The following is a 72089-nucleotide window of genomic DNA, read 5'->3' as shown; positions in this document are numbered from 1 at the left end:
ATAAAGAACATTATATCTTCTCCCCAGCCTCCTTACCATTCCTTGAGTTCCAGAAACCCTAAATTCGTGAGGAGACCCCATTGTTGAGTGAATTAGATCTTGAAGAAGGATCTTTGGTGCTTTAAGCTTGAACATTGGAGGCTTGTATCAGGGAGCTTGGGGAGATCAGGAATCTACAGTTGGTTGGGCTCATTCCAGGGGTAAGGAACCATTTCCTTAAGCTATTTTCTTCATGGGTTCATGTGTGGTGGTTGATATGACATCTAATTTGAGATAGAAGCTTGGATTTGGGGATGCTACTTCAGATCTAAGCTTGTGATGGTCCTATATGTCATAAAGTCCCGATTCTTGAGTGTTTGGTGAAGCTCTTTTGTCCCAAACCCTAGCCCTAGAGTGTAAAATGCCTAGATCTCTTTGGATCCACGTAAAGTTTTCCACTTTACGTGATAGATGGCTTGTAAAAGAGTAGATCTATGGTTTAGAGCTTCTGCATGGCTTGGAAAGCCTCTGTGTGGTTTCAGATCTAGGGGTACTCGGCGAGTCACAAGGGTGTACTCGACGAGTTGCTTGAAGATAGGCTGGAACTCGGCGAGTTGGAAGAACAACTCGACGAGTAGGATGAAGATAGCCTCGGACTCGGCGAGTCTGGTCGTGAGGCCCTAATCTTCTTCTGGTTGAGCCATGACTCAGCGAGTCTCGGGGTGACTCGGCGAGTTGAGTTGCGGTTTGGGGAAGTTTTGAGCATGGGGAATCGACGAGTCATTGGGTTGACTCGGCGAGTAGAGTCAATCAGGAGGTTGACTTTGACCTTGACTTTGACCAAGGGTTGACCAGTTGACTTCTAGGGGCATTTTGGTAATTGTTGGCTTTTGTTTCGAGTTCAGAGTTTTGGTGTTGGCCAGTGTTGGAGATCGTATCAGTGGTCGGAGCAGCTTGGGTTTATTTGTTCAGTCGGCAGTTGCAAGGTGAGTTATCCTCACTATATCAACAGGGTCTAAGGCACCAAGGCCGACCCTTTTATCGGACTGAGATCTGGGTATCGTTGTTATGTTATTGTTTTGCTATGTTTGCATCCTGGTAGTTAGGGTGGTATTATGTTAGAGACCTGGTTAAGGTCGGTATCCTGGTATATAGGATGATGCTATGCTAGTGACCGGTTAGGTCGGTATCCTGGTTAGGAGGATGATATGTTATGTGATCTGTTAGATCGGTTGATTGAATGTAAATTGTTATATGCTTGAATGTTTATGTGCACATGGTTGTTGGACTGGGGTTGGGTTGAGGCGGGTCTTGCTTTGTGTTGTAGGCCAACATACCTAGGGCGGACCGGTTGTCCCGAAGGCCCAGCGAGCGGTCCGGATAGGTTGTAGGCCCTAAGAGGGCGGACCAGACGTGCTGAGGCTCGGAGAGTGGACCAGGCCGACTGAAGGCCCGGTGCGGGCGGACCAGTCATGCTGTAGACTCAGAGAGTGGACCAGGTGGATTGAAGGCCCAGTGCGGGCGGACCAATCACACTACAGACTCGATGTATATGGCTAGACTCGGAGGGTGGACCAGGTGGACTGTTGGCCGGTGCGGCGGACCAGTCACACAGTAGACCCGAAGTGCATGGTTGTTCTGTGTTCTGATATGATATGGCATGTTATGAGTGTATGGTATTTGTGGTTGGTATTTTGGGGGTATCTCACTAAGCTTTCGGGCTTACAGTTATGGTTTAATGTTTTTCAGGTTCTTCAGGAGACCGTGGCAAGGCAAAGGTGTGATCGTACCGCTCCTCATGATTATGTTTTATGATGTGATTTTGGGAAGACTCTGATAATAATTGTATTGAAAACCTTTTTTGTAATAACATTAAGAAAATGGGTTGTTTTTGAAAAGTTAAAATTTGTTGAAATTTTATGGCCGTTACAACAAGGCTACTTGTCCACAAAGAAGACCCCAATATGTAAATGAGAGGAACAACAAGAAACAAAAACTTTGTCCAAGGAAAAAAGCGGGCTAGGTAATACCATTTTCTATTTAAAGTTATTTACATGTGCTTATCCACTTACATAATTATTTCCTATAATGTCACACCCCCGAACTAGACGGCGGAAACGTCTGAGGGCTCGTGTGACTAAAAATTGAAATATCATCACAATGAATATACATGAAACATAACACAATCGTCACCAAAATTACACATTACAACTGGCATTGTTCACATCAAGTACATTGTTTTACATTTCAAATTCGAAAACATAAATTGTTTGATAATAGACATTTGCACAAAAGACATCGCAAAATACTCCTGACGGTTCTTCAGCCTATCAATTACCTGAGAATACAAGTTGCTTTGAAAACGGTCAACATATATAATGTTGGTGAATTCATAAGCATGTTTGATTGAAAAACTTTGTATCGAGCGCATAACCCAGAAAATCCGATATTTTCTGTAAAATTCTCTGAAAAAATGTAATGATTAAGTATAAATGTATGTGTGATTTTCATAGTAAAATCATGTATAAAAGAAAGATCCAGTTTCCTTGTATTATATTTTTTATGAGAAAAAGGTAATAATTAATAGTGTTTCCCCAGAAAATCCGATATTTTCTGATTTATAAAAGTGTTATAATTTTTGTATTATCGTATAAATTGTTTTGTATCGACACGAATCGAAGGGTTTGATCTCCGAAGTGTTAAGATGGTACTGGATCTCTATGTGAGCCATTATAACCATGCATGATAATGACTAAATTGCCCGCCTTGGCATTTTTCCAAATGTCGGTGTTTGATCAAGGTTTTGTCGCCCTAGACTGGCCTAGTCTAGCTGTAGCGAACAACTAAGGCGTGGGGGGTCACCCCGTATAGATCTATACACAAACTCTCGCTCTCCCTCCATGACACTCTGATTATAACTACAGGCTACGACCATACACTCAGTGATGTCAACCGACAAGTCCCAATAGATCCCAAATATTTCCACATGAATATATATATAACGTTATATGTATTTAGTTTACAAGCACTAGTTGATATATGGATGCGAAATGACAAAGCCCAACAAAACATGAAAAAGGACAATTGTGGTCCATCAGACATGTAAATTGTTTCAAGGCTTGTTAGATATGCAGAAGGACACTTAAGGCCCATTAAGCATATAACGAATAGTTCAGGCCCAATTATCATGTAAATGGGCCACTAAGGTCCAATAAACATGTAAAGGATAATTTTAGGCCCATTAAGCATGTAATTGGATCACTAAGGCTCAATAAGTATGAAATGAATATATTGGGCCCGTTATTCATGCAAACGGATCATGAAGGCCTAATAAGCATGCATAGTAAGTATTAGGCCCAATATTCGTACCCTTATCGTATTTCGTTTGTTTGTTATAGTATGGTTCATTTAGTGGGAAAAATCTATTCATAATGTTATGAAAAATCTAGTGTGTTGTTGTAATGTTATTTCTAGTGGAATACGTCACAATTCTGTAATTTGAACTTGTTTTTAATAAAATTACACTTTAGGTCCCTTAAGAACTAAATTAACATTAAGAGGCTTATTTTTACATAAAATGACATTTTTGGTCCATTTTAATTAAAAATAACATTTTAGTCCACAAATTTATAACAATTTGTAATTTCGCCCCAAATGTTTAGTAATTTACGGATTTGGTCCAAAAATTCATATTTTGACATTTTCGGCCCATTTTAGAAGAAAATTACATTTTCAACCCCTTATTTGCATAAAATGACATTTTCGGTCCAATTTTTATAAAATTTACATTTTTGGTCCAAATCTCGATATAAGTGTCATTTTCGGCTCCTAATTTCGTTTATTCTCATTTTTGGCTCAATTTTTGATTAAATAACATTTTAAATCTCAAAGATTGATATTTTTGCAATTTTGGGCCCAATAAGCTGTGAGGCCCACATTAAGGCCCAAATTGCCAAATTTTACACTTTTGACCCTTAGGAAATTATGGTTGTTATAAAAGCTCATTTTTAAGCTAAAATACCCTTTTAGCCTTTATAAAACCATAGATGTCACTCTTGTCCCAAAAATTTTGTTTATTTGCCAAAATGATCATTATACAAGATTTTGTTTAGTTTTTCACTACTTAGGCATTTACAACACTTTTAACTTTGTAGTATGATGTATAAAGTGTTTTTGTTTATGAATCTCACTTATTTTTGTTAGAGTTTTGTAGATCCATCGAGTTTATCACAAAAACACAACAAAAGTCAAGAAAAATCACACATAACATACATAAATGTATAGATCTACACATAAATGCTTGTTTTTCTCCCCCAAAACATGTAAAAAAAATAAGGGGGGTATGAACTCACCTTGCTTAGTTGTTCACAGTTTGAAGAAGAAGCGGAAGAAGATTTTTGTTCCTAGCAAGCTTTCTTGAGTAGATCTTGAACTTAGGGGGAGGGGGGGTTCAAGATTTGTGATTTTTGGTGAAGATCTTCTTGAAACACTTAGAGATCTCAAAATTTTGGATGGAAGGAAGGAGTGTTCTTGAGAGATTTTAGAGTGTTTGAAAGTGAAGTTTGTGTGTGTATGTGTGTTTCATGTTTATGACCGAGAGAAGAAAAGAGAGAAGGAGGAGATAAGGAGTGAGGAGATGTGCATGGAGATCCACCATGCAATAAAGAGGTGGCTAACTCTCATTAATCCTCCTAATTTACTTTTAATTTTCTTTTATTTTATTCATTTGGGCCAAAAGTAGGCCTGGTGAGATGAAGAAAATGGTATTGGGTCCAAACTCTTGGCTTTATAGAATCTTATAGGCCCAATATTATTTTTCGGCCCATTGGGCTCATTAGATGGTTCACGACCCATTTAAATTAAAGAAAGGGAGTTTTATGGCTCTTTAGGGTGATTGGAGTTGTTATGGCCCAATAAGGCCCATTAGGATTAGAATGAATCATTATAGGCCCAAATGGCCCAAAATGTTATAGATTTGTGTATTGGGTCCATTTAGAATCCAAATAGGGTTTCTAATCCCAATATAGTTGAATTGAATGCTTATTGGTCCATTAGGTCCAATAAAGAAATCCTAGTCCATAATGAACTTGAACCTGGATTTCTAGGGTTTTCAACTTCCCAATTGACTATTTGGATGCTTTGTGTATATTTTTGAACTCCACTTGTGAATTTTGATCTAGTTTGTTGTCATAGAATGAACATAGTGCATGGTATCAAGTTAGAGTTACAAGTATTATCATAGATGACGTTTACATGATCACAGGGTTTCCTGACAAAAATGCCAGTTGTGACATATAACGTAGGCTAGTACAAGTGAACCTGAACAACATGATGAAGTTGAATTGACTCCAATTTAGGTGGATACTACTCAAAATGATTTCCAGGCTACTCCTAATGATTATGATTCTAGTAGTGCAGGGGGTTATGATCAGTATATGCAAGTGACTCCTCCTAGAAGTTATGAAGCTGAAGATTTTGTTGGTGAGGATGTTGAGGTTGGAAATGTTGAAGGTGGTTAGGGTGAAGCAAATGGTGTGGTTGAAGGTGGTCAGGGTCAAGCTAATGGTGTGGTTAAAGGTGTTCAGGGTCAAGCTAATGGTGTGCTTGAAGATGGTCAATGTATAGTTAATGTTGTGGTTAAGGAAGATGTAGAGGTTACTAATGTGCAAGTGCAGTTGGTTAGACCAATTTCATATATTTTGAAGAGGATAAGAAGAAGAAAGTCAGAGAGAATATTGAAGATCAAATTAGGAAAGACAATTGGTGATGTTGATGATCCAGGAAATTCCAAGGGAAAAGCTCTTATAATTGATTACGGTAGGGTGTTATGGTTTGTGTATTTCACTTTGTGTTTGTGTAATATGGATTTAATGTAAGTCTATTAGGATGATGGTAATTTTGACTTTGTGTTTGTGTTTGGGTAATATGGTAATTTTTGGCAACTATGATAATATGTTGCCATTTTAAGTTAACTGAAGAATGTTGCCTTTTAATGTGTTTAGCAATAAGAAAAGGTGATGGCTTTTTATATATTCTGCATGGAATATTTTGAAATTATGTGTATGAATGTCAATGTGGTATATGGTATCGTATATATTACTTTAATGGGTTGAAAGGCCCCATTTCCCCAATTATAAAACATCCACTATGTATACAAATGGTCCCCATACAATTGGTACTTTCACATGCATCACTGCAACCAATATAATTATATTAATATAGGGAAATGAAACCATACATGCATGTTTCCTTTGAATAGCATAAATAATTCCATTAACATAAACAATTCCATTCCACTATCCACATAAACTTTTCCATTCCAGTTATATGTCGTTGGGACTTTACATTAAGGCTAATTACCAATTGTCATTAAGATTTTACAAAAAATACAAATGCAACACATTACCACTTTAGGCTAACTTTACAAAAGATACAAAAAACCTTCACATCCCAATACATACACCTTAGATTAACAACTACACCAAAAGCTTCATATCCCAACACTAATTAGCTAACTTAAAAACAAAACAAACATACCCAACAATTAGAACAACTACCAACAACTTGTACATACATATGCTCTTCGTGGAATCACACATCCCCTTCTCTATGCTTGCCACTGTACTCTTCTCCTTACTCAGGAGAAACTCCAACTCAACATTCTTAGTCCTCAAGTTTTTTATGACACCAAGATCCTCTTTGGAATCCAACTGATGCTTCATGGAATAGATGAGGTTTTTGTAGTAACCATCTTCCAATGCAACATCTTTCCATTCAAAGTAATCATATTTCCTCATTCTTGTCTGTATCAAACCCACATGAATACAACATCAAAACATAATCACTAATCACCAAATGCAATTTAAGAAACCACGAAATAAAAAATGATTAACACTACAACACCATTTAAACAATCACGATCGTACACGTATTTTTAGAAACAAAATCATGACAACAACCCCAGATAATCAAAATTATTTTTAGGGGTTTTTTTTGTAATGTAATGGTTTTTTTATAGTGAACCCCTAAAAAATCTTGCATTAACAAATCAAGCTAGATCGAAGTTTACCAAGCTGTTGTTGCAGTTCCAAAAACGTATGTTGGGGTTAGTGAGCTTCCAACATGTCCATTCCTTAGCTGGAACATCGCAATCACAGTTGTTAACATCGTCTTTAACAAACAAACGAGCAACTTGGAGGCGATTTCTTACATTGGACGAGGGCGCAAACATAGTGTTGAAAAATCGAACAAGCTGACTATGTAAAGGAGAGTGCTTGCTTCGACTTTTCATGAACAGGTAAGAAAGAAATGAATGAGGTCCAAATCAGTGGCATAATTGAGAAGATAACATGTCAGGTGCCACGTTGGAAGTCCAAGTAAGGGGTTTTTGACACATCACTTAGCCACGTAAGAAGGAAACCGGAAAACCGTTTAAAATCGGGGAAAATGACTTAATTGACAGCTAAAACATGACTTTAGTGATTTAACTGACAAAAAAAAAAAAAAACTTTAGTGACCAAACTGGCCAAATGGAAAAAATTTGATGTGTTACAATGTCATTCTCCCATAAATGTTGATGCATTGTACAATAAGTCTAATTATAGTAACGTTCATGATGATTGACTGTCAATTGTTGACCTATGTTATCAATTGTTACATTATCCCCGTTGAAAAGAAATCTCTTACAAACCCACAAACTCTTTCGTCCTCACAACAAAATACAGAACCTAAGATGATTTTTTCTTTTTTAATGTTTTATCATATCCGTTTACATCAGATTTGATCTTCTTATTATAATTAGGCTACTTCATACTAGAATGTTTATATTCCTTCGTCATCTAATGATATTTATTACATGATAATATGATATGTTTTTGAAGTAATTTGTAAGATACGCTTAGGTTACATTGGTAACAGGTTCCCCCTTGTTAAAAATCATAAAAGTGGGGTTTATTTTGAAAAAAATAGTAATTTGTGGTTTAAAACATAAGAAAGCAAAAATATAAGGTTTTTTTTAGAAAAAAAACCCATTTTCAAAGTCAAAAAAGAAGTACGACAGTCGTCGATTTCTTTGAGTCTCTCGATCTCTCACTTTCTTCGCTTCATTGATTGCTCTGTATTTCTGTCCTCTGCGGCACCAGCCCTGAATCGTCACTCCCCCGAGTCTCAGCAAAAGGAGAACAACCCCAAATTCTTCATCAAATCGTCCCTATCCCTAATTTTTCTTGTAAGTAAATAAAATGCTAACCTACTTTTAAATAGTCAGTGACTCTATATCTATCATTTTCTTTAAGTCTGTCAATCTCTCACAGGGACTACTTTGTTATCGATGATTTAATTTACTTTGTTATTTCTAATCCACTACTATTATGTGCTATATTGAAAATATGTGTTTATCTTTACTGTTTAGAGTGTTAACTTTTCTAGGGTTAATTAATTTTATATGGTTGCTAATTTAATACTATGCTCTGTTTTTTTTTTTTGCAATAAATTGGTCTTTTTAATTACTTGACACTGAGGGCTGCGTTAAAAGGCTTGTTTTTATACGAATTTCAAGATTGATCAAATATTTACCTTTCTGTGCGTTCTTTTTGCAATATAGTTGGTTGACCATAAGTAGCATTTTCCACTTCTAGGTATTGCCAAATTTCTAACTTATTATTATTTATCACTTTTAAGTTTTAAAAGAGAAAAGAAATACATTTATAGGTTTCAAATGTGTTATATATCTATTTGACCCAAAAAGTTGTTATTGTGGATGTTCTAATATGTTTATTCAGAATTTAACTTTTTTTACAAAAGTAGTGAGTATGATGGTTCGTGCGTTTTTTTAAGATATGGTATACTGGTTCGTAAATGGGGAGCTTTTCCTTGCAATTACACATCATTTCTGAAAAAATGTCAAAAAACATAAAACTTTGAAGAATTAATGAACACGGACAAAATAAAAAAATATATAACAACAACAAGCATCATAATTGCCCTTTTTTCTTTAAATAAGGAATTTCATACTCCATAGTCTTTTCTTTTATCAAAAGCTATCCACCTAATCTTAAAGTTTTATGTGCTCACATTTTCATACAACCATTATCTTCTTATATTCAATTCATATCATATAATTTCCTTTACAAATATTTGATTCCAATTTCTACAGGATCCTTCAGTCATATCAATATCAATGGCGTCTTCTTCAACTTCATCCATTCACAAGAGCTTTACATATGATGTATTTTTGAGTTTTGGAGGCAAAGACACCCGTACAAACTTCGTTGATCATCTTTATCATGCTCTTCAGGACAGAAACATTCGCACTTACAAGGACGATGAGGAAATCAATAAAGGGAATAGAATCAATGATGAGCTCATGGAATCCATTGAAGCCTCAAAATACTTCATCATTGTTTTCTCCAAGAGCTACGCCTCTTCATCTTGGTGCTTAGATGAGCTTGTGAAAGTAATGGATTGTCACAAGACAACCAAACATACTGCTTACCCTGTCTTCTATGATGTGGAACCCACCGAAGTCAGAAAACAGAGTGGGGAAGTTGGAGAAGCCTTTGCCAGACACGAAAAGGAAGAGGCTGCTGGGAAATGGAGAAAGGCTCTCAAAGAAGCAGCTGATCTGGCAGGGTGGGAGTTGAAAAACACTGCTGGCGGGTAATTTTTTTTTTTCTAATCTACTTTTACGTAAAAGGCTGGGAAATCTGAGTAGAAAGGTTAAAAGATGAAATATATGTTTGTATGTTGTAGATCTGGATGTAATTGTTCATGTGGGATTTTGAGTAGCTAACTGAACTTGAATTTGATTCTTATATATAGGCATGAAGCTAAATGCATCCGACAAATTGTTGAAAAGGTTTCACTAGAGTTACGTTCCATTAATGTTCACATTGATAAAAACTTAGTAGGGATGGAGACCCGGGTCAACGATATTTTATCATCTTTGGAAACTGCTTCTGATGATGTATGCATGATCGGGATCAAGGGGATAGGAGGTGGTGGGAAGACGACTTTGGCCAGAGCTGTTTTTAATAATATATCTTATCAGTTCGAAGGCAAAAGCTTTGTTGACAAAGTGAGGGAAGTTTCGAATGCTTCTTCATCCGGTTTGAAGCTGTTGCAAAATCAAATCCTTTCAAATGTATTGAATAATCATGGCAACAATGTAGGTAGTGTTTCAGAGGGGAAAAACATGATGTCTTGGATGATAGGTGGTAGAAAGACTCTTATTGTTCTAGATGATGTGGATGATGTAGAGCAGCTTGAAGCTTTAGCTGGTGACCCTAGTTGGTTTAAGCCTGGAAGTAGAATTATCATTACAACAAGAGATGAACAAGTTCTAATAGCACATGGAGTGAAATCGATTCATAATGTCAATTTGTTATCAGAGGAGGAAGCGATTTGGCTCTTTAGTAGGCATGCATTTGGGAAAGAGATTCCAATTGAAGGGTACAAAGAACTATCAGGACAAGTTGTATGTTATGCTGCTGGTCTTCCCTTAACAATAAAGGTTTTGGGTTCGTTTCTTTGTGGTAAAAGTAAGCTTGAATGGAAAGAAGCTCTAGCCAGACTAGAAACAATTCCTTTAAAGGAAACTCAGAAGAAGTTGGAATTAAGCTATACCAGTCTAGATGATGATTACAAGGAAATGTTTCTAGATGTTGCAACCATTCTGAAAGGTTGGACAAAACACTCAACTATCGAAGCACTTGAAAGCTGTGGATTTCATCCTAGAATTGGTTTAAGGGTTCTTGAGCAAAAGTCTCTAATAACTGTTGACAATTATGAGTGTATTGGCATGCATGACCATTTAGAAGAAATGGGCAGGAATATTGTTCGTAGCTCTCATCCCCCTAACAAACATAGTCGATTGTGGGATAGAAAGGAAATTGAAGATATATTGGCCAATGACTTGGTAAGGATCATGTTTATCTGTAAGTTGGAGAAACTAACCCATTTTCATTTTATACAACACAAGTTTCATGGTGATTGCTTTTTTGTTTACAGGGTACTGAAGCCACAAGATGTATAAAATTCTGTGGGGGGAGACTCGATCCGGAAATCTTCATGAAAGGTCTTAGAAAGATGAATGAACTTCGGTTTCTTGATGCAGAGGCTCGTGAATGGAACCGGGGAATTAATAAACTCATCCCAAACTTTCTAGATGCTTTAGAATTTCTGTGTTGTGATTGGAAACTTAATAAATTCAGCCCACACTTTCCAAATTCTTTACAATATCTGCGTTGGAATGGGTATCCTTTTAGGTCTTTACCCAAAACATTTCATGCAAATAATCTTGTCTCACTTTGCATGGATTTCAGCGATATCGTACAACTTTGGGAAGGGGGAGAAAGAAAGGTAGAGTTGTGTTTTGATTAGTTTTTTTGCATGATTCATTATAATGCTATACATCCATTGCTTTGTTATTATACCGCTATTAATTCATATAGTTATTTTGCTTATGTTAGGTTCTTAACAAGCTCAAATTCCTTCAACTCAGTGGGCCAGAGTTGAGGAGCTTTGACTTTAGGTTGACTCCAAATCTTGAGGAATTGACGCTTGGAGGACATGGTGATTTGATAGAGCTTTACATGCCTGATGAATCTTCAAAGATCAGATCCCTCAAATTTTATGGCCCAAAGTTGCAGACGCTTAACCTTGGACCAATTCCAAATCTTGAGGAGTTAGATCTTAAAAGTGATTTATTAGAACTAATTTACATGCCTATTGAATGTTCAAATCTCAGATCCCTCAGAATTTATGGTTCAAAGCTGAGGACACTTAACCTCGGGTTGACTCCAAATCTTGAGAAGTTAGATCTTGATGGTGATTTGGTAGAACTTTACATGTCAGTTGAATGTTCAAAGCTCAGATCCCTCAAATTCACAGGTTCAAAGTTGACAACGCTTGACCTTGGGTTGACACCAAATCTTGAGAAATTGAAGCTTAGAGGACATGGTGACTTGGTAGAACTTTATATGTCTGTTATATGTTCAAAGCTCAGAACCCTCAAAATTCATGGTTCAAAGTTGAGGACGCTTAACCTTGGGCAGACTCCAAATCTTGAGGAGTTAGATCTTAACAGTGATTCATTAGAACTTCACATACCCATTGAATGTTCAAAGCTCAGATCCCTCCAACTTGATGGTTCAAAATTAAGGACATTAGACCTTGGAATGACTCCAAATCTTGAGAAGTTAGATCTTGAAAAATGCTATGATTTGGTAGAACTTCATGTTCCCAGTGAATGTCTAAAGCTCGAATACCTCAAACTTTCTGGTTCAAAGTTGAGGACACTTGACCTGGGACACGCGCCAAATCTTGAGACATTGTCTCTTTATAGCTGTGAAGATTTGGTAGAACTTCACATGTCCCGCAGTTGTCTAAATTTCAAGTACCTTTATCTCTATAATTTAAGTTTGAGGACCCTTGACATTGGGATGACTTTTAATCTCGACAGTATAGAACTTACAAACTGTTATAATTTGGAGGAACTTCACATGCCCTGTAGGTGTCTAAATCTCAGGTACCTACGAATCATTGGGTCAAAGTTGAGGACACTTGACATTGGGCTGACTCCGAATCTTGACTGGTTAGAAGTTTTAAACTGTAATTATTTGGAAGAACTTCATATGATAGATGAACATCAAAAGCTCAAATCTCTCATCATTAGTCATTCAAAGTTGAGGACCCTTGACCTTGGTCTGACTTCAAATCTCAGGAAGTTAGTACTTAAAGAATGTTGCAATTTGATGGAAATTCATGCTCCCATTGGATACCTAGAAAATGTTTTCTACATAGACTTGAGTGGTTGTTTCGGGTTTAAATCTTTTGTGTTTCACAAAAAGGATAATAGTAGTGCTAAATTGAGTGACTCACTTGAGGTTCGTCCTTTAACTGAGTTACATTTCACCTTAGAAAGATGCCCATTTCACCCCGACAAAGATCTGACAAATTTTGAGTCTACATGTATTCATAAAGAAGATCTACTCTCACTGACTAGAACTATTGAGAAGCTTTTTTCTCAAGGTCTGTGTTGTTGCACAAAACTTGAGATGATTTTAAGAAGCATTCGGTTAGAACTTTAAAAACGGTTTGAACTCAAATGTAGTATTCCTAAAGCATTTGGAGTAAATTAGATAGATATTTCGATTATTATTATTAGAGTAAATTATAATTTTTGGTACCTAGATTTAGCTGCTTTTTTTTTTTTTTTTGGTTTTGGTCCCTCAAGGAATTGAATTGCAATTTTGGTCCTTATTTTTATGTTTCTTAAGGTTTTTGGTCCCTACATCATGAAATTTAACATCCCCTCCTGTTAATTTCATGGAAATAGCAATTTTGCCTGTATCTTCAGCCATCTCCTTCATCTATTTCATGATAATGTTAAAGAAATTCCTTATTAATATTCAGACCTAAAACAAAAACAAAATAAATTTGTTTTTAGTGATTAAAGGAAGAAAGGGGATGGAACTCAAATTTAGACATGAAGAAACCAAAGAAACTCAAATTTAGACATGAAGTCACATTTAACCAGTGCTCATTTTACAATCATAATATGTGCTTGAATGCTTATGTTTTTTCTGTGAATGTAAGTTGTAAATAAATTTTGAGCATAAAATGGTCCAACTTAAGTTGAATCGTATGTAAGTTACATTTGATATGATCTTAATCCATATGTTTCTATGTCAAGCACTAAAGACCATGAGGAGGTGAATATACGTTGGTATTGAAACCTGAGACTTGTAGTTCTAGTGCTGAAGATTAACCCATAAAATATGCTTAAAACGCAAGATGTTATGTTGGTAAACACAAGTTTAAGCTAAGAAGCAGCTTCCATCTCTAGCTACAACAAATGTTTAAAGACCAATATGAAACCAAATGTCAGCCACTTGAAGAATATTGAGTGCTTAAAAGAGTTAGATATAGAAGAAGCCAAGAAGGTACATGTATTGTTGAGTCGAGAGGGCTTCTTGATTCACTAGTAAGTTGACTTTGACTTTCTTTTATTTCTGAATGAGAAAGTGATTCGTACACAACAGTTTTTTGTCATACATAACAATTTATGTATTATAGAGTTGTACAATACAACACTTTAAAGCACAGATTGTTGTGTACGGAAAAAAAAATATTGTGTACGAATCAGTTCCCTTCTGAATGTGATACATATCCCACACTGAGGTGATCAGAGGATATACTTCACATCAGACTCCAATCTGAAAATGCGTAAATTATGGTTTAGGATATGATTTCCATCTTAAACGCAAGGAACATAATTTTCATATTAAATATCACGAGATTATACCTATAAAGCTTAAAAATAATTCTAGGAAAAAATAAACACTTTTAAAGATAAAGTCACCAAAATGATAAAGCAAAGGCATGAAAGAAAATTCTCTAAGCACGAAAAACTCGCATGAGTTACTAAAGTAGTTTACAATGTGGGCTTAAAAACAACTTTTCCACATATGGCTTCACTAAATTAATTGCACATAATTAAATTTGGTGGATGTATACTGAATCAAAATAAGCCAACCCCATCATAACTAATGCAGCTAGGTGATGATAAAATTAAGATAAATTGAGAACCACGACACATTCCAAAAACATAATATTTTCGTTACAGTTATCCACCAGTTATACCTCATTTAATTTTATATAAAAAGTGGATCAATTAACGAAGTTGTGGAATGAAAACCCCCCAAATTGCCCACCCAAAATACCTTATATTGAAACCCCCAAACGATTCACAATTACAAAGGGTTTTATTTATTTATTTTTAGCTTACGCCGTTCAACAACAGGTGTAATATTGCTAATAAAAAAATGTTACATTGTCTGGTAGAAACAAGATGCCCAATTTCCATTATTCTTTTCCTTTTTAGCAAAGAATCTTATCCTCTTCTTTGACCAAACAAGCGGCGTTTGTTTCTCCACATATTTACATAGATCTTAATCTTATCCTCTTCTTTGATGTCGACGTTCGCCAAACCACAGTGCTATAAACTTACATCGTGATGGTTGCTCAATTCATCTCATCCAAGTTTCTTTGCAATTGTTTCATATAAAATTTCCCCAACAAATATATTATCTTATCCTTTAAGCATATACTGTAAATGGCGTCTTCTTCTACTTCCTCCGTTCATAAGAGCTTTAAGTATGATGTGTTTTTGAGTTTTAGAGGTGAAGACACTCGTAAGAACTTCATCGATCATCTTTATTATGCTCTTCAGCAGAAAAGCATTTCCACTTACAAGGACGACGAGAAAATTAAGAAAGGGAAAAGGATAAGTGACGAGCTCAAGGAATCCATTGCAGATTCAAAATTCTTCATCATTGTTTTCTCCAAGAACTATGCGTCTTCATCTTGGTGCTTGAATGAGCTTCTAAAGATAATGGAGTGTCAGACGACAACCGATCATACTGTTTACCCCGTATTCTATGATGTGGAACCCTCCGAAATCCGCAATCAGATCGGGGCAGTTGGAGAAGCCTTTGCGAAACATGAAAATGAAGAGGCTGCTGGGAAATGGAGGAAGGCTTTGAAAGAAGTAGCTGATGTGGCCGGGTGGGAGTTGAAGAACACTGATGGGTAATTTCTTCATCATATCTCCACAGTAATATTCTTTTATTTTGTTTGTTTTGAATCTACGTTTATCTTTGATGTAAGAGGCTCAAACATGGCCTCTCATGTTGGATTGTCAAATCTTTTCTCAACCCCGGTGTATTGAATGATGATTAAACATGAAATATGATTATATTACGATGTTATTACCTCATATACATTTGTATGTTATAGATCTATAAGTAATTGTTTATGTGGGATTTTGAGTAAGCTAACTGAACCTTCTCTAATATACAGGCATGAAGCAAAATTCATCCGACAAATTGTTGAAAAGCTTTCACTAGAGTTACGTGCCATCAATGTCCGCATCGATAAAAATTTAGTAGGCATGGAGACTCGGATCAACGATATTATATCATCTTTAGGAACTGCTTCAGATGATGTTCACATGATTGGGATCTGGGGGATAGGAGGAGGTGGGAAGACGACTTTGGCCAGAGCTGTTTATAGTAAAATATCCTTTCAGTTCGAAGGCAAAAGCTTTATTGAGAATGTGAGGGAAGTTTCAAAAGCTTCTTTAAATTCGTTACAAAGTCAAATCCCTTTAAATGGTGGAAAGGTTCTTCTTGTTCTAGATGATGTGGATCATCTAAACCAGCTTGAGGTATTAGCCGGTGACCCTAGTTGGTTTAAACCGGGAAGTATAATTATCATTACAACAAGAGACGAGCAAGTCTTGGTAGCACATGGAGTGAAATTGATTCATAATGTCAATTTGTTATCAGATAAGGAAGCAATTTGGCTCTTTAGTAGGTATGCATTTGGGAAAGAGATTCCAGTTCAAGGATACGAAGAGCTCTCAAGACAAGTTGTATGTTATGCTGCTGGTCTTCCCTTGACGATCAAAGTTTTGGGTTCATTTCTTTGTGGTAAAAGTAAGCCTGAATGGGTAGATGCCCTAGCCAGACTGAAAACAATCCCGTTAGAGGAAACTCAAAAGAAGTTGGAATTAAGCTATATCGGTTTAGATGAAGAACATAAGGAAATATTCCTAGATGTTGCAACCATCTTAAAAGGTTGGCTGAGAAACTCAGCTATTGGAGCACTTGAAAGCTGTGGATTTTATGCTAGAATTGGTTTAAGAGTTCTTGAGCAAAAGTCTCTCATAACTATTGATGGCGAGCGTTTGGGCATGCATGACCATTTACAAGAAATGGGCAGGAATATTGTTCGTCGTTCAAATCCCCCTAACAAACATAGCCGATTGTGGGATAGAAAAGAAATTGAAGATATATTGGCTAATGACATGGTAAGACTCTGGTTTATTTGTAAGTTGGAGAAACTGACACATTTTCATTTGTTGCAAACAAGTTTCATGTTGATTGCTTTTATATTACAGGGTACAAAAGCAACAAGATGTATGAAATTCTACTATAGGGGACTGGATCGGCAAATCAGTATGAAAGGTCTTAGAAAGATGACAGAACTTTGGTTTCTTGATGTGGCTGATCAAGAATTTTACTCGAATCGGGATATTAATAAAATCATCCCAAACTTTCTAAATGCTTTAGGATTTCTTTGTTGTAATTGGAAATTTAATGAAGTCCACCCATACTTTCCAGATGCTTTACGATATCTGCGATGGGATGGGTACAATTTTAGTTATTTACCAAAATCATTTCAAGCAAATAATCTCGTCTCGCTTGAGATGTCTTACAGTGATATCGTACAACTTTGGGAAAGGGGAGAAAAAAAGGTAAAATTGTGGTTGACTAATTGTTTTGCATGATTCATTATAATGCTATGCATCCATTGCTTTGTTATTATACTAATATTCATTATGTTATTTTGCTTATGTTAGGTTCTTAACAAGCTTCGATTCCTTCACCTCCATGGTAAAAACTTGAGGACCTTTGACCTTGGGTTGACTCCAAATCTTGAAACATTGACACTGCAAAGTAATGGATATGGATCTGGTTTGGTTGAACTTTACATGCCTGGTGAATGTCTAAAACTCAGATCCCTCAACATTTATGGTGTAAAGTTGAGGATGTTTGACCTTGGGTTGACTCCAAATCTCGAGAAGTTGTGGCTTAGTGGTGGTGATTTGGTAGAACTTCACATGCCCCATAACTGTTTAAATCTCACATCCCTCCATCTCTCCCTTTCAAACTTGAGGACCCTTGACATTAGGTTGACTCCAAATCTCGAGGATTTAGATGTTGCAAATTGTTATGATTTGGAAGAACTTCACATGACTGATGAATGTTTAAAGCTCAGATCCCTCCACCTTGTTGGTTTAAAGCTGAGGACCCTTGACATTGGGTTGACTCCAAATCTTAAGAGCCTGGATCTTCATGGATGCAATGATTTGGAAGAATTTCACATTGGCGAATGTTCAATGCTCACATTCATCAAGATTGAGTGTTTAAAGTTGAGGACCCTTGATCTCAGTCTGGTTCCCAATCTCAATCAGTTGTTTCTTTCTGAATGCAAAAGTTTGGTAGAACTTCACTTGCCTCATAGATGTATAAATCTCGACACCCTACAATGCATTGATTTAAAGTTGAGGACCCTTGACATTGGGCTGACTCCAAATCTCAGTGCTTTGTATATTAAAGATTGTTATGATTTGGAACAACTTCAACTGGTCGATCAATGTCAAAAGCTTGTATCCCTCAAAATTAGTCATTCAAAGTTGAGGATTCTCGACCTTGGGCTGACTCCAAATATCAAGAAATTGGATCTTAGAGGGTGTTATAGCTTGTTAGAACTTCACGCTCCCGTTGAATGTCTAAAAGATATTGTCGCCTTAGACTTGACTTCTTGTTTGGGGTTTTCATCCCTTTCGTTTTACAAATTAGATGATGGTAGAGTGAATGAATTAGTTGAAGGTGATCCTTTAGCTGTGTTGCATTTTACCTTACAAAGTTGCCCATTTCACCCTGAAAATCATTTGCCAGAGTTTGAGTTTAAATCTTTTCACAAAGAGGATTTACTCTCGTTGACTAGAAGTATTGAGAAGCTTATTTCTGAAGGTCTGTGTGCTTGCACAAAACTTGAGACATTTTCAAGAAGCATTTGTGAGTTGCAACGTTAAAGAAAGCTTAAACTCAAAAGGAAATATTCCATAGGTACACAAGAGGAGCTAGTTGAAAAGGCAGTTGGTGTGTTCTAGATTATTAAAGTTTCAATTCGGGTGGTTGAGAATTATGTACATTCTCAAAGGTGCCCTTTGTCACTTTTATTTTTTTATTTTTTTTATTTTTTTTATTTTTATTTTTTTTTTTTTTTGTGGATGTGGGTCAGCAAGTAATATGCTTATTGTTAAATGTCTGCCGAATAGGATCTTAATGTATATATGGGCAGAATGTAATGTAGGGAATATGCTATTGTGTTCCATTAGCCTCTATTCCTTTTTATATACCATTCCCCACTAATATTTAAATGATGTGAGATATCATTTGTCATTGTCACAGTTAAAAAAGATTCTATTATTAAGCGCACCTTACATAAGCATGAAAGATGGAAATTCCTCATTAATGCATCAAAATTAACGACCTAATAATATACGTGTATCAAACATTAATGGGCCGAATAGAATATAGAAGTGTAAAACATCAAAAATATATGTAACCGGGCTTGGCACTATAAACATATAACTGGTATTAAACTATAATGAGCCTAAAATGGGCTCGGGACACGTATTTCAAAGCTCCAGTCTTTTAAAATGATTTTAAGATAAGGATGTCGCAACTATTTTTATTTAAATATATACATAATAAGTTTAGATTTATAGGGGTTATATAATACGTATAAAAAACAAATCATTATTCTATATGAATAAAAATTATTATGTATACTTCTTTTTAGAGTAAACATTATTAAAAAATAAATTTATTGTAGGACCGTAGGATCTTGACTAGTCCTAGACCGGGCCAGACCCAATGTGCACCCTCTAGGTTTTTGCTTTGTTTTGTAGTTATATATTTTATCTCACGACGCAAGGTATCTATAATCAACAATTGTACAGTAAATAATTTAAATTAACCTAAAATAGGTAAATGGTATGGTAATCAAAACTAATAGAAAATAATACCGTATTTCCAAATATCATGGAATTGGGGTGATCAGAGGGTGTTTGAGATTCCTTTTTAAAGTGAAAAGTCCTTTTTGTAAAATGATTTTTTGTAAAAGATTTTTTTTCCAAGATGTTTGGGATTTCTTTTGCTTTTTCCATCTCGAAAGTTCAAAAAGATACAAAAAAGTCACGGATACTTTTGCAAATGCCACTTTTTGTGCTTTGCAAAAAGTTGTTTTTAAAAATACTTTACCGCTTACCAAACAATTTTTGGATTTTTCTATCTTTTTGAAAAAGTTAAAAGTCAAAAAACTGTTTTAAAAGGAAAAACAAATACCCCTATCTTTTACAAAAATTTGAAGCTATACTTGTTAATTTTTCTTTGGTGTTTTCTGAGTACAGTATTAATTATTGTTTGTTGTCTTTTTATTTGATCAATTGGAAAAGAATCACTAATAAATAAATTGTGTCCATAAAATCCTTAATTAGTATCCGATATGCGTGATTGCTTTTTTAAATTTTGTGTGGTTTAAGCTATACTGCTATAACATCAATGTCTGGATCATGCATTAGGATTTTTATTTAAAAGATTACTGCTTTTTAATATTCACTAAAAATGGTCGTTCAACATCCACAGTTTTTTTGTTACACCCACTGATGCCTTTCCATATATATGACATTTCAAAAGAAAACTTGTCATAAGTGTTCAAAGTAATCTGAAAACCAAAATTTGAAGGAGAATATGATTCTTTCATTGAGATGGAAGTTTGGAATGAAATTGCAATTGCAAAAGTGAAGAAAAGAAAGATATGCAACAAATCATCATCTTTCATTGCCATTCATTTCCCACTTTTCCTTAGTCCTTTCAATCTCATTTTCCAAAAATCCATTGACAAAAAGGAAAAGATGACACCACTTTTATTTACACTCTTAGCATTAGAGATGGGAGTGATCATAATTCTTCTGTTTCACTCACCTATAAGGAACCTAGTCGTTACCGGGTTAGATCGTTTGAAGCAAGGTAGAGGCCTTGTAGCCTCAAGAACTGTTACAACGATATTATCAGTAGTTTTTGTGTTCAATCTTTATGGGATTTATAAAAATCAAAAGCACATGATGGAGGTTGGTGTCACTAATCCAACCGATCGGGTTCTTTTGTCCAATCATATTCTTGAGGCCTCGCTCATGGGTACATTATGTTATTTTGTAATGAATTGCATATTTCTTTTAGAGGAAACTATGGAATAACCCAACATATTATCTCTTAATACTAAAAAAAAGTATGTTACATTTTTCCCATTGAAACCGTTTTATGTTTTGATCTTAATTAATGCTTCCTCAATGATTTTTGGTCTGATTTTTAAAAATAAGTTTGAGATTAGCCCCTTTAGGAGGTTATTGAACCGATTTTGATGGACATCTGAATGAATACAAACTATATTATGTTTTTAATGAGAGTACATTATTTTAGGCGATATCTAAACATAAAATGGTTTTAATAAAAAAAATGTCTTTTGAGTATTTTGACTTTTGAGATAATACGTAAGGGTTTTATGGGTTTTTCCCTTTATTTTATGAACGGTTTGTAAAATAACATGATTTATGTGATGTAGGTTTTTGTTTATTCTTGGGATTGATGATAGACAGACTTCATTACTACGTCAAGGAGTTGTGGTTGTTGAGAAAGAGCTTGAAGGCTATTCGTAATCAGATTGGTGATTCTGATTTGATTCAACCCATCAACAAAAACAAGAAAATTTAAAGCACACATTCATACAAATTGAATCAACCTTCGTTTGTAAATGAAAGAATAAAGTCATACTGTAATTACTAATCGATTGATTAAAATAATAATGTCACTCAGCTTTGTGTAACTGCTCTTCGTTATTCATGTCCAGTAAGATACCGATATCTTAGATTCTTAGTTAAACTTGTGTAATTTGATTAATTTTTTAAAGATTATGATAAACAACGTACAAGTTGATAACTATTTCTCATATCCACATGATAACGTTTATTGTGAAAGCAATTTTTTCTTCTTTTGTGCGTAATATCCTAAATTTTGGATTTTAAGGTAGTAAAAATTTCAGTTGGAGTAATAAATAATATCACAAATTATGTATAAGTTTTAAGGATTTTTATGTGAAATTATGAGGGTCGGACCTATGGTGGATACAACATTGCAACTTATGCGAATTATATTGAAGACCTAGGAGAAGCCAAAGCCAACATAGAGAAATAAAAGGACAAATGGGGCGAAAAATGTCAATAACATGGAAGGATAGACTTAGGTGATGTTTGTTTTTTCGAAATACGGACCATTTATGTAACCCTCTGCAACAGTAGAAGAGATGCACCAAATGACTGCAACGTGTAATAAAAAACATGTTTGTTTTTTATCATTTGTAGTAAACTGATATTTAAATAAACTAATTTTATAAAGTGAAAATAATTCTCCAACTCTAAAATTTTAATAATTTTAGTCCTAAAATCTTGAAAGAAACTAAAAAGAACATGTAAAAAACAAAAATATAAAATTTCTAAAAAAATATAAAAGAAACTCAGTTTTATTTTAGAAAAGAAAACTAATTTTAAAAAAACATAAAAAAAAGGTAAATAAAATAAATTAAGAAAATATTGCAAACAATGTCTACAAAGTTTATAAAAGAATTACGCATGATAAAAAAGATGCAACCGAAATAGAAAATATTATTAATAGAAACGGTAAAAAAAACCAAAGTTTAAAAAAAAAAAAAAAGTTATAAAAAGTGTGGAAACTATAAAAAGAAATTGTATCAAATCTATAAATCAAAGTTAAAAAAAAATCAAAATTTTAAAAAAAATCAAAATTAAAAAAAAATTAAAGTTTGTAAAAAAGTAAGTTATACCAAATTTCTAAAAAATCATTTGGAAAAAATAAAAGTTGAAGAAGTTTGAAGATGCAAGTCAAGTGCTACACCGCATAGAACATACATAGAAGTTTTGTAGTCTGGAGCCTTCCAAAAAAACAAATTGTTACGAGAAGACAGGTGTTGCACGTGTGCTGCGCCACGCAACAAAAAATGGTACGAAAATCTACTTTTTTTAGATAAATAAACAACACCTTAGGTCTAAAATGTCAACTTGATCAATCAATTATATGTATGACTGATGTATCATTCCACACTCCATGTTGGCAAAGAAGGATGGTGATGGATCTTGTACCACGGCTGTTACTTGAACCTGCAAAATATAAAACATATCTACAATATCAGACACAATGTGTCCGATATTTGGTGAATTATTCTATATTTTTTTGCTTATCTTTCTTTTCATTTCTTTCTCATACTCTAAAATCTAATCTCTTTCTCTAATAACATACATTATTATTCTTTCTTCTTTCATCTAACCCTTATTCTCTTCTTTGTCATATACTCTTTTCTTAGCCTCTTCTAAGACTCTTCTCATCATCTGCTCATACTTTTTATTCGTCTCTATATTTTTTTATTTTATACTCTGTCTCTTATCTACTGTTTCTCTTCTCAACTCTATCTTTTCTCTACTCTTTCTCTTCTCTACTATGTCTCTTCTCGACTCTATCTCTTTTATACTCTTTCTCTTCTCTACCCTGTCTCTTTTCTACTTTACTTCACTCTCTTTATTTTCTACTCTATCTCTACTTTATTCTTTTTCTTCTCTAATATGTCTCTTCTCTACTCTTTCTCTTCTCTAATGCCCCATAATTTTGTTCTCATCTAGACCTGTCGGTCACATCATATTATATAATTTTCTCTGTCATCCAAGGGAAACAACATTCCACTATACTACTGAATACACTTATCTAGTCTTACTCCTCTCTCTTATGATCCCTCATGGATCCATAATATTTCTTCTACTCTTGAATCCCCTCATGGATTCTTTCTAATTTCTTACAAAGAACTCTCTTATCTTGTTCCTCTCAAGGAACCTTTTCTCTATCTTCTCTCATCATACATAATATGGGTTTCTGCAGGAACCTTATATCTACATCCCCAAATGGATCATCATCTATCTATATACCAAAAAGGATAATCATCTCTTTCCTTCGTAGGGACATATTCTCGAAGGAATCATACTCTTGTCCCCGAAGGAACATCTACATCGTGTCCCTGAAGGAACCATCTTTCTCCACCTCTCTATCCTTTTTTATATGACTCATCACATAACACTTGTCCTGTGGAAAATCTATTTTTTAATCTCATCAAGAGATACGCTACCACTTATCTATTACTTAATTCATTAAATACTTAATTTTTATCTGAACCTGGGTGGACGGAGAACTTTGTCTTGTGGGCTTCGTTCATGACAACGTCTCTATACCCACCGAACTTTAGTGTCCAAATTCGATCCATGAGGTAGTAGGCTCCCTTGTCTTTGATCGCAAGGTTCTTATCCATCCCTCGCAAGACTTCGTTTGCAATATTCTATGGTTTCAAGGCTTCCAGGTGAGCCTCTTTGATTTGCGAATACAAGTGGGAATGGATGGTCATTTTAGTGACTTTACTCGGCGACCCGAGTGTTCTTTTTGGCTCAGGGCATCTGCTACCACGTTGGCTTTGCTCGGATGGTATTGGATCTCGCACTCGTAGTCGTTTAGTAGCTCTACCCATCGTCATTGTGTCATGTTGAGCTCTTTCTAGTTTAGAATGTGATGGAGGCTTTTGTGATCCTTGAAAATGGTGCACTTTGTACCGTAAAGGTAGTGCCTCCAGCATGGGCGGATTATGTATAGGGCCAGGATGGGCTTCCCCCCCTGAAATTTGGGTTATTAATAGCAAATATATCTTCAAAAGTTTTAATTATAGGCCTGTTAGTGTTAAAATTGGGCTGTGGCCCCTCCCGATTTCAGTCCGATTTCCAAACCAAATGACAAGAAGTCAAAATCGATTCAAATCTTACCCAGTTCCTGTGACAACAGTCAAATTCTGGTCAAGTCAAAGTCAAACAAAGGCAACAAGTCAAACCGGTCAACTCAGTTAACCCTTGTATACTAGGGTTTACGTTATGTAATTACTATACAACTCGCTATTCTAATGAGAAATCATTAATTGAAAAGTTCGTATATCTAGATTTCCTTCACCTAAAATTGTGGTAAGTAATGAACCACACCGATAAAACACTATTGCACACTCATCGTGAGTGTGTAGGACCCTTAAACATGGCTTAACGGGGTTTACGGACCTCGCATTGCGAAGCCGGACACTCAAAAATGTCACAAACGAAACCTCTCTCAATCATTTTCACTCTATCTCTCTCTATCCCAAACCTCTCTCGAATCTCTCTCAAAAGTTCCCTTAACTTTTTGTAATCATTCGGGTCATCCCGAACCTTAACCGGGACAAATATTGCTTGAAACGGGGTAAAAATGAGTAAAATAGCTTCAAGGGGCCGAAATCCCCTCTTATGGGGCGAAGCCTCTCGGACCCAAAACCCCTCCTGGGAACCGAACTGCTGAAGGACCGAAGCTGCCTTGAACCGAACTTACCTTCGGACCGAACCTCGCACGAACCGAACCCGAAGCCTTCACTTCCTACCTTCGCCTTCGGGCTATTTCGCTTCTTCCCCTTTCACTCCATTTCGCCTTCGGTCCATGACCAGAAGGGACCGAACCTCGGCCCAAGACCGAGAGGTCTCGCAGGAAGCCCAAAATCACCCGATTTTCGACTACGACTTTGTTTTAAACCCGTTTTTCATCATTTTAACGCGGGATTTTCACCCAAAACTTTATTTTAACATATAAGACCCCATATTTATTAATTAATCACGTTTTTTGGGGATAAACCTCATCCAAGAAGAGTGGGTGAAGTACAAAGGTGGAGTGTTGACTTTCCTTTAGATTATGACACAAGCAACCACCCATACCCACTCCATGACCAACCCACACCCCTCCCCACCATCCCTATTCATGTCAATGTCCTTTCCCACTCATTTCCAGCCCTCCTCACGTTCTAGAGGCTGGAAAACCCACTCTCTCTCTCCTCGCACTTCATTCATTCTTTCATTTTCCACCAAGAATCACCCTCCAAACTCTCTCATCTTTCTCTCTCAATTTCGAGACTCCCAAGGCTGATAATCAAGCTTTACTCCACTTTTGGTAAGTATAATTCATCTTTCATATGATTATTACACTTCCCTTTAACTCCAATCATTGATTCCTTACACAAACTCCACCATATTTGTGTTAGATTCTCGAAAATCTTCAAGGCATCTTCAAGTGTTCTTGAGTTGAACACTTCTCTTCTCCAACAATCATCTACTGAAATCATTTGAAGTGAGTTCATACACCTATCTTTTCACATTTTCTTAAGTTTTTAAGGGGGGGAATACAACTTAAACCAACAAGAACACAACTAAACTCTTCCAATAGCTTTCATCAGAAAAGCTGGACTCCATTCACGGACTGTTTTGGACGACTTAAACATTTTATTTTTCAAAACTGTACTAGTTGCAAATAGTTCAACTTCTTAGCTTTAAAATGACTACTTGCACATCTCCATACGATTTTTCTACAATTTATGGTGATTTTTACAAAACTGCCTATCATTTCAAGAACACATTCGGACCAATTTGTGATTATGGCCCTTTTCACACAAGTTGGAAGTTACTAAAAATCATGAGAAAATTTATAAACAAACTATAACATTTTCAAAATCCCATAATTTACGGATTTTGATTTGGACCTTTGATAATTTTTCTATGAATTTTCTAAGAACAGCAATAGAAAATGTTAACAACAGAAAAATGTTATCAATTTCATTCCACCTTGTAACTTGTTGAGCAAGGTGTATTTCATTATGTGATCATATATTATTACATTATATGTCATTTTGTCTTGGTAATTAGACACACATCAGTACACATATGGATTTTTACTACATTAGGCATGCTAAATAATAGACTGTTACAAACAATGTTTACATCCATAATACACAAACATTTGGTAAACCATAACAAATATAGTTTATGAACACTACTACTACCCTTGTTGTGATAAACTATAAAAGGTATAGTTTATGATACATTTACATAACGAACTCATTACTAAGGGGTACATTTATATAAAAAGCGGTTTTATTACATTACACGTAAATTCGTTAATGACTTTTGTGAGACATTCGCTTCACTTTACAAATAAGTCCTGTATTGTAACCAAAGTCTCATGGAGGGAGAGAGTGATAGTTGTATATAGATCTATATTGGGTCTGACAAACCCACACCTTAGCTGCATGCAACAGCTAGACCGGCAGGTCTGGGGTGACAAATGTCATAACATTTCTGACGACCGAAGAACGTCATTTCAGGCCATCTAGGTCATAGCATGGTTATAATAACTCACATTAAGTATTAACAAATATAGGATTTACGGGGTTTTCATTGAAATCAAACGAGTTTATGTCAATTTAAACTTGCATTATTTACTGTAAGCAAGAAATGTTACGTATACATTTTGGTCTTGGGTTTTTAAGACTACATTTTTCGTATTAAGGAAAATATTGGATTTTCTGGAACGAACACCTTTTTTACAAGAAAAGGGTTTTCATAACTACATACCAATGCTTATGAACTCACCAACCTTTGTGTTGACACTTTTTCAAACAACTTGTATTCTCAGGAAGTCACTAAACAGGTAACCAAGTGCTTTTGAGGATGGGACGTTAAGGCGTCAAAAACATTTCATTTTGTCAACATAATGTAATTGATTTGGAAACATGTAAACTCATACAATGATGTAACTCTTTCAATTATATTTATGTTGGTTGTGTTTACTTTAATCACTATTGCAAATGTTGTTATAATACTATACATGAAGTCCTCCACCCCCGAACATTTCCGCCATCCTAGGTTTGGGGGTGTGACAGTTCCTCCGCCATCGTCGCTAGACGCTACCTCCCTACATCGCTCAGTCGCTGCCCGTTGGTCTTGCCATTCATCACCGCAACAACTGTCACCGGTCATCGAAATTAGGTATGTAATACTCCTTTTTTTTTCTTCTCCCGTTCTCTCATTCTATCAGATTCATGTCATCTTGAAATTGGAATAGTAGAATTAGGAATTAGAATTTACAAATATGAAATCTCAATTCTCATATCCTGAGTTAGTTTCTGTTTTTGACTTAGCTGTCTAGTACTCTAGTTGATGATTTGTGTAGCTCATCAAGTTGTCGATTAAGGACACTATAGTAACAGAAAAAAAATATTGATTTGGTTCTGCTTTAGAGAAAATCAAAGTGAACGTGGGGCCCCACGATGGGCTGGATTGTTAAAAAAAACTTCATACGACATTGGAGTCTCCGACGCCTGCCAATCACCGCTGTCCATTACAGCTCCACTAGTCACCACCGTCCACCTGCTGTGGAGCTGTTCTGCACTTTTGTTGTTCTTTCTTGTTCACATAACTGAAGAAAATCAGGTATGCTCCTGAGTGATCTCCTATTTGGCTGTTATGTCTTCTCTCTTTTCCAATTCTACTGGAAATTAGCAACCAATCTGTTGAGTATTGAAACTAGAGTATTGAATTTGTTTCCTTCCTCCGTTATCTATTTTGCTTGTTGTTGGGATTTTGTATACAACTAATTATGATTTCACACATATTTAAATGGATTTTTGTAGAAAATTGCTAATGTTTTTCTAGAATGAACTGATTGGAATTTGGGAATCAACTAATTAGGATTTCACACACCGTTAAATGTTCTCTTTTGCAGAAATTTGTAATGTTTTGTCTAAATTGAGCTGATGAGTGATGAGCATTGCTTCTGTTTATCTAATATTTGATTTTTATTGTCCCAAATTTGATTTAAGTTAGAGACTGATTTTCAATGAATTTGTCCTCCATTTTGATTTTTAGACATACAATCATGGTAATTTTAGGTATTTTGGTGTTTAATTGCTGAAATTAGGTTTGTTTATTTGTAAAAACATTAATTTTAGTTTCTAATACTTTCGCCCCCCCCCCCCCAAATTATATGTTCAAGCTCCGCCCCTGGCGTCCAGATATTTAGTGCAAACAAGATTGCTCCCAACTCAAGGTCATGTGTGGTGTAGTTCACCTCATTGCTCTTTAGTTTTATTGACGCGTAGGCTATGACCTTTCCTCGCTGCATGAGTACGCAGACTAATCCTTGATTGGATGCGTCATAATAGACCATGAAGTCTTCTGTCCCTTCTAGGAGAGACAAGACAGGGGCACTGCATAGAACTGGTTTCAAGGTTTGGAAGGAAGCCTCTTGTTTCCTTTCCCGGGTGAAGGTTACACCTTTTTTCGTTATGGCCGTGAGCGGCTTAGCGATTTTGGAGAAATTTTGTATGAACCTCCTGTAGTAACCAAAGAGGCGCAACAATTGTCTGATCTCTATTGGGGTTCTTAGTGTTGCCCAACCTTCGATTGCTTTGATTTTGAAAGGGTCCACATGTATTATTTCTTCGCTAACCACATGACTTAAGAAATCCACCCTTCAGATCCAAAACTCGCATTTAGAGAACTTCACATACAACTTCTCCGCCCTTAATGTTTCCAAAACCTGCCACAGGTGCTGACTGTGTTCTTCTTTACTTCGTGAGTATACTAGTATATCATCGATGAATACTATCTAAAATTTGTCTAGGTAAGGTCGGCACACCCAGTTCATTAAGTCCATAAACGCCGCAGGCGCATTCGTTAGACCGAAGGGCATTACTACGAATTCAAAGTGACCGTAACGAGTTCAGAATGCGGTCATGGGGATATCTTCCTCTCGGACCCGTAGTTGGTGGTACCTGGATCTTAAATCTATCTTTGAAAAGTAACTTGACCCTTGCAACTGGTCGAATAGGTCGTTGATCTGGGGAAGGGTGTATCGGTTTTTTACTGTGAACTTGTTTAGTTCTCGATAATCGATGCACATGTGAAACGATCCATCCTTTTTCTTTACGAACAAGACCGGAGCTCCCCAAGGTAAGAAACTTGGACTTATAAATCCCTTGTCCAGTAATTCACTCAATTGAATGGAAAGTTCTTGCATCTCCGCACGAGCTAATCTGTACGACGACTTGGCGATCAGTGTGGCTCCGGGTATCAAGTCCATTCTAAATTCGACGTGCATTCAGGGGGTACTCTCGGGAGGTCTTCAGGAAACACGTCGGGAAAATTGCATACCTCCGCGATGTCCTAAATGTTATTTTCTTCTTTCTTTTTGTCGACCACGTGGGCCAAAAAGGCGTGGTTCTTCTTGTGTAAACACTTATGTTCCTTGATACATGAGATGATGCGAAGGTTTGTACCGGGTTTGTCACCGCGTTGCTTGGTAGATGAAGGCAAATGGCCTTCTCATAATACATAATGCCGACACGGTGAGGACTTAGCTAGTCCATGCTGATGATCACATCAAAACTCCTTATGGTAACCGACATTAAGTCGATTTGGAAGGAGTGGTTATTCAAAGTCAGCGTGCACCCTATGAATACATCGTTTGTTGTTTCAGTTTTTCTGTTAGCCTTTTCCATAGTGAATGTTTCGTTTAGTGTTTGAGGATTTTTTTTGACTAGATGTTTGAACTTACGACTCAGAAAGCTTCTCTCCGCCTCACTATCAAATAGTATACATGCATAAATGTTATTGAGGAGGAACGTACTGGTGACCACTGCAGGATCCTTCATTGCCTCCTCATGTCCTATTGCTAGGACTCTTCATGTTCCCCCAACATTCCTGTTGTTGTCCTTTGGACGATTCCGCTTGTAGTGGCCCATCTCCCCACATCCATAACACGCTTGGTCACCCCAGTATTTGTTGTTTGGGTGGCCTGTTGTGTAGGTGCTTTGCAGTATTAGGCAGTGTGCGCTTTACTGTTGCAATTTGTACAATGCATCTCTTGGCATGCACCGTTGTGATGAAAGTTACATTTATCACGCTTTGGGAGAGTGTCTGCATACGACTTGGTAGGTATTGGTGCGGCAGGGGTGGTAGCGGCATGAACCGCCACAATCTGTTGTTTCTTTGAGGGTTCCTGGGTTGGTTGTCCCTTCTTCTTGTTTCTAAACTTCCTATTGTTATCATTTCCTTTTTTCTGTTCAGTGACGGGAGTCATTATGCCCTTCTATACCCCGTGGTCAACGAGCCTTTGAGCGAGACGCTTGGCGCTGTCGAAAGTTGTTGGATTAGCAGCAATTACATTCCTTTGAATCTGAGGAGATAACCCCAGATGAAACGTTCAATTTTCTTGCTCTCGGGAGTGATCATTCCAGGGCATAGAATTGCCAGGTCGCTGAATCTGGAGGTGTAAGCTTCGATGTTAGAGCCATTCATATTAAGATTCCAAAGTTCTTGTTCGAGCTTATGTACCTCGCCCCTTGGGCAGTACTCTTCGAGCATCAAATTTTTGAGATCCTCCCAAGTCATCGAGTTCGCCACCGGGAGTGTTAGAGCTTTGACATGGCCATTCCACCACGAAAGGGCCCTATCAGAAAAAGCACAGGCTGCAAATTTAACTTTGCTCACCTCTGGGCAGCCACAGATTTCAAATACTAACTTCGTCTTTTCAAACCACCACGTTAAAGCTATAATACCTCTGCTTCCATTAAAGATCTTTGGCTTTCTGTTTGTAAAGTCTTTGTATGTGCACCCACGTTGAAGCCCTTGGTTATCCCCCTGATTGGAGTTACCTGTTCCATTTCCATTTTCGTGTCCATTTCCATTTGCGTCATTTCTGATGATTTGCACCATAGCAACAGTCACCGCGGCTGTTACTGCCGCCTGAAACATAGCTGAATCCATTTGCAGTGGAGGTGGTTGTGGTGGTGGTGTCGTTGTATTATTCTTGCACCTATTATATCTTCGAGGCAATATTTTCTGCCATAAAGTGGAATGACAATGAGTTTCTGATAAGAGTTATGGTTCGGACATTATTGTAATAGAACTCCTTGTTATATATATATATATATATATATATATATATATATATATATATATATATATATATATATATATATATATCGAGTCTAGTGGTTATTGTGAGTTGCTTGTACTTATAATTGAAACTTTATTATACCAAATAATATTGAAAAGAGAAGACATAGCAGGTAACAACATCCAATAAAAGCACATATTCGTTTCATTAATGGTAAGGTACTAGTACATAACTTTTAGAAAATTGGCCTCTAAAAAGGTCTACAGTACATCAAACATAAAAAATTGGCACCATAACGACCCTACGAATACTATAATCACTTAGACGTAGGGTCGATCCTACATACAGGAAATAGAAAAAGGGTAGCTCCAACGCATAGTCATAAAACTAGTCTATATAAAATTGTGAGTAGGATGAATCCTACTCATGATGAGTAGTCCTCTGTAGTCCTTGGGACGAAGTAGAGCTGCCCTGTAGCTCAGCCAACCGGCACTCGGCTGCGATCACTCTCTCCTGGAGATCTGCATGCCTCTCCTAATATTTTCTTACCTCCGCTCAGGCGGTGGTAAGGTCCTCAATGAATCTATCCATGGGATAGTAGTCTCTCTCAAGGTCTTGATTCCGTGCGTCTGTGACCTCTGCAGCGGCTCCCAACTCCAGTATGTGGTTTCTCGTTGCCCTAGTCTGGTCACCAATGTATAAGATCTACTGGATCATGATTGGGAGGGCTTTGTCGGTTGGTCCTACCTGGCTGAGGTTATAGTAACCTCGCTGCATACCAAAAGGTAGGCGATGGCGCAGGTGGCGGCTCCACCTCTATAAATCTTCCGCCCAGCAGGGCGTGGTTCCCTAGTAGCCATGTCGGTTCACGGGAACCCTTGCTACATATGGAGGGTTGATAACCTCCGATTCTGTGTCAGACTCATCTTCTGGTTCTTCCTCTTCATCTTCCTCTTCCTCTGACTCTTCCTCAAACTCTTCTTCCTCTTCCTTTGGTTCCTCTTCCATGATCTCCTCAGGATCCTCCTCAATCCATCCTCCATTCCCCTGATTGGGGAAGTAGGGATCTCCTGGGATGTGGAAACCTGTCATCGATTCTGTACGAGAATATAAGTACGAGAAATAAATGAAAGGTTTATAATGTACTAAAATACTCATGTAGTATTTTATTTATTTATGTTTGATTCTATAGTTTCTTGGTATATATAGGGTTGGTAAGTTTTAGATTTGTTGTCCACCATGACCACTCCTAAACACATGTTGGTTATATCTTGAATAAATATAGTTGATTAGGCTATATTTACCCTAGATATGATTACATACGTGTCTAAGTTTAATCGCGATGTCCAAATCTTCTAAATACTTCTTATTATAACATTATTTCTAATATGCATGTATATATGTACACTTTTATAAAATATTTATTTTTTTAAAGTATACTTTTAGTCAGAGTGTTTTAGCTCCAGTGTATTTATAGTTGTATATCGTGTATGGTTTGATATACTAGTTCACTATAAACAATGCTCTGATACCAATCTGTCACACCCCCAAACCAGGACGGCGGAAACGTCCGGGGGTAGATGATGTCATTATATAGTATCATAACAGTTGAATATAAATGAAACATAACAACCCAGACATCATACATTGAGAATACAATTTTACATGGTTCACACACTGTGTTTGTTCAAAATTTACACATCAAATGACTGAAAAGTAGAAATCCATGATGCAGCAACTCCTGTTCTCAAAATGATTTGAATACCTATTTACGGGTTCCATGAGAATACAAGTGATTTTGAAAAGCGTCAACAATAATGTTGGTGAGTTCATAATCATTTTTGTATGAAAAGTGTTTGTAATTGTTTTGTTTAAAATGGTTTTGGTATACTTCTAGAAAGTTCGATATTTTCTATAAAAATGGCAGTAAGTCTCATATCCAAGACTAAAAGTGTACGTATGACTTTTTTATATTTTCCTTGTAAAATGATAGTGTATGTTCCCAGAAAATCCAATATTTTCTTATATATGAACTATAGTCTTAAACCCTGAGACCATAAATGTAAGAAATGTTGTACTGTAAGATAGTATGTAGTTTTATTCTTTTATAAAACTGATGAAGTGTAAGCTTCCCGTAAACCAAATAGTATTAGTTAATCCCTATGTGAGTTATTATAACCATGCTTAATATGATTGTTATGCTTGAACGACGTTCTTCATGCATCGGAATTGGTAGATATTTGTCACCCTAGACTTGCCGATCTGACTGTAGCGAACAACTTAGGTATGGGGTTGTCAATCCCGTATTGATCTATACACAACTATTTCGTTCTCCCTCCAGGAGACACTGGTTATAATGTTGGACTTAAAGTGTACGCTAGATAGGTACGGTGAAGAGAATGTCTCACTAGAGCATTAGCAAATTTACGTGAACTATGACTCCCTTTTTCTTGTATAATGAAATAATTATACCATTGAAAAATTATGAGAGTATGGTTTTGTAACTCCCAAAGTATATCAATTGTAGTTTTCCTTATATGTTTTTGTGTGGACTATTTATATACACTTTTATATAAATATAAAGCCAAATTCTTTTCTTTTGTTAATATATGTTATTAAAACATAATATCCTTGAGTTTTAACCCACCAAAACAGTAATGACTAAAATATAACTATTTTTACAAGAGAAGCTATTTTTAGTAAAAATTTCCAAAACTTGTAGTTTGTACAACATATATTTTTCTTGTTGATGTTTGTTATCACGAAATGAGTTAAGTTTTTGTTATCTTTGCATATCAACTTCATATTATATGAATTTTGTGTAGAAAAGAGTGGTGATATCTACATTTTATACAACTATTATACCGTATTCAAATAATAAGAGTGAAGCATGCAAATATCCATAAGACAAACATATTTTTTACTTGTATCCCCCCCCCCCCTAAAACAATGAAAAACTCGAAAAATAAGGGTATGAAGCTCACCTTGAGTTGATTTTGTGGATGATTTGAAGGAAGAATATGAATATTTTCAAGCCTAGCTTCTTATTGATAAACTTCTTGGAAGGGTTATTATCCTAGTAATTTAACACACGAAAATGTGTGTAAAAATGATGTAGCTAACATAAAATTACTTAGAAAGACTAGAGGTTCATGACATATCTTACCTAAAACCTGAAAATCACAAGATGAAGATGAAGCTCTTGGAGACTCAAGCTTTCCTTTGAGAGAAAAGTGGAGAACGAAAGAAAATTTGTCTTTTGGGGTGTGGTAATTTCTCTCGGCCGAGGCATATATGGAGGGAAGAGAGAGGAGTTTTATTGATGTATGGAGGATATTAGTGGGTGTAGCATGGATGTTTAGAGGTTAGTTGCTTGCCTTGCATGGTTATTTGATGGACAAAGAGATTTAAAGTTTGGAGCATCAAATCACAAAGTCAATTTTTATTGGGTTTTGCACCCTACTGGCAACCCATCTACCGAGGAGGTGGTCCTTGGATTTGAAGCCACCAAAAATCAAGGGGTTTTCGGTCTCAAGGTGACCGACATCACCCTCCCTTCGTATGAGGTTCTCGGTTTCAAGGTGACCGAAATCACCATTCCCTTTTATGAGGTTCTCGGTCCGAGGGTATCTTGGCCCAAACTTGAGTGTTTCAATCTCAATTTAAGGTTTTTAACATATTAAAACAAAGTTAAACATCATTCATACAAATTTGAATTTCTAGAAACTTTTGATCCTTCTCATTAAATTTTCAATGTTTATCACAACTTTGTGATATGGTTTTATACTATCTGTAGATATACTTTGCTTGGATCAAAATTTCTTGGTTGTCACATTTAGAAGATCGGTTTTCTTGTGGAGGCTAAAACTGTCACACCACAAAACCAAGAACGGCGGAAACGTTATGGGGTGAAGGACGTCATGTACAGTATCACAACAATGAAAAGTAGTAAACAAGCAACAACATCATCCATTGCATTAATAATATAATTTTAATACAAGTGTTCTGCCAAATTATAATAGACACTAAAGTATAAACAAAGTGAAAGATGAGTCTTGAACGAGCTCCTCTTCTCTAAACCTTGCATCGGTACCTGTCTACTGTTGACCTAAGGATACAAGTTATTTTGAAAGAGAGTATCAGCTTTAAAGCTGGTGAGATTATAAGTATTAATGTGTCTTAATTTGTATGTAAGTATTTGTTTGACATGTAATGAAAGACTGGAAAATGTTTTGAAAGAAAGTTCGTGTAAGTATGAGAATGTTTGTAAAACAACTATAAACGTTTGAAAAACCCTAGAAATCCATATGATTTCCTACTATTATAAAAGGGAGTCTTCTACCAAGACCTAACTGTTTTGTCTGTTCGTTTCTTGTAAAAGTGTGTAATTTTCCCAAGTGTAACTATCATTAACAAAATATAGTTTGTACAATAATGTTTAAGTGAAATGATCACTAACTATATGTAAAGGGTAAATTAATGTAGTATTGTAGTGTTGTATTATAGGAACTACTGCTGTACTAACTACCTTAAACCGGATTTATATTAAGGTATTATGTGATTAATTGTACCATACTATCGACTAGGTAACATGACGATGTAGGTCATAAAAAGGTATGACATTTGGCACCCGCAGACCTGCAGGTTCGGCTGTAGCTAGCAGCAAGGTGTAGGATAGTCAATCCAGTATAGATCTATACGCAAACTCACACTCTCCCTCCAAGAGAATCTGACTACAACTCGGGCCATGACATTGAAGGCATGCTCCGATACAGTGGATCACAATTTTGTTAACGTATTCATGTATATGTAATGTATTATTAATCGTTCTAGTATCGTTGTATATGTTCTCTTTCTAGTATAGTTGTAAATGCTCTCTTTCTAGTATAGTTGTATATGTTCTCTTCTAGTATAGTTGTATATATTCTACGTGTGCTAGCTGTAATGTGTGTTCTCTCTCTATCTAGCATGTATAGTAATGTACTGTGTGTACTAGCTGTAATGTATGTTCTCTCTATCTAGCAAGTATTGACTCATGAATGAACTGACTCATTGTATGATATCGCGTTCTAGTAATAGTTCTAGTATCTTCCTAAACTACTCGTATGGTAGCTTACTAGTAATTTAACTGGTACGTATGAACATGGATGTATACCCTTGCTACCCAAGGGCATTGGATGAACTGGAAGGACCTTTATGACTATATATGTACATACGATATATAACTAATATTTAAACAACCTTCGGACGGATACCCGATGTCCCACCAGACCACATCTCAAGCGCGAAAAGGAAATAGGGTGGATAGCCTTCCTAAGTCTTTTAAAAATTTCTTATATAACTATACATATATAGGCATGCAATTGATAATATAAAAGCATAAAATAAGTTTTATTATCTAAGAAAAGACCGACTTGATGTCAATCTATAAAACGGTTTGAAAGCACGGGTTTGATAAAATAGTTTAAGTATAAGGAAACATTTGTTTGAAACATAATTGTAAATGAGTTTGAAATGAAACATATAGAGTAAATTGTACAGTTTAATAAGGAGCTTTAACATATAAAGTGTTTATGAAAAACATTTGAAGGAAACTGTTTGGTAAAACGGCTAATGAGTAGCTAATCATTTGAATGCTGCTTATTAATCACATGTGATTGATATAATAAGTAGCATGATTATACTTGTGTCCCCCCATAAAGCATTTAAAAACATTTAAAACATTGATTAAGGGGTATGAACTCACCTGTTGCGAGTGGATCGGAAGGAAGTGTCGGATAAGTGCTTGGTCAAGTGAAGACTTAGACACGCACAAAGATCCTAATTATATATGAGGACCTATGTATATAAACAATTAGTCTTTAAACAACTAACAAACAAGTCAAGACACTCTAGGACATGACAAACACTTTGTATAAGTGTTATAAGTGCTAAGGAGTGCATCTAAGTATTGTAGGGAAAGGCTAGTGTGTTTGGGGTTCAAGGAACACTCCTAAAATGAGTTTACTCCCTAATGACCAACACCCCTTGAGTTTACGGTCGTAAACTCTTGAGTTTACGGCCGTAAACTCCTAACCTTTTGACCACTTGTTGATTTGAAGTCTTCTAAGCTATTCCAAGCATTCCTACTTCATGATTTAGCCTTAGGAAGTGTTGTGTGTCATCAAAACACTCCTAAATGGAGTTTACGGTCTAAGGACCATTTTTCATGAGTTTACTACCTTAAATTCATGAGTTTACTACCTTAAATTCATGAGTTTACTACCTTAAACACATAACTTTATGGTTTTTGGGGTTTTCAAGTCCTTAGCTCAATCATGGCACTAGTCTAGGTTAGATTTAGTCATAAGAAATAACTTTGGGACATTTATGGGATATTTAAACACCCTTTGGGGTGTTTATGGTTTTAGGACATCCCCAAACCGTAAAACACATAAAATGGAAAGTTTTGGTGCTTTTTGTGTGATAAACTCTTCAAGGATGAACCTAAACAAGTCCCTAAGGCATTGTGAAGCATCTAGGCACCTTAACACACCATTTTGGCCCTATACTTGGTATTTATAGTTTTAGGACCTCCCAAAACCGTGAACACCTTTATCTTGGTGTTCGTGGGACTTTTCCTTGGTATAAACATGTATAGCTAGCTTTAAATGACTCTAGGATAGAAGTACTTACATTGTGGAAGCTTGAAATGAACTTTAAGTCCAAGAACACTAGTGTGTGTTCTTGGTGTTTTGGAAAAACTAATCAAAACACAAAAATGGATGGATTAAAGGATGTAAAATCACTAGATTAAGTGATATACTAACTTGAAAGGGCTAGAAACACTTACTAGATTGAAGATTTTGAATAAAAACTTGGATGATACTTGAGAGGATATTTTGGAGTTTACTCTTTTGGTATTTGGGGAGTAAACACAAATGGCTAATCTTAGGGAGTAAACTCATGCTTAAGGCATGAGTTTACGTTTTTTGGATGATTTTTCGACCCAAACTTAAAAGTTTGGCCGCGAACTTCTAAGACACGAGGTGTTTGCGGTTTTTAAATTTCAATACCCGAGACGGTACTTTCTTTCACCCGTTCGTTTAAAGAATAATATTAAAATAATCAAATGAACTTATTTTTCCCAAAAAAAATTAAAGTGAACTTGAATTATAATATGAAGTGATTGACTTTTAGGGTTTGACCGGATGAAAATTCCGGGTTGTCACATCATCCCCCTGTTAAAGGGAATTTCGTCCCGAAATTAGAATTTAAGTAAGGAAGTAGGTATAAATGATCGAGTCGAGAGGTGGGAAACTCCCTAATCGATTGGTTCTCGCGCTCCTAAGTGAAATTGGGTCCTCGGTTGGTATCCCAACGAACCTTCAATATAGGGAGGCGACGCTGCTTCGTCCGCTTGACCACTCGGTCGAGGGTCACTACGATTCTAATACGAAGGCGAGGATCTTGTTAATCTCGATCTCATCGAGTGGGATTTACGAGAGTCCTAACGGAAAGCTACGGTTTCAAGATCGAGACGCGAAGGGTAAAATGTACGTTACTGAGTTCGCGGAGTAGGTCTAGTCTGTGAGATACAGGACCGATTCTGGTAAGAATCTCGGAGGTCCTGACTATTTTGGATTTAGCTTTCCACACTTTACGAAGCGTAATAAGCCATTCCCAAAGTGAGACTTCCTAAAGAATTTGGTCTCTCACTTGTAATTCCAAAGGTTCTTTCTCTTGCTTAACTTCCCAGTCAAGGGCCACCCCCTGCTAGGTCAAAGTCGTAAGGGTGTCTATAATTTGCGAGGAGTTCTCGATGATCTATGACAGTAGGTCTGTAAGACCTAGAATTTGGCGAATTCCTGTCGACGTCTCTGGTGTCGACAAATTGTCAACGATTTTGATAAATTGAAAGAGTACTCAGGATTCCAACATCACTAATAGTCTGTCTTAGGAATCTGACTCTTAAATTTCAAAACTCGTGTTTAGAGAACTTTGCGAAAAGTATCTCCGAGGGTAATGTTTTCTGCGGGTTCCTTCTTACTGCGAGGGCAGATAAGTAAGTCGTTACATGGAGAATGACGAACTGATCCAAGTAAGAAAGACAGACTCTATTCATTAAACTCATGAATGCTTCAGGCGTATTGGTCCTATCCGAGGGGTATCACTATGGACTCGAAGTGTCCGCATCGAGTTCGGAAGGTAGTCTTCGAGACATCCTTCGCTAACACTCAAAACTGCTGATATTCGGATCTCGGTCCATTTCTGAAAAGTAACTCGTTTCTTGCGTTTGCTCAACCGATTCATCTATGCGAGGCAGAGACAACGATTTCTAATGGAAAAATCTGGACGGAGCCCTCGATAGCCGAGGCACATATGATGCAATCCGTCTACCTATGGAAGAATTAGACCGGAGCTCTCTAGGGTGAGAAGCCTAGTCTTCAGATTCCATTTCTGCGTAGTTCGCTAAGTTGTCCAGACTGTTCTTGTATCTCCGTAGGTGTTTAGACTGAAGGGCAATCTGCTTACAGAAGTCTTACTGGGTTCTAAGTTTGTTCACATGAGGATGCGATTACTTGTAGTCTTGGGCAGTTCTCCGTCCTGAAGTTCATTTTAGAATCCATACTTGGTTCAACGATCACCATCTCGTGTATACGAGTCGTATATAATTAAGATTGAAAAGATAGTCGAATAACTGATTCTTCTTTAAGCTCACATCCTATCGAGGAAAAAGAAGTTAAAGCAGAATCATCAATTCTAAACCTATAGAACCTTGATTATATATTGCCCCTATGTATACATTCTTCAGCGACAGATCAACCGTATGGATCTTTGGATTGAACTTGACGTACTGTACGAGTGGTACTTCGGGGATTTCTTCGGAAGGAAAAGAACTATGAGGTATTCCATGCATGAGTACTCAGGTGTTCTGATATGACGGCTTCGCTGGAAAGGCGATTTCGAAGAATGAGGTGTACGTATGAAGCTGGTATGGTACGGATCAAATTGATTTTAGTTGTATGATAATGTCGGAATCATAAGGGAAATTAAAGACATTAGATTTGAACATAAGGTGTTTACAGACAAAACACAACCGTGCAACCATCAACAGAGTTACAATACTTTAGACTACTACAAGACTATTGCTGCGAAATAAGGTATATTATAAAAGGCAAGTATACGCAGCACAAGCATCCTTATACCGACAGGATCCCGCAAAAGATAAGACTCTAGTTGCACTAGTTCTGGATAGTTTATAAGTCTGTTACAACGAAACGCCTAAATTACATTAACGTGGGTCCGGAGTATTCTCTCCTGCGGCGGTGGTCGGTAGCATACTTTCGTCTATGCCAGCATTTGCTGCCTCTGGGCAGTTCCTTTTGTAGTGACCCACCTTGCCACAACCGTAGCAAGCCTGGTTCACACCGGTGTTGGGCACCTGGTTTATCGGCCTTACTAGTCTCTTGCAGTAACGTATGGTGTGCCCCTTTTTGTTGCAGTTTGAGCACTGTATCTCTCGACAAGGTCCATGGTGGTGATAACTGCATTTGATGCATTTTGGGAGATTTCCAGCATATTGTCTGGCTGGGTTAGGGACAATTGGTATACCCGAAGGGATGGTAGTAGGAGGTACCGATGTCGTGGCTGTGAGGGTTGTTACCGGTGGTTGTTTCTTGTTCGCCCATCGAAGCGATATGTCCTTCTTTTTGGCCCAAAACTTTTGTTACTCTTGGTCTCGGAACTCGGGGTGTCGTGGTAGTTTGCTGCTCGTTGAGGTGTTTGATTGTTACCCGGATTGGAATTGTTGTTAAGAATCCCGCTAACATTTGCGTTGTTAGTGTTAAGGTGGGTCAGAATAGCCGACACGGCAGCCGAGACTGCAGCTTGAAAGGTAGCTGCATCAATCTAAAGAATTGGTGTTTGGTTGAGGGGTTGATCGTTTTTCTTTGGCGACATGATTCTGTTTCATGGAAAGAAAATGAATTTGTGAGCGAGCATGGTTGAACCTAGACGTAGTTCGACTATTTATGTAAAGAATAGAAGTATGTTCTCGTTAGTTTGACCTACATCCCTATGATGTAGTCCTAATACGGATTGGAAGTATGATCGCGAAGGTTTGACCTACATCCTTATGATGCAGTCCTAGCACTGAGTGGAAGTAAGTTCGTAGAAGGGTCTCAAGACGTTTGTCGTTCAAGCCGAGGTATCGATGGTTGGTGAATAACATGGTCCAACCACTAGAAGAGACTTGGAAATGTCTCCGGAGCTAAATTGCTATAGTCCAATGACTTGACTGAAGCATGTCTCAGGTATACTCAAATGAAAATATGATGAGAGTATTTGAATAAAGAAAATGACACAGAAGTTAGCCGACTGTCAATATCTTTGATATTCATGACGTAAAAGTTCGGGAAAAATGACCTTGTAAAAGGTCTTACATCTTATCCAGAGAAGATAGACCTTGACAGCATAAAGACCTAACCAATAGTACTTACAGTACAAGATAGTTTCATAGAAAATGCCTCATCGGGCATAGACAGAAATAAATGATTCCCTTTTTAACAAGGAAAATAAAGTAAAGCATCTACTACTGGCGACGGTCATCCCTCTGGTGAACTCTCAGTTCAACCAGTTGACGTTCCACATCAAGTAGGTGTCTTTCGTACACCCTCTGGCGTACTCGGAGCTCTATGACTTCGGCTCGTGATTCAGCCAGTGCTTGCAGCATGGTTTCATGGTTTCTCTCAGATCTCTCACGAGCATCTTCTAGACGAATGGTGCGGAGGGTATGCATTCTCGCATCGGCGACAACTTCTGTGATCTGGTGTAGGGCTGTCCTGCCTTGAATCTCATTTCGGGCCACTCTGCAGACCAAGATTGGCAAGATTCTGTCTGCTGAGCCCCCATTGCTCAGGTCATAAAAGCTTCGGTCACCATCAAATGGCATGGGCTGATCTTGTCCTTGGCTCCATGTTTCCAAACATTCCACCCATAGAGGCGTCGGGCCATGAAAAGCCGGACGAGGGTTAGGAATTGGAAAGGGAGCTGCCAGGGGTAGGTTCTCAACTTCAGGTTTGGAGTTAGCATCGTCTGAAAGGTCTTCATCATGGTGATCATTCAAAGGGATAGGATGATCATTAACTAGTTCTTCTCCAAACCAACCAGCAATGACTTCATTCGGGAGATACTGGTTGTCGTGGGGATGGAGTCCAACCATGTTATCTTCGCGAGAATTGGGATAAGAAAATAATTAGTAGACGAACTATCTAGATAATTATTTAGAAAATCTTCATTAGTTACATCGCTATTTGTGAAGTGCATACCAGTTATATGTAATCGAAACAGGATAGGCCTTCGAATAAGTGACCTTAACTCCAAATTCACACAGAACAGGGGTAAAGTAAAATTTTCATAGATTCTAAGTCTATAACATCCTAATTACATATAACCTTAGTGTATCCACTTAGCAACTATCAACTTGGTAATGAAGATCCCATTTTAGTTCTCAAGTATAAAGTACTTATAGTAACACCAAATACCCCTATAGTATTTTAAGTTTAATGTTATGTTCTACTGATCTCATTGTGGTAGAGTTGGTAAGATTTTTGACTTGTTGCAACCACACAACTACACTTAGGCACATGCTAGTCAACCCTCGGATAATATAGTTGATCAGGCTATATCTTCCCAGTTTTGACTATATGTCTCTAAGTCCACCTGTGTTGCCCAACAATCGTAATTCTTTTGTACTGTCCTAGTGACACTGATTTTAGTACGAATGCAGGAACGTATACTTAATTAAATATTTTATTATTTAAAGTATAAACTCTTGGTCGGAGTATTTGTAATCCCTATGTATTTATAGTTAGTATATCTTTTATGGGTTGATATACTTAATTCACTATAAACAATGCTCTAATACCAATCTGTCACACCCCAAAACCAAGAACGGCGGAAACGTTCTGGGGCGGAGGACGTCATGTACAGTATCACAACAATGAAAAGTAGTAAACAAGCAACAACATCATCCATTGCATTAATAATATAATTTTAATACAAGTGTTCTGCCAAATTATAATAGACACTAAAGTATAAACAAAGTGAAAGATGAGTCTTGAACGAGCTCCATCTTCTCTAAACCTTGCATCGGTACCTGTCTACTGTTGACCTAAGGATACAAGTTATTTTGAAAGAGAGTATCAGCTTTAAAGCTGGTGAGATTATAAGTATTAATGTGTCTTAATTTGTATGTAAGTATTTGTTTGACATGTAATGAAAGACTGGAAAATGTTTTGAAAGAAAGTTCGTGTAAGTATGAGAATGTTTGTAAAACAACTATAAACGTTTGAAAAACCCTAGAAATCCATATGATTTCCTACTATTATAAAAGGGAGTCTTCTACCAAGACCTAACTGTTTTGTCTATTCGTTTCTTGTAAAAGTGTGTAATTTTCCCAAGTGTAACTATCATTAACAAAATATAGTTTGTACAATAATGTTTAAGTGAAATGATCACTAACTATATGTAAAGGGTAAATTAATGTAGTACTGTAGTGTTGTATTATAGGAACTACTGCTCTACTAACTACTTTAAACCGGATTTATATTAAGGTATTATGTGATTAATTGTACCATACTATCGACTAGGTAACATGACGATGTAGGTCATAAAAAGGTATGACATTTGGCACCCGCAGACCTGCAGGTTCGGCTGTAGCTAGCAGCAAGGTGTAGGATAGTCAATCCAGTATAGATCTATACGCAAACTCACACTCTCCCTCCAAGAGAATCTGACTACAACTCGGGCCATGACATTGAAGGCATGCTCCGATACAGTGGATCACAATTTTGTTAACGTATTCATGTATATGTAATGTATTATTAATCATTCTAGTATCGTTGTATATGTTCTCTTTCTAGTATAGTTGTAAATGCTCTCTTTCTAGTATAGTTGTATATGTTCTCTTCTAGTATAGTTGTATATATTCTACGTGTGCTAGCTGTAATGTGTGTTCTCTCTCTATCTAGCATGTATAGTAATGTACTGTGTGTACTAGCTGTAATGTATGTTCTCTCTATCTAGCAAGTATTGACTCATGAATGAACTGACTCATTGTATGATATCGCATTATAGTAATAGCTCTAGTATCTTCCTAAACTACTCGTATGGTAGCTTACTAGTAATTTAACTGGTACGTATGAACATGGATGTATACCCTTGCTACCCAAGGGCATTGGATGAACTGGAAGGACCTTTATGACTATATATGTACATATGATATATAACTAATATTTAAACAACCTTCGGACGGATACCCGATGTCCCACCAGACCACATCTCAAGCGCGAAAAGGAAATAGGGTGGATAGCCTTCCTAAGTCTTTTAAACATTTCTTATATAACTATACTTATATAGGCATGCAATTGATAATATAAAAGCATAAAATAAGTTTTATTATCTAAGAAAAGATCGACTTGATGTCAATCTATAAAACGGTTTGAAAGCATGGGTTTGATAAAATAGTTTAAGTATAAGGAAACATTTGTTTGAAACATAATTGTAAATGAGTTTGAAATGAAACATACAAATTAAAGTGTACAGTTTAATAAGGAGCTTTAACATATAAAGTGTTTATGAAAAACATTTGAAGGAAACTGTTTGGTAAAACGGCTAATGAGTAGCCAATCATTTAAATGCTGCTTATTAATCACATGTGATTGATATAATAAGTAGCATGATTCTACTTGTATCCCCCCATAAAGCATTTAAAAACATTTAAAACATTGATTAAGGGGTATGAATTCACCTGTTGCGAGTGGATCAGAAGGAAGTGTCGGATAAGTGCTTGGTCAAGTGAAGACTTAGAAACGCACAAAGATCCTAATTACATATGAGGACATATGTATATAAACAATTAGTCTTTAAACAACTAACAAACAAGTCAAGACACTTTAGGACATGACAAACACTTTGTATAAGTGTTATAAGTGCTAAGGAGTGCATCTAAGTGTTGTAGGGAAAGGTTAGTGTGTTTGGGGTTCAAGGAACACTCCTAAAATGAGTTTACTCTCTAAAGACCAACACCCCTTGAGTTTACGGTCGTAAACTCTTGAGTTTACGGTCGTAAACTCTTGAGTTTACGGTCGTAAACTCCTAACCTTTTGACCACTTGTTGATTTGAAGTCTTCTAAGCTATTCCAAGCATTCCTACTTCATGATTTAGCCTTAGGGAGTGTTGTGTGGCATCAAAACACTCCTAAATGGAGTTTACGTTCTAAGGACCATTTTTCATGAGTTTACTACCTTAAACACATAACTTTATGGATTTTGGGGTTTTCAAGTCCTTAGCTTAATCATGGCACTAGTCTAGGTTAGATTTAGTCATAAGAAATAACCATGGGACATTTATGGGACATTTAAACACCTTTTGGGGTGTTTACGGTTTTGGGACATCCCCAAACCGTAAACACATAAAAATGGAAAGTTTTGGTGCTTTTTGTGTGATAAACTCTTCAAGGATGAACCTAGACAAGTCCCTAAGGCATTGTGACGCATTTAGGCACCTTAACACACCATTTTGGCCCTATACTTGGTGTTTACGGTTTTGGGACCTCCCAAAACTATGAAAACCTTTATCTTGGTGTTCTTGGGACTTTTCCTTGGTATAAACATGTATAGCTAGCTTTAAATGACTCTAGGATAGAAGTACTTACATTGTGGAAGCTTGAAATGAACTTTAAGTCCAAGAACACTAGTGTGTGTTCTTGGTGTTTTGGAAAAACTAATCAAAACACAAAAATGGATGGATTAAAGGATGTACAATCATTAGATTAAGTGATATACTAACTTGAAAGGGCTAGAAACACTTACTAGATTGAAGATTTTGAATTAAAACTTGGATGATACTTGAGATGATATTTTGGAGTTTACTCTTTTGGTATTTAGGGAGTAAACACAAATGGCTAGTCTTGGGGAGTAAACTCATGCTTAAGGCATGAGTTTACGTTTTTTGGATGATTTTTCGACCCAAACTTAAAAGTTTGGCCACGAACTTCTAAGACACGAGGTGTTTGCGGTTTTTAAATTTCAAAACCCGAGACGACACTTTCTTTCACTCGTTCGTTTAAAGAATAATATTAAAATAATCAAATGAACTTATTTTTCCCAAAAACAAGTAAAAGTGAACTTGAATTATAATATGAAGTGATTGACTTTCAGGGTTTGACAGGATGAAAATTCTAGGTTGTCACAAAAACTATCCAGATGGTCTGGTTGGTTGTTGATGCTGATTTTCCTTGCTTAACAGCAGAGGACATTGAGATTTTGAATGGTTTTTCTTTTTGCATAAGGAACACTCATCAAAATCAAGTTTAACGTAATTTTGATATAAGTTCTGAGGTTTTTATGGAACAACAAATATAGTTGGAGTGATATTTGTCTTAGACCCTTTGTGATCTTGCGAGTTGATACGAGTTTCTTCGACAATTAACTCATGAACAACCGAATCAATAATTGTAAGAGGGTGTGATGCAAGATAGATACATGTAAGCCTTCAAAACCAAAATGTAAAGCTGTCAAAAATCAAACTAACCACTGCTCATCCCTTCTACAAATGTAAGGCTGTAAGGCCTTCAGATCAGCAGGTTCAGTAAGGGTCAACTGATCCCACAAATCAGACATAGATACATAAAATTATTGAATACTTAGGTTATTCAGTTGGAAGGATAGAATTTTAGATGTTATCTAGTTTTGTTTAGCAAAATTAGAGAGTGTATACAGTCTACTCAAGTAATCCTAAACTTCCTTTGTTGTGGCGTACTTTGCCAACTTTGTGTCAATAGACTTAATTACAGAATTGTTAATCTAAGTGATAATCTTGGAGTTATCAGTCTCCCACAAGTCCAATAAAGTTGCATAATTTATAACATTCTCATATATCAGAGAAAAAAAGGATAAAAACAATGTTTTGAAAAGAAAACACATCACGATGACTTAAATTGCATTGAAATTATAATTGCAAAACGTTCTTAACGACGTGATGACTAAAGTTTCATTGAGATTATGATCGAAAAAGGTTCTTCACAAGGAGAAATATCAGATCTTAGCATGAAATACGAAAATAGCAACAAATCAAAATTCTCCAAAAGAAGACAAAATAGAGCAAATCAAACCAAACAGAATACATAAACAGATCGAACAAATCGATATGTGGAATGCCAGAACCTCATATCCAAGTTGTTCCCAACAATCATAAAGGAATGATTAAACTGAGATATGATACTATGTAAACTACTTAATAAAAAGAAAATAAATCCGACTAGATTTTTGTTATTATGAAAAAAAAAATACAATTACAATAAAAGGGATATAAATATAAAAACTAATTAAATTAAATCTAGTTAAATGGCTTAAACTTATATAACATTTATAAGGTGGAATATGGTAGTTACTTAAAAAAAAAAAGCAAAACATTTTCATTTGGAGGGCTTTTTAAGACAAGGTTCCAACTAGATTCGATCTCTCTAAAGAAAAGGTTTGGATATTATGTCGATTAGGCTACCCGGTATGGGGGTAATGTCACGCGTCTTGGGCTAAGGTGGCGCGCCTCCCCACGCATGAACACCGCCCCCAAGTCTGGTGGGTTGCGTGTGGCATGAGGCGGAAGACGGGTGAAGACACTAGCTTTGATTGGTCCATTCAATTTTTAACGTTATATTCGACCGTTTGACGATTAAAAAAATCTTTTTATTATTTTTTCAAATTCTCTCTATATCTACATCCATTTTACATATAATTTCTACTAAAACACACCCATATTTTTTTTTCAAAACAAACACACACATTAAACCAAAAAAATAGATAATTTTTCACCTTCGATTTCTTCGTCATCCGATGATAATGATTCTGATGAGGATTTGATTTTGTGTATGCTGTTGACCGCGGCGCAAGACATGGTACGTGAGAGGGGCGAAAGTTCAAACATCGAGAAGAAGCATAAAAAATGGATAAATCGGGATCGAGAGGCGACACATGAACTTTTGGTACGTGATTGTTTTGTCGTTGATAGTTTAAATGATCTATCAAAATTCAAAGAACGTTTTCGTATTAGTAGAAATTTATTCTTACGTATTGCTAGAGATTTGACACGTAATTATGAACTTTTCTAATTACGATGGGATGTTAGAGGTAAACACGGTTTTACTATGATACAAAAATGCATGGCTGCTCTTGGACAATTAGCGTACGACATCGCCACAGACACATCAGATGAGTATCTGAAATTTTCTGAAAGGACGGGTTGAGAGTGTACATATCTATTTTGTATGTTATAGAGCTTTATCGTGACATATACTTGCGACATCCGACTAAAAGCGATGTTTAACAGTTGTATGCCGCACATCAGGCTAAACATGGTTTTCCATGGATGCTTGGTACCATTGATTGTACACATTAAGAGTGGACAAATTGTCCCAACGTGTGGCGATGTCAGTTCACGCGAGGTGATCATGTGGTGCCGTCTGTTATTTTGGAGGTGGTTATTTCAAATGACTTATGGTTTTGGCATGCATTCTTTGGTATGGCGAGGTCAAACAATGACCTGAATGTGCTCCAAGCGTCTTCGATATTTGACGATATTTTACAGGGTAAAGCACCAGAAATGCCATATGTTGTCAATGGAAATGAATATAAATGTAAGTATTACCTAGGTGATGGGATATATCCAGAATACGCTATATTTGTCAAGTCATACACATTTCCGGCCGATGATAAACGAAAAATGTTCAAGTTAGCACAAGAATCTGCAAGAAAGGATGTAGAACGGGCGTTTGGAGTCTTCAAACAAAAGTGACACATAATTAAATATCAGACACAAACATGAGACAGAGAAAAATTGACGACGGTGTTCACTGCTTGTGTTATTTTACATAACATGGTAATAAAAGAAGATGGTCAAACTATTTGTCCATATACCACAAACGATATACTTAATCCACCTGCAGTAATATAAGTTGGCAGCTCGACATAATTCTCAAGGGTTTTGGAAATACAAAACTGTAAAACACATCACAATCTACGACATGATTTGACCGAATACATATGAGAAAGACAATTTCAAGGGCAAATTGACGGTGAAGACGGGGAGGAAGATGATGGTGCCGACGAGGAGGATGAGGACAGTGACGTCGAGGAGGATGACGATGGTGACGACGAGGCGATTGATGCCGATGACAACAACGAAGACGATTAGAATTTTTCTATGTTTTTTATGTTTTTTAATTTTTATTTTCTTTAGACAATGTGATGTTTAATTTTAGTAATTTAGGTTTTAAATTTCTATATTTTTAATTAATGAAATGTTGTTTGATTTTTTTATGTTTTCAAAAAATTAATTTATGTTATAAATTATGTTTTTTTATTTAATATAATGTTAAACAAATAAAAAAAATTATGAAGTGGTAACAATTTTCAATATTTAATGGGTTGGTGGTGAAGATGAGATGACACAATGTGTAAACATTTTTTAGGTTGGGTGGTGTGACCACTCCCCAAAGTTGCATGACTTGTGGTTGTCATGTGGAGAGGTAAAACATGTGTCCTTCAAACAGAGTTTGCGGTGTAAATTTAGAACAAAGTGGCGAATTAGTGTGAAATTTCATTGCCTCGTGTTGCTTCTATTCGAGAAGGGTCTTTTAATTTGAGTTAATACTACAAATTTCTGTAGTCGTATGCTTGACAAGATCTTACCTTGAAGTGGCATGCTTGACAACGTTTCGACTGACGTGGAATTAATTAATTACTGGAAGGTAGGGGTGGTTTTTTATACACATAATTAGTTTATAATCCGTAGGAACTACGGTTATAAAATTAATTAAACTTTTATATTAAAAACTCAAAATAATTAATCAATTAATTTAAATAAATTATTAATTAAGATATATTTTTATTAGTTATATGAAATTATAATCGTTGATTCAAATAAATATGTAAAATTAAATTTTAATATATATTAGACATTTGTTATTTGTGAATTAATGAAAACAATAATATAAAATTTAAAATTTATTGTTGAAAATAAATATATTGACAAATAGTATCATATTAATGAGGATGTCTAATAAATTTAAAATTGAAACTAATAGATTGACAAGTGGCAACATATTTATTAAAATGTCTAATATGATTACACATTGCAAAAAAAACTATTGGAGATTAAAAGTAACACCATTTTATTTGATAGTATTTTATTAGTATAGGAATATTAAAGAACACCACTTTATTTGATGGTATGCCTTGGTTTTTGTTTTCTTGGCTAGCGAAAAAAAAATTCTAGATTCCGTTTTAACTGGTTTAGTTGGTCGAGAAAACGCAATTATTTACATTTTTTTATATTACTCTAGCCCATTCCTGCTTTTTTAATCCGATATTTAACCGTTCAAGAGAAAATAATAATACCAATTTATGAATTTTATGAAACTGCCATTATTTTCTAACTTACCGTATTACTAATCTTTCTAATAATAAGATTATAAAGTCGAATAATATTTCAATATTTTGTTTCTTTATCTTCATTCTATTTCTCGGAATTATATATAGAATTAAACGAATACTCGTGCGTTGCGTTGGATTAATATAATGTAATGGAAAAAAACATTAGCAAATGGAATATGAACCTACAGTTTTTGGAGAAAATTTAAATACAAATTAATATATAAATCATCATAATAATATACATTATGTATTAATAAGAAAGTCACAAAACGTTAACAAAATATGATAAACATATTTTTGAAATCAATTATACATCTAGTTTCAATATATTTTTAGTGTTTGCTACTAATATTAAACTTAGTAACTATGTTTACAATGTAAATAAATAATCAATTAGTTGGAAGTTGAAATTTTCTAAAGCAGAGCTTCATATTTGCAAATCTATTTTTTCTATATGGCATTCTATACATCCTATAAAATTAGCAAATAAACTTACATGTAAAGAAATAACCAATTAGTTGGAAGTTGAAAATTCTCAAAATAGATTTCCATATTCTCATTTTTATAGCACTTTTCACATCCTACAAAACTCATTTACCACAGTGGAAACATATGATTGTTTTATATAAGCAAAACTTACTTATATAAGTTAAAAAGGTATTAGATGGAAGGAAAATAAAAAACCATTAGTTATTACTAATTAATAATCATAAGTTAAAACTTTTAAATTGTAAATACTAAATATATAAAAATTAGAAATTTTTTTAGTTGCAATGAGAGTTTGAAATGAATGTAATGCTTATAAGGCTATGATGAGTGGTAGCATGTCTAGCACATAGCATGTCTAGCACATGCTAAATACATTGCCACATCATAATTTTACCTTTCACATAAGCTTTTATCTTAAACACATATACACTTGGGTTTTAAGAGGAAAAAAAACCAATCAAAAGGCTTGATTTTTTTCAAAAAAGAAAAAACAAAACAAAAAAAAAAACCAATCATAGCCCTTCTTCACTTTTGATTTTTCTCTTTCCTTTCGTTAAGCTCCTAGCGAGCATGGAAGTAGCGAGAAGCTTAACACCTTGAAACGAGTGGTGGCGAGTTTCATGGCGAGGGAGTTGGTGAGCCACTACCTTTAGCCTAAATATCTCTATTATTATTATTATTATTATTATTATTATTATATATATATATATATATATATATATATATATATATATATATATATATATATATATATATATATAGAGAGAGAGAGAGAGAGAGAGAGAAAATTTTTGCATGTACCCTTAGTCCCTTTGGTCATAAGGTATTTTCAAAATACTAATTACGTCTTAAAAGAACATAGAATTAACATTTTACATAAATTTCGTGAGTTAAAAAACTGCAATACCTAAAAAGGTAAAGATCAACTAATCTGAAAAAAAAAAATTAGAAAAAACCAAAAAATTCAACAATTTTTTTTATCGTAATCTTTATCCATTCCACCTACTCAATGTGGCCACAAGAATTCGGTATGTCTATTTGTCACTATGGTCGTAAGGATATTTTCAAAGCCTCAAATTCGTGCATAAGATGATAAGAACATTATAAAAATTACCCTAAAAGAGATAAAAGTCAACTAAATTGGTTTTGGTGACCGATGTTGTGTGCTGACTTTCTTGAAGGGCGTTTTGCCTATTGTCAAGTGGATTGCCGGTTTGCCACTTCCCCCACTAACCAAACTCCAAATCCAAATGTACACATAAAAAAATCCAAGGGCATTTTCGGAATTTTATGATGCAAAAAGAGAAATCTTAGTTATATTGATTTTTGAGTGTAAAATCACTTAGGTTTGTGTGCAAATGTGGCCCCAAAAGCTGATGTCTTTTAGGAGCACCTGCAAAGCTGCAATGAAAAGGGCAGTTGACTTGTTGGAGTTTTCAATTTTAATTTTAAGATGTGAAAGCTCAAACGAAGCCAGGAAGAAAAAGTCAAAATCATTGACTGCTTCAGATTCTCTGTACCTAATTTCAGTTTCTTCCTCTTTGGCTTCAAATTACCAAACAATTCTAGATGCAGAAAATGGTTGACCTGCCGGAGAATTCGACCTTTTTTAGTTTAAAAGTAAATCAACTGTTTTTGTAAAAGTCAATATAAAGAAAATTAAAAATTGTTGAATTTTTCGAACAATTGAGTTTGAGATATCTTAATATATGTAGAAAATTGGTTTTGGTATCGAAAAAGCTGAAAATTATTTTAAATAAAAAGCGATTAGTTGGGTTTACTCTTTATTTTATCATATTCATGGTAGAGATGCTAAAATGTTCAAATTTAAATAATCTAAAACCCATCAATTTGAATTATTTTAGCTAACTAGCTATATGAATATCAGATTTTTTCGATTAATAAATGCTAATCTAACAAACATAAAGATCGGAAAAGCATAACAAATGGACTTTTTATTTTTTAAAAATTATCGTTAATTATAAGATTATGATGAACTCTAAATAATCTAAAACCCGTCAATTTGAATGATTTTAGTTAACTAGCTATATAAATATCGGATTTTTACAATTAATAAAATGTTAATGAAGAAAGATAAAGATCTAAAAGCATAACAGATGGATTTTTTATTTTCAAAAAATTATCGTTAATTATCAGATTAAAATCATGAACTCTAGATACAAGTGGATACTCAAAGATCCCAAAATCTTCTTCACTAACAGAGCTTTCAAGCTCTTCATCTACTTCTACAATCAAATTTGAAAAACTAAACAACTCTGTATAATCAAGATCACCATCATCAGCATCCATTTCGTCAATCCGATAACGTCTAACTGTGATCCAATCTTCTTCATCCTCCCAATTGGGCAGACATGACGGAGTCGCTTCAGCCAATTGCCTTATCCTCTCCACCGGAGATTCGCCGGAAAAGTCAACCATCTGGGCGGGTTCCTGTGAAGGTTCCGACACTGATAAAGATTCCCAGAAACTTTGATCCAGAGTACTCGTCGGCGATCTTCTTGTTTCAGGACCTGAATTCATATTACTAACAAATGGGTGTTGCAGAAGTTCTTTAATCGTCCACCTTTCTTTAACGTCTGTCTTCAAGCATTTAGCCAAGAAATCTTTGCCTTCATCCGGCAGCCACTTGGGAAACTCCGGTATGTCACCGGAGAATCCAATTCTGTATAAAGCAGACACTGGATCATTCATCTCCGGCCACGGGTTCGACCCGGTTGCCATTTCAATTACTGAACACCCGAGAGCCCAAACATCAGCTGGGAACCCCTGTTCTTCGCCTCTTGCAACTTCAGGCGCCATGAAAACCGGTGTACCGGAAAGCTGAGAAGTGGTGGCTTCACCGTTTTCCGCCAGTTTAGCACATCCCAAGTCGCCGATTTTGACACCGTCTTTGCACACCAATAAGTTCCGGCATTTGATATCACAATGCACCAAGTTATTGCAGTGAAGATGATCCAATCCAAGTAGAATCTGATGAGTATAAGATCGGATCACAGACTCGTCAAGTGATCCTCCTTGTTTCGTGATAACATCGGAAATCGTTCCATCGACGGCATACTCCATGAACAGATTATACATGGGTTTGTTGTCATCATAATCAACATCAAAACCCATGTACTTGATTATATATTTGGAGCTTAATTGAGAAAGAAAGTGTTGTTCTTTCTGTAAGGACTCAGAGGTAGAAAGCTCGGTGGACTTGACGGCAATAAGGTCTCCGGTGGTGGTGGTGGCAACAGAGACGGTGGCGTAAGATCCCCGGCCGATTACCGGACCTCTTTTCCATTCCATTGTAGAGAGAAAAGTTGAGAATTTGAAGAGTATATTATGTCAGCTCTCAGCTGTGATTTGATGGCATATGAGCAGAGAGATACTTTATATATAAACGCAAACATATGATACGTACTAAGATAGATTTTGTGGTTGTGAGGGTTTTTTATTTTTGGTTATATTCAGCTAGTATTAATTGTAAATTTAAAAAATAGAAAATATTTAATCATTAATTAAATATAGGAAATAATGGATAAAGAAATAATGTCATAGAGTCAAAGGATTTCAAAAAATCTTTTAAATGAACTAATTTGATAGCTATCTACTTGTATATTACACCAAATAAAAACAAAAGATGTGTTCCAATTAACAATTTGGATATAATCTTTGATTGTTATTTTACAGTAATTTGTAAAAACAGTTATATATTCAAATGCTATTTTACAGTAATTTGTAAAAACAAATATACAAGGGAAAATAAAATCAAATGCTATTTTACAGTAATTTGTAAAAACAAATATACAAGGGAAAATAAAAACAATTATACAAGCGATAATGACATAAAAATCGAAGTTATAAATTTTTGTCGGTTTTACTTTTTCGGGATTTTAGGTTAATTAAAATTGGATGCTTTCAAATACAAACTTAAAGTTTTCTATAGCATTTGTCCTTATTATAATAACTCAAAGTAACAATACTTCTCTTTCTGTTTTAATTACCACAAACTTTAGTCTATAATTAAATAATGATTAATGGTTTAAGACCCCCTCATTCGGTTTACATTTAAAATAATTCACTATTTAATAGTATATATTATGATATCGCATCTTTTATGATGGAGAATGATGATGGGAATAAACTAAAAATCAAATATAATAATTAATTACTTATTTAACATGATACAGATGTTAAAACTTAAAAGGAATAAAAGTCCAATTGAATAAATTTGATTGAGAAAAAGTGAATGAAAAACCTTTTTAAATAAAAAAAAATCATTTAATATGTAATTTTTAATTGATACTATCAACGGTGACCACATAGTTATTTAGTTTTCAAAAATTATAATATATTCAAACAATAACAACTTGTTTAAAAAATAAAATTATATATAAGCATTTTTAATAGGAATTTATGCCATAAATCATTATTATTATTATTATTATTATTATTATTATTATTATTATTATTAGAAAAAATTACAAAAATGCTCCCTGTGGTATGTATTTTTTTAGGTTTTGGTCCAAACCATGAGTTTTTTGGGTTGGTGGTCATTTTGAGCTAGTTTGCTTGCAGTTTTAGTCCCTGTCTAAACTAAAATGTTTATTATACCCTTAACAAATTTAGTTTTCATTTTTCATTTACTTTTTAAAATTGTTATTATTAATAAATATAAAAGTAGGTCCACTTATTCACCTCTCTCTCTCTCTCTCTCTCTCTCTCTCTCTTAAAATCTCGACCCTTTATCTCTTCCTAGCCTTCCCGGAAAAACGAAGCCAAAGAGTGGAGACTACCACCTCTGGTGATCTAGAGGCAGCCACCACACCACCTGATAGCCTCCCGTCGGCCACTAAATGCCACCGTAAATCCCACAGCTCCGCCACCTTTTATTGTTGTGCCGGAAAATAAGCAGGAAGAAGCTACACCACCCCCACTACCACCACCTTCTCCCCACCGGAAACAACCATCCCAACCTCACTCGACTGCTGGAGCAACCTCCGACCACTAAACCACCTCCTTTCCCTCCCCCCTCTCATTCTCGTTCGTTACCAACAAAAGTAAAACAGGGCAGCAAGGTCGCCTCTTGATTGCCATGGGAAACAACCTTCCCAACCCCACTTGACTGTCGGAGAAACCTCTACCTACAATCTCAATGCAACCTAGATGAAAGCAATGAAAAACCATCTGATACCCAAACGATACCCACCTAATTTAAGGGGCGTCCACCTCCATAATCTGAAATTAAGCCACATAACTGAGCAAAAGAAAGAAACACATCCATAGATTGAAGTAAAGGCTGTTGACTGGAATACGTAGAACAAACATAAACCAAATACGAATCCTGTAGTATCGTTGTTGATAGGAAGTTGGAAATTGCAGACGGAAACATAGGTTCATCTTTGCCCTTGGTTTAGAGAACACCAACTCTAGTATACCCTAAAACAATCACATAACAATAAACTCCAAATTTCGATCCAACACAAAATCCGGTCATCGGGGATAAAAGAAAATGTTACCTGAAGTCGATTAAGAACGTAAGTGTATTTCCCCCAAAAGCTCCAACCAACGAGATTCAACAGATCAAGAAGAAAGGAACGAAGGCAGAAAGAGAGGCAGTTGTTGGTGACTATCATCGCCGACAATGGTGGGGATAAGGGCTGCTCTAGTAGTTCCTCATTGTTTCTTCTTTCTTAATTCGACAGAAAACACAACAAACAAGGGGTTAGGAGAGAATGACGATCTTTAGGGGTGTTTAGGTGGCGTTGCTCGGCCAGAAAAGGAAGGAAAAGGCAGCTCCGGTGGCCGACAACCTCTTCCTTGGCCGGTGATGAAGAAAAACAGGAAGTTTTGAAGGAATGTATTCTACCCGATGAATGAAGGAATGGCTAGAGAGAGAGAGAGAGAGAGAGAGAGAAAGAGAAAGATGTGGGCCCAAATTAGTTATTTATTTTCTTTTTCTTTTAAATTAAATAGAAAAATATATCAGTAAGGGCATTTTAGTCTTTTCAGTTTTCCGAGGGACCAAAATCACAAACAAACATGGTCAAAAGGACCACCAACCCAAAAAACTCGTGGTTTGGACCAAAACCCCAAAAAAAATGCATACCACAGGGATCATTTTTGCAATTTTGTCTTATTATTAAAGGAGAGTGGCACCTCTATTAGTTATAAATAAAAAACTAAATACAATAACAGAGGCTAAGGATTTTCTACTTATAGAAAAGAAAAGTGTTCATGTCATGACATAGGCCTTAGGGAATAGAACAATCAAACTAACTAAAAACAACTAAAAAATGTTAAATTTCATAACTCCACGACCTTTTATGTAATGAGGATTTATAATAATCAAACTATTATAATATCTTGAGAAAACTGCAAATTTGACTTATGTATTTGTTAAAAAATCGGGTTTTAAGTATATAAAGTTTTAATTTTGCATAGATGATCTTTATGTGCATGTTTTCTTGTGGGTTTGGTATCTGCTTTTAACGTAGTAGTTAGTTGTTTCATATCGTCTCATTTAAGGCTAAATCATTTTGTTTTACTTCTTATATTTCTCCTATTTTATTACAGTCAATACCAAATTAGGTTTCTATTTCTTTTATTTTATTACATCAACACCAGATTAGATCTATATTTCTCATACAAGATCATCAATTTTCCCCATTTTCTCATCTCCATCGTTCTGTATCGTTTTTAGAAGCTTAAGAAATTAGAAACCTAATTTCTTTCCGAAACCGAATATCGTCTTTGAAGGGGTACGAAATTAAAATCCTATTTTCTTTGAGAAGCTCATGATCCTAATTAGAGCCTTGGTTTTCAGATGGCATCCTTTCCAAATCTAATATAATAAGAGAAAATGACAAAAATAGCCAATTATACTAATTGCATTACAAAAATAGCCAAAAAAAATCGGGATTACAAAAATAGCCACCCATTTCGCAGATGAGAAGGCCCCATCTGCGAAATGGGCATCTCATCTGCGAATGTACAAGTGCCTGAAGCACAGTTGTGCTTCAGGCACTTGTACATTCGCAGATGAGAATTTTTTTTTTTTTTTAATATTTTTCGGTATAAATAGGGGTAATTTCGCAGATGGAATAGGTCCCATCTGCGAAATCCTCTGATCCTATCTGCGAAATGATGATTTTTTTTTTTTTTTTTTTTTTTTTTAAGGTTGACTACGAAATGAATTGGTTTGACTACGAAATGGGCTTTGCTATATAAAAATTTTTGTAGAAAAAATATCATTTTGGTTGTTATTTGGTTTGTGAAATACTCTCTATCTCTACAATTTGCTCAAAAAATGATTGAATATTTGGTTTGTCTTGTAACCGGTGGGAGATGGCAAGTTAATGGAACTAATCTGGAATACATATGTCCACATGGAGGTATTTCTGAATTTGCTTTGATATTTTCTGAGTATATTAGTTATAGTGATTTTGTATCTATGGTAAGAAGCAAAATTGGTTTGTTAGACAAATATAGAATTAGTCTTCGTTTCCACCATCCTGAATTAAATTATTATATAGCTATAGTTGAAGACGTGGATGTTAGAATGTTGATAAACGTAATCAAATGTAGTGGAGGAAGGGCTGTGAAAGTGTTTGTGGTGGTTGATGAAGTTGAGGAGGTTAATGGGGGCGGTGAAATTGGAAACGAAGTTGTTGGTAATTTATGCAGTTTTAAAGGGAGCAACGATCCGATAGGTACTTTCAATACTCCTAGTGTACCTCAGTTTCACAGTGTTGCTGAAAATGTTAATGTTAGTTATTCACCTATTCAATATGTGGATCCCGAGAATTACAAGTATGTTGGTGATGATGATGTTGGTACATATCTTAATCATGTTGGTGGTCGTTGTGATGATGTTGCCGAACAAGAAGTTAAACTTATGAATAGGCGTGTGGTAGATAAAACTAAAAAGAAAAAAAATTCAACTCAAAAAAATGAAAAAAATCATGTTTACGGGCATTATGTTGATGTTGGTGATGTATGTTTAGATATAACCGAGCTACAAAGTAATTCCGATAGAGATGAGTTGGGTGATGAAGTTAAAGCTAAGTATCCCGATAACCTTTTTTACGGTATGCCCCCTGTACCAGCATGGCCAGTTGATAATAATGAAGATATCCCAACACAGATGGTAGACATTAATCTTCAAAAGATTCAATGTGAGAGTATATTTAAAAACAAAGAACTTTTAAAGCGGTGTATTGGTAAAAAATGTCTTCGAGAAGGTTTCCAGACGAGGACAAGTAGATCCACCAAATCAAGGTATGAAGCTGTGTGTGTTTCGAAAAATTGTTCTTGGTTACTAAGAGCAAAAGCAATTAAAAATACTGATGGACTTTTCCAAGTGAATAAATTTGTTGATGTACACACATGTTCTTCAACATTGTTGCAACCTAATCATCGACAAGCAAACAAATATGTTTTGGGTGAATATGTTGCTGATGTTTTGGCTGAAGACTATAGTAGAGTTTATCGGGGAAAAGAAATTGTTAATGATATGAATGCTCAATTGAATATCAATATCTCATACCATCAGGCATGGCGTGCGAAACAATATGCATTGTTGTCGTTAAGGGGTACGAAAGAGGATTCTTTTACCAAACTTCCGGCGTATTGTCACAACTTGGCCAAACATAATCCGGGTACTGTCACACATATTAAAACAGATGCTGATGATCGGTTTGAGTTTTTGTACGTCGCACTCGGTTGCTCGGTTAGTATTATCATGTTCTAATTTTTTTTTAATATTTATTTTGGTGTATTTGAATAGATATACAATGTATTGTAGGTACGAGCTTTTGTCAATTTTTGTAAGCCGACCCTAGTAGTAGATGGAGCTCACCTAAAGGGCGAGTTCAAAGGTACCATGCTACTTGCAGTTACTAAGGACGGACAAAATCAAATATTACCGGTTGCATATGGTATATGCAAAAATGAGTGTACTGATTCTTGGACATGGTTTTTTCAAAAACTACGTGATTGCATAGGAAATATGCAGGAGCTTACAATTATATCTGATAGGTCTCCATCTATAGCAACATCCGTTGCCAACATTTTTCCTCACGCTCATCATGGAATATGTGGTGTCCATTTGTATTTCAACATAGTATCTAGATTCGGCAAGAGTAAGACGGTTAAAGGAATTTTTTGGGAGGCGTGTAGGGCGTACACAGTTGATGCTTTTGATGCTGCCATGGATGTTATGAAAAAGACAAAAGAACCAGTATGGGAGTACTTAAAAAGTATAAATCCAGAAACCTGGTCAAGGGCACATTTTAAAGGGAACCGATACAATCTTATGTCGTCCAACAGTGCGGAGTCTATAAATGCATTATCTAGACACGCACGTAAGGTGCCAATACTTATGTTGATTGATTTTTTTCGTGCTACAATGCAACAATGGTGGTTTCAAAGACGTAACTTTGCAGGTATTACGCAAATTTGTAATATTAATGTTTTATTAGTTTCGATGTTATTGATTTTAACTTCTTCATTTTGGCTGTTTTTTTAGCGGAAGCAACAACAACACTTACCCCTTGGGCGGATGAAGTTGTAAAAGAAAACAAGAAAATTTTTACCAAATGGGATGTTCGCATGATCTCAAATACGAAATGCGAGGTCAAAAAGGGGGCACAAAATGTGATTGTTGATTTTCAACATATGACATGTACATGTAGGCATTGGCAACTTGATGGGATACCTTGTGGTCATGTCATAAGATGTTTAACAGTGAACAATTACCAAGACTGCTCGAGGTTTGCATTAAATGCTTACTTTACCGAAACACTGAGGAAAACATATGAGGAATCAGTAAACCCTCTGCCGAAGCCATCCGAATGGGAGATCCCCGATGATTTGATGATTGTTAAGCCACCTATAATGGATAAACGTCAGCCAGGCAGGCCAAGAAACACAGACCGCATTCCATCCCAAGGCGAGGGTCCAATTATAAAAGAGTGTTCTACATGTGGTCACCTAGGACACACGAGAAATAATTGTACTGGAAGGGCGTCTGGTAGCAGAGCAGGTCACATAATTTCTACTGCAGAAATGGCATATAATATTGGTGGTTCAGCGGGTTGCTCACAAACCCATAACGCTGATTTTGATATAAAACAACCTTGAAATTAAGAGTAATGACGAGTTGTTAGCTTATTATGTATTGTAATATTTTTATTAACTCTTACAAGACATTGCTATGCTTTCATATTTTAGTTAAGTTTGTTGATTATAACAATGAATGAAGCCTTTATATTATAAAATATAGTTTGCAGATTTATTTTAACAGTTACAACATGTTATTTAAAAAAAACAACAAACGCTCATTTGGCAACCTAATATGTTTCATGATAATATTACAACAACTTTATAACTAATTTTTAAACTCAGGGAACTGCAACGGGTACTTCTCTTTCTCCATTGTTATATAGTCATCCCTAATTCTCATTTTGTCTTCGAAACGATCCTTTTTTACCATAATGTGTATCAACTGCTCATCCTTCTCAGCAAGCCGTTTTTCAGTCGTTTTGATTGCCTTCTTACTCTTTTTTATCCAATCTTTATGCTCTTTGATTTTGTTTTTATTGAGGTCAATCCATTCTTCAGCTTGTTTGCATTCCGAACCTATATCATTAGCAAGTTGAGTGAGAAGTCGGGATGACTCTTTGTCCTCTTCTTGTTGTGCTTCAGCCTTCTTTAATTCTTCAAAATTTTCATGTGACATATATGACCCGGCTGAAGAGGGTGTAAAAAAAGGGTCTACCGAATCACAGTAGTAACAATCTACTTCGTTGCATGAGCAAATTTCGAATTTGTGTGAGGAACTCATAATAAAATCGATGTTGTATTAAACTGGAGCAATAAGTGGTATTTATACATACTAGACAGTAATGAGAAGTCCAACTTTGAAATGACTAGACAGTAATGACAAGTCACTGTAGTAACCTGCACATCCCAGTGGGTCCCTTTAGTGACAAGAGATAAATGACAGTTTGACATGACAAAACACTGCATAAAGCTGAAATTCGTAGTCCAAATATAACCATTTCGTAGTCAAAGTATTATTTCATAGTCTATTTATTTATATAAATAGATGTTTAAGATCTATAAACCAAACACCCAAATCACCTAAACGAAACGAATTCCCATTATTAGAAATGTCGTCGAATGCAGCAAGTTCTTCGAATGAAGTACCTGGTTCCAATTCTGAAAGGCCATGGACGACAAACGAGGTGTTAGTTCTAACACGGTGCTGGCTAAGTGTTAAGGATGGTGAACCGTTACTTGCTCCCCCGCATTGCCTAATTGGTGATGAATGGAGTCGCATCACATCTTTGTTTAACCATGAGATGGGAGAAGGGCAAAAAAGAGAAAAATCAGATGTTGTTACTAAGTGGACGGATGTAAAGGAGGAAGTGACATGGTTCAATCGAGCATGTAGTTATGCGAAACGTAACAATGTTCGTTGTCGTGACGAAGAAGAGTTCTTGGAAGTTGTTACAGAGTTTTACATCTTTGAGCATGAAGGCAGAGACTTCGAATATGAGGAAGTTTGGAAGGTTGTTAGAGATAAACAGTATTTCAAGTAGACCGCTCTAATTTGTGTTAAGAATAAGCCATGGACTTGTGTTTTACGTTAATGCTTTGATCGTATTATGTCGTTTTTTTCATGTAATTGTTGTGATGTTTTAATGGTTCATGGAATCTTGTTACTAATGTATTCTAATATATTTTGATAACTAATGCAATGGCCATTTATTAACCCAAGTTAATCATACGAGTTTCTCACATAATAAACTAAAATATATTAACTCAACTTAATCATACGAGTTTCTCACATACTAAACTAAAATATATTTTAAACATATGAAACACATACGAATTACATACGAAATACATGAAAATAACCTAGTACTCACATAATAAACTAAAATAGATTTTAAACAAACGAAATACATACGAAATACATAAGAAATACATGAAAATAACCTAGTACATGAAAATAACCTAGTACTGAAATAATAAACTAAAATAGATTTTAAACAAACGAGATATATTTCAAAATATTCCAAGGGGCTTCAAACTGGAATTCCAACCCGTTACTTAATGACTTGTATTCCTCCTTAGCAGCTTCCAAGATGACATCCTCAGTAGCATTTAGACGGGCGTCGTCAATTTTGGTATAAAGATCGTTGAATAATAGAACTTCGGTTTTCATTTCATACCATCTTGCTAAGATGTCTAGTTCGTCACGATCGTTTCTTGTAGCCATTCGGTTTGCAGCATTGAAAATATTTGTTAGACGGCTCCAAAACATTGGATCATTCAACTTGCTTGTCTCGTACACATGAATGTAAGCATGTGTAAGAACCAAGAACTCTTCATTGCTCCATGATATAGAAGTCATTTGGATTGAAACAAAGAGGGTAGAATCTAAAAAACAATATTTGAACAACTATATTGGTTAATTTAATAACGTTTTGCGTGTAACTTAGGGTCAATTTATAGTAGTTTCTACACAAAATCGCAGTTCAAACTTCTAATATGTCTGCAATTCATAGTCAAAATTAACTGACGAATGCAGTGTACTATACTTATAACACAACAGATCACTGTTCGAGTTGACAATTCATCCCCAGTTGAATGACAACACAATACATTGCTGTTTGAGTTGACAACTCATTGCACCAGGAAAGTAAGGAGTCGTTATAAATAGATTTCAATATCCGTTGTAATTGTATTCTATTACTTCCCTCCTTGCAATTATGGACTCACCACATATATGGAGGAACGCAGAGGAGGTCGCTTTGGTTCAAGCTTGGATTACAACTGTAGAGGTGGATTTTCCACCGGGTCCCCCACAAGTTCGTGCTGGATCATTTTGGTCTCGTGTCTGTCATTTGTTTCACCATTTAATGAACCGCACTCAATATCGAAGAAGAAGAGATGTCAAAGCGAAGTTTTTGAATATGAAAATGAAGGTGAAACAATTTCAACGTATTTATAACGAGTTGGATAACGAACATGCAAATACGGATGAAGACATTCTACGGCAGGTGGCTTTGGAACTATACCGCTTTCAATACGATGGTAGCGAGTTTACCCACTTAGATGCATGGAATGTTTTAAAGAATGTCCCTTATTTTTAATATGCATGTTGGTTAAGTTAATTGTTTTTCGTTATTTAAGTTGCTTTTTGTTGTATGTGTCTAGTCGTTACTATTTAATAAACGTCCATTTCTTTTAATGTATGTTGTTCCCTCAATAGCCAATATTTAGAAAGCAATAAAATAAAACCGGGGTACATAAATAACTAACACATAATACGACATAAAAAATAAACTGGGTACATGGATAACTAATACGTAACACAACAGTAAAATAAAAACGGAGTACATAAAAAACTAATACATAATACTACATAAAACATAAATGTGCTACATGAATAACTACTGCATTGAGGGAGGTAACAGGACCACCGTTTCATTTGGTATTTCCCAATGCTCATATGATGGTATACCATTCACCAACTCAGATCCATATGCAACTCGATACACATAATTAGTGAACTTGTATTCAACCATTCTCTGAATGGACTCAGATGTACGGGTTCTTAGACATGCTATAGCGTGGCCACATGGTATACCGCTTTTTTGCCATTTACCACAACTACATACCCTTCGTTCAAGTTGTACGTTGTTGGTGGCAAAAGTGTCATGGACTTCAAATGTATCCCCATACAAACGTTTTGCATTACAATTGTAAGACTTGCTGAGACTTTTTTGAACCTTACTCTCAACGTAAGGGGTCAACCCACCAGACAACCTCCCTGTAAAATTTGATATTTTAATAAAAATAGCAGCACAATAAAAAAAAAACAAAACATAACAATCTCCCTTACCAGCCAGTTCGGCCCGCTCAGCATACTTTGATTTTATCGACGTGGTGGTTAACTCAATTATCGTTGTTATAGGAAACTCACGTGAGGATATAATTTGCAAAATTTCAGGGACGTCAATCGATTTAACATTGTAACGTATTTTTGGGAAAAATGCTCTTGTCCATTTTGAAATCGGTATATCGTCAAGCCAGTAAATTGGACTCATAAGCAAGGTGCAGAAAGGTGGTTGCCTACATGTACTTTGCAACCTTTCGAAACACAAGTAAAAATCATCAACGCTATATGCATTGCATGACTTCCAAAACAACGATTCGACTTCCGTATTGTTATGTCCGATAGACTCACGTATCTTTCGAGCTATATCTTTAGGACAATATCCATGATAGGAATCCGGGTAGGCACTGTCAACACCAAAGTCTATGTTATCACACATGTTGCTTATGAAACCAACCTCTGTGTCCTCACCTAAACAATCTCTTAACCTCATCATGAACCATCTCCATGATTCTTCACACTGTAAGGTTCCCAAACCAAGTGCTAAGAGTAGTGGCTCATGATTTCCATCTAAAGCCACTGCGAAGTACATTGTTGTCAGAAAGCTCCCAAGAAGGGGTAAATAACCTACATATATCAGCGGTATCATGCACCTAAGGAAGGTACGAATCTACATAAAAACGAAGACATATTAGTGTTATGTAAGAACTAATCGACATAGATTACCATGAAATATTGTATAACTCAATAAAAGAAGTATGTTATACCACGCAACCTAAAGCCACAAAACAGAATTGAAAGCGGTTGTTATCGGTTTTCTTAATGGCTGTGAAGGTATTAGGATTTGTTCTTTGAAGGTTATGCAAGAAAATTGGTAGTTGAGAAAAGGTTCTTTGGCTGTGACTACTCATTTTCAATACCGATAATTGTGCTCTACAATGATCACACAAATGGAATTATAAATAGAAGATATTGTATCTCTACTGATCAAAATTCATAGTTTAACCCTTTAAATTCGTAGTTGAACATTTTGAATTCATAGTCAAACCAGTTCATTTCATAGTCAAATTTCACTGACCGACATGACAATACTACAGAATGTACTTGTCTGCATTTCATAGTTGAACTTTTATGAATTCATAGTCAAACCAGTTTATTTCATAGTCAAAAAGAATTGTCCGTAATATGATTTATTCTATAAATGGGTGTCACTCATTATGAAAAAATTTAACTGAGAAAGTAACTCCGATTTAAAAGAATAAGAAGGCTAATGGCATACTGCAATTGTGGAGGAGAACGTATCGTTAGGATTTCGGGTACAGCTAAAAACCCAGGAAGATTGTTCTACGCTTGCCCGTATTTGGTATCATGTTCTTACCGTCATTCAAATTTAAACCCTCGTGTTTACATGACACAAATTTATTTTCTTACTGTGGATATTAAATTTAACAGGGACCAAAATGCGGGTTTATCAGTTGGGTTGATGAAGAGAAGGACCAATCTTCTATGGTAATAGCTAAAGTAGCTAACTCTAATAAGCTCTTTCAATCAGAAAATAAGAAGTTAAAGATAGCGTTGGTTTGTAGTTGGGTGTTGTTCTTGGCAGTTCTTGTTTACAAGTTGTAAGTTTTTCAATATTGTTTTTATGGTTTTGAAGTTGTTTGGTCAATAAATTGTTGTATTTGTAACGTTAAAACAAATGTTGTGGTCGTTCTTATGTTGAATTTATTGATAAGTAATTAGTAGGTCATTAAATTGTTGTAATTGTCGTAACGTTATATTTTTTGTCATCCGTTGAGTAAACTCTAAAGATAAACTAATAATGAAATCCAACATTAATTTGTATATACATTTATATAATCCAACTACAGAGGAGCAAGACTAGACCCCCAAATAATTTTTGCCATCCGGAGACGGAACTCTAAAGCTGCGTTCTTTGGGTCAATAAGAACACGTATTGGTTGACCTGAAACCAATTGCTCCATAAACATACAAAGAAAAACACCGCAATCTCCCAAATGACTACTTTGTTGGGGAACGTTTTCTTCATAAATGAATTGCATATTCAATGGAATCCTTGGGATGTTCCTCCGCGCCCAATACTTAATCTTGTCCAAATAATTTGCCACCCGACGTTCAAATTTGGAAAAGATTCCTTCGGATTGGAATTTTTCATAAGCACCTCTACCAAGACTGTCATAAATATGCACTTCCATTGACGCTAATCGTAGTTCCCCAAATAGCCAATGATTAGGGGATGAATGAATCGGCAATAAGACCTGTATAAGGATCAGAAAATAAAATTATGTTTATTTACATCACAATACAAAAACATCACAATACAAAAACATAACAAAAAAACGATATTATTTTCAATATAAACTATTAAGTTTACCGTATCAACATCCCACCAAGCAACCATGAAGTTAGGGTATGTAGCAATACCAGCCATAAACGCCCTCCAGTCCTGTCCTTCTTCCAAAGCATGAGAAACAAAAAAATTTGGAGGCATTATTGTATGTCGGTCGCTCTCAAACCGTCTCTCCATCAAAAGTCGGTACCAAATGGTTATATGCTGCACACATGATACTTTTGTTATTGACTAAAAAACAATTAACTTTTAAAAGAATTAATTAACAATTTATTTACCGCTGACTCCAACCATCCGTCGTGTGTATGCCCAAACAATGAGCTCCAAAAATCTCTATCTAACACGAAATTAAACAAACGATGCTGCACATCGTATGAATGCAATACATAATTTTGGATGACATCCTCACCGCCTGCTACGTAAGGTTGCAGGCGCAACATGGAGAAGTCATGAGCAACACCAAAAACTGGAGGAGGAACGGGGCATGTTGATTTCGTACCAACCTTCTTTTTTGTTCTTCTTTTTTGTTTCGGTGTCGTGTGCAACTAAAAACAATATTCATATGTTTAAATGTATATCTTTCAGATAATTCACATAAACATAGATAATTCACATAAACATAAAATCATCAGTTTATAAATAAAACGAATACCTCGGTGTAAGGAGTGCATAAAAATTGTGATGGTTTTCGACTCCTAGGTTTATCGGGTGTAACTTCTTTGTCATCATCATCATCATGAAAATAATCTACATTTCCCGTTATTATTAGTTCGTCTTCATCCGGCACATCATCATCAAATTTGTTCCCTGCATTGTCATTCCTCTCCTCTCACTCCTACATTAAAGATAATACTTTATACTTAATAACGAAATACACATAATTTAATAAGCAATAATATCTAAATAAACAAAATATTAATATAATATTAATGTAACTATAATAACCTCTTTAACTTCACTATAATCGTTTACATCAAACACATCATCATCAAATTTGTTCCCCGCATACTGATTACTCTCCTCCAACACCTACATTAAAAATATAACTTTTTACTTAATAACGAAAGACACTTTATTAAAAAGTAATTATTAAAATCGTAAAGGTAACATCTATAACAACCTTGTCGTCTTGAGTATCACCAAAAACATTTTGAGTTGTATTGTTTTTATTCATCACTTCATCTTGCACAACCTATATTTTCAAATATAAAATATGAACACAGGTATTCATATATGTTAATAAAATTTAATAAATAATGTAGCGTGTAACTAACCTGTTCATCATAATTTCTTTGTGACACTGTCGTATCATCAAAAAAAATGTCGTTCCAAAATTGGTCATTATTCACTTCTTCAACAAAAACCTCTGTAGGTTGTCGGTTCATAAACACATGCTGCTCCAGTGCATGTACCCGTTTCAACAACTCGTCTAGCTTGTGTTTCCCACTGCCCCGACCTCTACCATGAGAGCGACCACTGGACGACATACTAGACGAAGATTCGTCTTGTCTCCTAAAATGGTCTCGTACTGGGGATGGAACTGCTTTCCCTTCACCATATACATACTTTTGAAATGACATATAATAAAAAGATGTCATCTCACCATCACCCGGTAACATGTTTTGTCTTGGTGGTAGCCCCTCCTAAAAAATTAAACATATTAAAAATGCATATAAAACTATAATAATCAACTTTATTAATAATAAACGAAATATTTTTAAACCTGCATCTTTGACCAAATCTTGTTCACGTCAACCCATTTCAATTTTTTTGTTCCGCTCCATCTTTTCATCCGAGGCAAGTCTTTATTTTTTCTCAATGCAAATCCACATGCACGAACAGCCGGAATCATCTCATATATCCATATCTACAATTTTGTACAATAACAGTAATAAAAGTTAAAATTAAAATAAAAAAGATAACAATAAAACAATATAAATATAAGAAAATTTTTATACCCTAATTGGAGCCGTAAATCCTGAGACGGAATACTTTAAAGTTTGACCACGCTGAGGAAGTGATAAATAATGATGTATCTTACTCCACGTATCCTCAAGGTCAACATAAGTAAAATCCCATAGATAGCTACCCCAAGCGAAGCTAACAAAACAAAAAAAAAACAAAATTCATTATTATATAAATTATAACTTTAATAAAATAGAACTTTTAACGTAAAGAAAATATACCTATTCCAGAGATCCAAATTCTCAGCCAAAAAAAACCAATCTTGTGGCACCCGATCGTTAACTTCTTTGCCCAAAAAACCTTCACACAAAATGTATATCAAACATACTCTAACTGCATCAAGGTCGTCAAGTGCTAGGAATGTTTGATTTAAAATTAAACTTTTCAGGTCGCCGATTTTCACCGAACTATTAGTATGGTCCGGAAATAGCCGTTCACGCAGTAAACATCTTTTTTTACTGCTTATTAATTTTTCCGACCCTTTTCTCCCAATGTTTTTTGGATACTCCCCAAAATTGAAGCCGGTAATCAAACAAAACTCTTCCGGCCCATAAACCATTTTGGTATTGCGTACTCGAAAATATAAACGTTTTATTCCATCTGGAGATAAAACAGGGTCCGGCCGGATCTGATGAAGGAACATTTTATGAAACAATAAAGCGTCCCCTTGTAAACGAGGGACATCAATAAAATAGCCAAAGACGGTATTTCTGAAAATAGCACGTCGGGCATCATCTAAAACTTCAAAGACTTCCCATATGTTACCGCCAGAGCCTTTTAGGTTCGCAAAGGCTTTCGTATTCATTAAACTAAAATCATGCTGCAAAAAAAAAACACAAAAACAAATTAGATAACTAAAAAATATACTTTTTTTTAAATATATTACGAACTGCAAATACTTTCTTAATTACTAATATATATATTTCCGATAAAAAACAATAACATACACATATATAAACAATTTTCCAAGTTATACAACAAATATATTTACGATAGATCACAATATCATACATAATTATATAAATATTTTCAACTTAAACATATTTTCAACTTAAACAAATTTTCAACTTAAACGACAAATATATAAACAATTTTTATCTTTCTAATTAAAACTAACATTATATAACCATAACCATATAAACAAAAAAATTTAAAAATAAAACGACAACCAAACTAACAATTTTGCAAGTTATACGACTACTTTATACAAATTTTTCAACTTATACGACAAATAAAAACAATTTCTAACAATATATATACGACAAATTTTCAACTTATAAATGTTATACGACAAATATATATACAGTTTATATAAACAATTATAGGATAAAAATTTACAAGATTTCAGGTTATACAACAACTAAAAAAACTACAAAAATAACAAATTGTAAACATTATCCACGCAGTCTCTACTTGTCTCTACTTGCATTTAAACTTCAAGTATACTAAAAATATACTAAAACTATCAAACACAACAAAATTACCCTTTTTTAACACTAAATAATACAACAATTGATAAAAAAAAAAAATAACTTTAAACATTAAAAGAGTTCAAATCTAACCATATTTGCGGGATTGTTGACATAATCCTCCATTTTCTTCAAAAACTAGCCAAAATTCCGAGAGAAGCCCAAAGTTAGAGAGAGTTTTTGTGTAGAGAATGGTGAAAATGAAAAAAAAAAAAAACGTTTTGTGCTTCAGGCACTTGTACTTTCGCAGATAAGATGCCCATTTCGCAGATGGGGCATTCTCACCTGCGAAATGGGTGGCTATTTTTGTAATCCCGATTTTTTTTGGCTATTTTTGTAATGCAATTAGTATAATTGGCTATTTTTGTCATTTTCTCATATAATAAATACTTGTATTTGATTTTTTTCAAAGTTATTTGTTTCTTTCATGGTTATTGGATGCAAAACAAAAGGCTAATTGTATTATATTTTTAAACAAAATAGAGGAACGTTAAACCAGTTTGCAAAAATTATATACATCAAAAGTGAAAAACAAAAATATTCACCCTCACCGAGTCTCTCAAAAAGTGTTAAACCTTTAAACCAACTTCAATGATCCTCTAAAAACATCATTTTTGTGTCATTTATTCATTTTTCATCCTAACCAACCACTAACATACACCATTTTAATGTGTTGGATAACTTCACACTTCAAACATAGATGCCAAAATAGTTGACCACTAAAAAGAACTATTTTAATGTTTTATTGGAACGCGCCAATTTTGATGTTAAATATTCACCAATTTTATGCACCAATTTAATGTGTGATTATTGGAGTTAATCTTAATCTTTGACATATAACTTTAATGAGATTCAACTAGGCCATGAATTTTTGCTCATCT

General features: G+C 35.4%; 3 protein-coding genes, 1 long non-coding RNA gene and 1 pseudogene across 4 annotated transcripts; 3 read left to right on the top strand and 2 right to left on the bottom strand.

Moving 5' to 3' along the window:
* The first annotated feature begins 8066 nt into the window (after positions 1-8066).
* Positions 8067-13165, top strand: LOC145074237 (disease resistance protein RPV1-like). The gene is made up of 5 exons (XM_079020651.1): positions 8067-8206; positions 9134-9636; positions 9799-10894; positions 10987-11337; positions 11448-13165. Exons 2-5 carry the CDS (start codon positions 9158-9160, stop codon positions 13065-13067), a joined length of 3546 nt encoding a protein of 1181 aa, XP_078876777.1. The 5' UTR covers positions 8067-8206; positions 9134-9157; the 3' UTR covers positions 13068-13165.
* Positions 13166-15001: 1836 nt separating this feature from the next.
* LOC145072525 (disease resistance protein RPV1-like) lies at positions 15002-19013 on the top strand. Its single transcript, XM_079018971.1, has 4 exons — positions 15002-15570; positions 15841-16852; positions 16943-17299; positions 17405-19013. Exons 1-4 carry the CDS (start codon positions 15095-15097, stop codon positions 18641-18643), a joined length of 3084 nt encoding a protein of 1027 aa, XP_078875097.1. The 5' UTR covers positions 15002-15094; the 3' UTR covers positions 18644-19013.
* Positions 19014-20428: 1415 nt separating this feature from the next.
* Positions 20429-21498, top strand: LOC145074051 (uncharacterized). Its single transcript, XR_013691667.1, has 2 exons — positions 20429-20813; positions 21238-21498. It is a non-coding gene; the product is annotated as an uncharacterized LOC145074051 (long non-coding RNA).
* Positions 21499-53555: 32057 nt separating this feature from the next.
* LOC145076232 (mitogen-activated protein kinase kinase kinase 18 pseudogene) lies at positions 53556-54889 on the bottom strand (annotated as a pseudogene).
* A 12269-nt stretch (positions 54890-67158) lies between these two features.
* Positions 67159-70316, bottom strand: LOC145076231 (uncharacterized). Its single transcript, XM_079022181.1, has 8 exons — positions 69961-70316; positions 69733-69874; positions 69498-69641; positions 68967-69417; positions 68427-68602; positions 68053-68319; positions 67799-67978; positions 67159-67682 (listed from the first exon to the last, which is right to left on the bottom strand). The coding sequence occupies exons 1-8, from the start codon at positions 70296-70298 to the stop codon at positions 67269-67271; spliced, it is 2112 nt and encodes a 703-aa protein (XP_078878307.1). The 5' UTR covers positions 70299-70316; the 3' UTR covers positions 67159-67268.
* Between the last annotated feature and the right edge of the window lie 1773 nt (positions 70317-72089).

Source organism: Lactuca serriola, chromosome 9, assembly GCF_051521515.1.
Source record: "Lactuca serriola cultivar US96UC23 chromosome 9, Lser_US96UC23_V15, whole genome shotgun sequence".
Classification (NCBI taxonomy): domain Eukaryota; kingdom Viridiplantae; phylum Streptophyta; class Magnoliopsida; order Asterales; family Asteraceae; genus Lactuca; species Lactuca serriola.
This window is presented reverse-complemented; position numbering and strand designations above follow the sequence as displayed.

What these genes read in the sequence shown, in the direction of transcription:
- LOC145076231 (XM_079022181.1), bottom strand. Translation starts at nt 70,298, where the DNA reads ATGGTTTATGGGCCGGAAGAGTTTTGTTTGATTACCGGCTTCAATTTT. An exon ending in GATTTACGGCTCCAATTAGG is followed by an intron (nt 69,642 to 69,732) that starts GTATAAAAATTT and finishes ACAAAATTGTAG; the next exon opens with ATATGGATATATGAGATGAT. An exon ending in TATGCACTCCTTACACCGAG is followed by an intron (nt 68,320 to 68,426) that starts GTATTCGTTTTA and finishes TATTGTTTTTAG; the next exon opens with TTGCACACGACACCGAAACA.
- LOC145074237 (XM_079020651.1), top strand. Translation starts at nt 9,158, where the DNA reads ATGGCGTCTTCTTCAACTTCATCCATTCACAAGAGCTTTACATATGAT. An exon ending in TTGAAAAACACTGCTGGCGG is followed by an intron (nt 9,637 to 9,798) that starts GTAATTTTTTTT and finishes TCTTATATATAG; the next exon opens with GCATGAAGCTAAATGCATCC. An exon ending in ATATATTGGCCAATGACTTG is followed by an intron (nt 10,895 to 10,986) that starts GTAAGGATCATG and finishes TTTTGTTTACAG; the next exon opens with GGTACTGAAGCCACAAGATG.
- LOC145072525 (XM_079018971.1), top strand. Translation starts at nt 15,095, where the DNA reads ATGGCGTCTTCTTCTACTTCCTCCGTTCATAAGAGCTTTAAGTATGAT. An exon ending in ATATATTGGCTAATGACATG is followed by an intron (nt 16,853 to 16,942) that starts GTAAGACTCTGG and finishes TTTATATTACAG; the next exon opens with GGTACAAAAGCAACAAGATG. An exon ending in GGGAAAGGGGAGAAAAAAAG is followed by an intron (nt 17,300 to 17,404) that starts GTAAAATTGTGG and finishes TGCTTATGTTAG; the next exon opens with GTTCTTAACAAGCTTCGATT.